This window comes from Pleurodeles waltl, chromosome 3_1 (assembly GCF_031143425.1).
Source record: "Pleurodeles waltl isolate 20211129_DDA chromosome 3_1, aPleWal1.hap1.20221129, whole genome shotgun sequence".
In the NCBI taxonomy this organism is placed as follows: Eukaryota; Metazoa; Chordata; class Amphibia; order Caudata; family Salamandridae; genus Pleurodeles; species Pleurodeles waltl.
The window spans coordinates 978,920,171-978,992,259 of NC_090440.1; the positions used below are offsets into that span (position 1 = coordinate 978,920,171).

The 72,089-nt window shown below is 44.6% G+C and overlaps 1 protein-coding gene across 1 annotated transcript; it reads left to right on the plus strand.

Moving 5' to 3' along the window:
* The first annotated feature begins 13,729 nt into the window (after positions 1–13,729).
* Positions 13,730–42,073, plus strand: LOC138284869 (trophoblast glycoprotein-like). Its single transcript, XM_069224092.1, has 3 exons — positions 13,730–14,201; positions 17,148–17,503; positions 37,390–42,073. Exons 2-3 carry the CDS (start codon positions 17,232–17,234, stop codon positions 38,216–38,218), a joined length of 1,101 nt encoding a protein of 366 aa, XP_069080193.1. The 5' UTR covers positions 13,730–14,201; positions 17,148–17,231; the 3' UTR covers positions 38,219–42,073.
* The last annotated feature ends 30,016 nt before the right edge of the window (positions 42,074–72,089 follow it).

The window sequence follows — 72,089 nt, forward strand, 5'->3', positions numbered from 1 at the left end:
TTATATTTTATATTTTCTATAAGGTGGATGAAACTCTGCCTATATAGAGCTCAAATTATCAGAGTACTATAGGGAGGGAGTTTACCACTACCATTGGAACCTGTGACATGTTGGTTAGAAATGGATCTTTGTAGTAGGCCTGTTAACTCATTGATCTGCCTTACTATGTTTTTGGATTTTGTGACCAGTATATTTACCTGAAATCTCTGCTACAGGATCATTAACCCACTTAAGTTTTTGTATCAGAATTAGAATCATTACCTTGCAGACTTCACACAGATGTATGGAATATGCTTAAGTACCCCTAACCTGGGTAGGCACCACTGACGGGTGGCACATGAATATTTAGAATTGGTATATATGAAGTCACTGAACATTTCACAAGTATTGCACAAGTGATCTGCAGTTTACACATGGAATAATTTACTATACTATCTCACTCAGCCTACAACATAAATAAAATATTTAATTTCTTCCTAATTTACTTTATATTTTGTTTCAGTTTCCTTTCTCGACCTCTCTTCAAGCTCTGGTTCTTTTCTGTCTGCCTGCTCGCCTCCATGAGTGGGTTGGTGGGCTTATATTTTTCAATTTTTTTGTTGCTGTCTCTCTAGCTCTTGTCATTTTTTCCCCTTTTACTGTATTATTTTTTTGTTCCACGTGCTAGCTCTGCACCTTTGTTTTGCATTTTCTGTCTCCTTTCATCTCTGAATCCACTTGTGTTTCTTGCAGCTTTTTTTCTCATGGCGTTGTTTCCCCTACCCCCCTTTGTTTTTTAGGTTGAGCATAGCAGCGCGCAAGCGCTGCTGTTCCGACGTGTAGGTATCTATGTGGGTATGTGGGCTTTTATCCACACCCACCTTACACCCATCACTTTCACTTGTTAGTGGGCTTGCCTTTCAAAAATCCTTTGTTATCACTGGTAAATACTTTACGTTTGTCCCACCTTGGGGCAGTTTTGTTACTGCCTTGGCCATCGACCCTGTTACATGGATAATTGGATGTTTGCCTATATGTTTGACTGCAAGCAAATTTCTTTTTCCTTTTGTGTCTCTCCTTTGCGCTCAAGCTCATGGCGGCCGTAGAGCTTTGAATTGACTTGCATATGTCAGCTGTTTTACTTTTCATTTTCAATTTGTGTGGCAAGAAAAGTCCATTTAGGAATTTACAGTGCTAATAGCTCTAACTCGAGCAAACGCGAGACCATTTGCAGGTTTCAGTGGCTCTACCAAGCTGCACATGGAAAACTGGCCCTAATATGCTAATATTTCAGAACAGAGATGGATGCGGTTTGGGAAAACGTGCTAGTATTTCAGAACAGGAAAGAAGGAGGTTTAAGGAAAAAATTCAGCGGAAAGTTAACTTCCATTAACTATGTTGGATGTTTTGAGTGTCTAAGGTAAAACCATGTAATTTTTTTGTTTAAAAAAAAACAGTCGCGGGTCTTAACGTGTTATGGCATCACAGCAAGACTCGGCGAGGCTGCCATACTCCGCAAGGTACGAACATTTCCTGAAGTGGTGATGCCACATTTTTAGTCGGGTAGACCGGGAGGGGCGATGCGTGGCTGACATGTCGATTATGGTCCGTGTACGGGATGGCAGGGGGTATCGTTACTGTGAGCGGTAAAGGCGGGCTGGGGATGGGGTCTGGCAGCTGGGATTGCCCCCTCCCTCTCACAACTGCCTTTGTTTCAGGGTGTGGATATAAACAAAGGCCCCGATCTGCATGCTGCGCCTCACACGGTCGCAGCCAACACATCCGACGGGGAAAACAGTCTGCTTTAATTCTAAAATGGCGCCAGAAAGCCATGAAAGGAGGCGTTGGGGTTTGAAAGTTTGTGGGGTGGGGGAGGGATGGGCGACGGGAAGCTTACTGTATTGAAGACATCAAAGAACTGTGATTTTCACTGTGGGAAGCTCTCGCAACACTTGGCCCACCCTCAACATATACGAAGCACGAAAGGTGCCTTATTGCACGAAAACCATGTCAACAGCACATATATATATGCACAATCAAAAGTAATGTGTCAATAACAACTAGGTTAATTTATGATAGGGTAATGCAACAAAATACACATTTATAAGTCTTGTCTCTTTCTGTGATATGATGAGAGATAGACGTGGCAAGCCAACAAATTAAAAGGGAGAGCCGAGTCAAGGATCTGTCTCGGCTCGGCTCATTGAGCCGCTGCACGAGCTGAGCCTTGAAAATGTTTGCTATGTAAACAATACAGCAAACGTCACGTAAAGTATTTTGAAGTCTCTTCAGAATCCAAAAAAGTGTATTCTTTAACAAGTGGAAGCTTTGACATTAATACATCACGGTATAGCACTACACACTAAGAAGTACTTATTAAAAGTGATAGTTTTTAAATTGAACGATTAGTGAACCAAGAGGCAAGACACTTGTCTTGTAAACCCTGTACTGTCTCAGGTTTTATACAGCCACACTTTAGTCTAATAACTCAACCACAATAGATTTTTCTACAACTGGTATTAATTCACATATTTGTAAGTGATCTCATACGAGTCATACACAATAATGAAGAAAAACGATATTTATTATAATATATCATATTAAATATATAATAAAATAAAATATTTGAGGAAGATTATACAGTTTAAGCAGGGAAGCCGTGATTTATCCAGGTTTTCTGGTTTCACTTTATACAAATAAGACACTAAATGGGTATCTATTTGTCTTTCCTTATGTTAAGACTTTGTTTTTACCTCTTTGTGCATTTTTCTGCAGTTTTTATATGGCACGATCTCAACCCAACAGTATTTTAGGGCTTTTTATGAACACTAGTTACATTACACAAGGTCAAATTTTTTTTATAGGCACAAGAAGATTAAGGCCCTCATTACAACCCTGGCGGTCGGTGGTAAAGCGGCGGTAAGACCGCAAACAGGCCGGCGGCAAAAAAATTGATAATCAGCCGCTTCACCATTCAGACCGCCATGGCGGTGAAGACCGCTGGGCTGGAGATTGCGGTCTCCAGCCCGGCGGTCGTCACTAGACCGCCGACGGTATCAGGACCCTGCATACCGCCATGGATCTTGGGTGGTTGGGAACCTCCATGAGATCCATGGCGGTAGGCACTATCAGTGCCAGGGAATTCGTTCCCTGGCACTGATGGGGGTCTCCCCCACCCCCTGCTACCTCCTACGAATCCTCCCCCCACACCCTCCACCCCCCTGCCACCCCCAAAGGTGGCACAACCCCCCTCCCCACCCCGACCCCGAACATGCACATATACACACCCCCACACACACACACCCCAACATGCACATATACACACCCCTACACGCACACATACACCCCAACAACACATACCCGCACACATACAAACAGACATGCACACTGTCCGACCCGCACACATTTCCCATACACACAACACCCCCGCAAGCATACACTCACTCACTCACTCACCCCCTCTACACTCTCACACGCACACCCCCATGCACGCACACAACACCCCCCACCCCCTTCCCTAACGGACGATCAACTTACCTTGTCCGTTGATCCTCCGGGATGGGACGGGATCCATGGGGGCAGCTCCGCCACCAGCACACCGTCAGCAGAACACCGCCACACCGAATCATGGGACGTGATTCAGTGGGCGGTGTTCTGTTGACGTGGCGGTGGAGGTTGAGCAACCTCCACTTTCCCGCCGTCCGCCAGTATGGCTGCTGGCGGCTTTCCGTACGAAAAAGGACTGCGGGCTGCCAGCGGTCATAATACACGGGGCGGAAGATCGCCACCACTGGCGGTCTTCAGCACGGCGGTACCTCGGCGGTCTTGCGAAAAGACTGCTGAGGTCGTAATGACCCCCTAAGTGATTTGCCCAGAATCACAACATGTTGAGCCCATGTCGAGGCTCAAACCTGCATGCCTCCTCCAAAATCGGCAGCTCTGGCCATAAGGCCATGTCTTGCGTAGAGGGAGGGAGGCAGGCAGACGTCACATGAAAGCCCAGCTTCTTATGGGCTTGAGGTTCCAACAGGGCCTTGAGCCGATCCAGGCTTTAAACTCGAGCCTGCCTCAAGCTTTCAGTGGCTCACCCACCTCTACTCAGACATACTTTCCTGCCTTCACTGCTTTCTATGGTACTATTTTGCCTCTTTTATTGTTCTTAAGGACCCTTCATTTCCTTTCAAAATATTCAGATAGAAGATTCCCTAATAATCTTAAAGTTAAAGTCCTATGCTTTCAATTGATATTTCACTGCATTGTGGGTGCTGCACAAATTACGTTATTTGATTCAGTGGGACACATGTTTTTTGTAAGGGTGATTTGTAGGAAAGATATTTAAAATTGAGTACATGGGATCTGGCACAGCGATCTTGAAACTGTCTTGCAGTACCTCTCACATCACCCCCCCAGGTCCCCCCACCCACCACCATGTGTGACCTTCCCCCACTACCACTAACATAGGGTGACCATCTCACTACAAGTCATTACGGACACTGTCTCTATTTCTGAACTTTTCACCTACAAACCACAGATTTCATGTGTTAGTCTAATTAGTTCAATGGAAGCAAAGCAAGACTGCAACAACCAGAATGCTATCTCACAGAAGTCCAGGACTGGAAACATTGCCCATAGTTACTTGGAGGCAGGTGGTCACCCTAGACTAACACTGCACAGCTTGTCCTGTATACAACAGTCACCACTTCCCAAGCCCACAGTACCCCTCTTTAACTCACCGCCTGTCCAAGGAGTGAACCCTATTAAACAGTTCTATGGGCCATGTTCATCTAGGGGTGATGGTCTTTATCTCCAACAGATCCCAGCACCACCTTGTACCCTAGCCTGAGTGTACTGTACACATCCTCGTATAGTCCTGTGTACAATGCCTTATCAATTCTGCTGTCACATTGTTTACTAAATAATGTTAATAATTTGCAATACTCTTAGTTTACAAATTAGGTAACACTTGTGTTCATTAAAAGTGGAACAGCAAGCAGTTAAACAACACACTTCTTCAACGTGCGATGAAACTGGAAAATGATATCAAATAACTGAGTTTATCTCTGTCGAGCAGTGCTTTAAATGGGCCGGTACTATCCCGTACTGAGTACCAGCACTTATTTATTTTGAGAGGGAGAGTACCTGCACTTCTTGGGGAAAATGTAATACTTTTAGAGAGTACCAGCACTTCTCAGAAACAAGCAGGTACTCTGATCCAGAGCACCTGCACTTCTATTTTTCCATTTCAAGCACTGCTGTCAAGTCCTTTAAAACAAAATGTACGAGTTTATCACACATATAAAATAAAATACGAATACTTCAGAGTACTCTATCAGTTAATGTTCATTTTCTTTACCTTTCTGCCCTTCCCTTTCACACCCTAACTTTCCTTTTCCTTTTTTCTTTCTCTTTTTTGTTCTCTCTCTGTCTCTTGCTTGTTTTCTGCCTCCCCTCCCTGTCTCTCTTTCTTTCCATGCCTACAGCCAGATAGAGATATTCAAAATATAAACCTTGTTAGGGAGCACAATTGGAGCAGCCAGTGTTCCGCTTCCTAGAACTGGAGCGGACAGAGCGTGCTCTATGTCTTCCCATATAAAAGATGGTATTAAAATCTGGAGCACATCTGCCGGCTCCCTCCTATATTTAGCAGGAGGCAGGCATGGCGGGAAATCTATGCGCTCCAACCACCAGCCCTGGTGAAAAACCTTATTAGCTGTGCGCGCGCTGCACCGCACCGGTGCTGGAGTAGGCAAATAATGAAAGGAGAGATATGCATGCATGTGTGGCTGTGTGTACATGACGCAGGGGTGCCTCTTTGTGTTTCTAATGCTTTTTTCAGTGATTGAAAATCCATAATTCACTGAGATGACGTCAACCCCACGAACTAGAGAACTTTAAGCCATTGCTAAAAGTGTGATAAGACACCCTAATTGTATAATATTGGTAATTTAGGAAGTACTACCCATCCGCTTAGATATGCACCCTTTTTATGTGTTATGTATTCTTGTATATGTTTGGTGTGTCATATGTTTGGTGTTATTGCACAACCACCAGTGCTTTAAAAGTCCATAATTCAAGTGTCGTATGTCACGCCCATTAACTATTTCCTATAATTTACATGAATGACGTAATATACTTCAAATATGAAAGCTGAAGCAAATCCTTCCACTGACGTTAGATTGAGAACGTTTTTTTTTAATAGAGGACAAAATTAAGGCATCTAGCTCATTGAGGTACTTGCTCTTTAAGCAGGGTACAGATGGGGAACATAAAGATGCAAACATGTTATTCAGTAAAAGCATGAGCGCCTCATCTAATCATCTCTCTGAATTATTCAAGGCAGTGGATGAAACAAGGTTGGCCTGAGGCAACTAAATGCTTAAACAGGTTTCCCTACACTAAAGGCAGAGTCAGGGACAACGCAGGCTTACCAACCAGGGTGTAGTTGTGATTGAAATTGTGATTATATAGCACTTACTACCCCTGATGAGGCGTAGAAGGGCTTATGTTCTCTCTATATATATTTGTATACTTATTAGAGGATTGAAAACTAAATATTTTTAAGAAACATAAGTAAACAAAAAATAAAAAATATGATTTACATACATACATGTATAACTTTACCATTATATCCATATATAGGTAGATAAATACATCAATAAGATATAAGGTGATGAGTGTACTTATGTTTTTTTTTTCTATATGAACACATACCTATCACAATGTGTATGCGAAGACTGTGCCCCAGGACTCCAGGCAATGCAGACAAATTAGTTTATCCAAGTTGGCTTTTCTGTCTGCACAGCAGCTGGGCAAACACATGTCCCAGAAAGACATAGAACTCACAACAGGTCTTCTCTGGCAAGAGAGGATCTTCCAGGTAGTCTCTCTCACACTATTCAGACTTCCCCCACACCACCCAGCAAGGGATTTCTATCAGCACTTCTAGCAGAATTCTTCACTCATACTTGATCCAAGTCCAGGAGGAGTTTGCAGCGGTCAAGCAGACTTGATCCTTAGAATTCAGTTCTCCTCAGCTGCAGGGGTGCACCAGTTTTTTCTTGGTCATGAGAGATTCTGGATCAATATTGTGGACTTTGCAATGCCACGCAAGGCCATATGCAACAGGAGTCCTACCTGGGTTGGTTCCAGCAGGCCTATGTATAGTTGCGTGTTGGACGCAGACAACAGGCTATATCATTTGTATATGCAGATCAGACAGAAAGGGGGTGGAACTGGGAGTGCCCTGGCAGGGATAGGCCACAAGCTGCAAAGAAAAGAGGCCCTTCTACAGCCTAATCTAGGGTAGTAGGACAAGCAACTCACCACGACCCTTGCCAAATCACTCCTCCCCCAGGACGATGCTAACACCACAGCACGCAACCTCAACTCCTGGATCACCGAATGTGCCAACTCCTTAGCCCCCCTATGATCAACTTCAGTCAAGCACATCCCAAAAAAAGCCAGCTGGTTCACCACTGAACACCAAGAATCCAAACGCACCTGCAGGCGCCTAGAGAAGAAATGGAGAAACAGCAAAACCAGCGAAGACCTCGCCTCTTTCAGAGCCGCCATTGCCACCCATTACCAAGAGAACTCTTCATGGTAATCAACAACTTCACCAATCCTCCCTACTAAGCCACGAACATCCCCCCATCGCAAGACCTCTGCGAGAAACTGTCCACTTTCTCCCACTGCAAGATTAAGGACACCTATGACAACTTCCTCCCACAGAACTCACCCAGCGTCAGAACCTACGACTGAACCAGCCCCCCAGAATCCACCCAAACCATCCACAGCTGGTCCATGCTCACCACAGAAGAGACTGAAATCATCCTGAACAGCATTCACTCCGGAGCTTCAACAGACCCCTGTCCTCACCACATCTACAACAGAGCCAATGCATCCATCGCCCCCGAACTCCACAAGATGCTGTACAGCTTCATCACAACAGCCACCTTCCCTGAAGACTAGAAACACACCGAAGTCACCCCCTCCTGAAAAAACCCACAGCCGACCCATCTTGCTGCTACCCTATCCAGCCAAAGTCCTGCCATAAACTTGCAGCTGTGACAGTTCCTTGTGGACAACAACTCTCTGGATACATCTCAGTCTCGATTCCGCGGCAACCGCAGCATGGAGAGAGCTCTTCTTGCAGCCACCGATGACATCTGCACATTCCTCGACCTGGACACACCGCAGTACTCATACTCCTCAACCTCTCAACAGTCTTCAACATGGTCTCCCATAGCACCTTATGCACCAGACTCCATGACGCAGGAATCCGCGGAAAAGCTTTGCAATTGATCCACTCCTTCGTCACCGGAAGAACACAGAGAGTCAGGCTCCCACCCTTCATATCCAAACCAACAGAAGTCAGCTGCGGAGTCCCTCAGGGTTCCTCCCTGAACCCAACACTCTTCAACATATACATGGCCCTGCTGGCAGCCATCGTCAGAGACACAAAATGAACCTTGTGTCATACGCTGATGACACACACCTCATCATATCCCTCACTGAAGACCCGGACAAAGCTAAGAGCAACTTTCACACCGGGATGAAACCCATAGCCCCCTGGATGAGGGAGAGCTGCTTCAAGCTCAACCCGGACCAGACCGAGCTCATCATCTTGGGAAACTCCACCTCAGCCTGGGACGACTCCTGGTGGCCCACATCGCTCAGTGCACCACCTACTATGACTGACCACGCCTGCAACCTAGGAATCATCCTTGACTCCTTCCTATCAATGACCCGACAGGTAAACGCAGTCACCTCTTCCTGCTAGCACACCCTCCACCAACTCCACACAATTGTCAAATGGATCTCAGTTGACTGCCGCAAAACAATCACCCATGCCCTAGTCACTATCAAGATCGACTAGGGCAATGCACTCTACGCCGGCACCACAACAAAGAACATCAGGAAACTACAACTCATCCAAAACGCTGGCTCAAGACTCGTCCTGAACCTCCCCCGCCAAGAACACATCTCCCAAAACCTGAGGACCCTCTATTGGCTCCCAGTAGAGAAGTGTATCAACTTCAAACTACTCGACCACACCTACAAGGTCCTGTCCAACATCGGACCACCTACCTGAACCATTGCATCTCCTTCCATAACCCTGCCAGACCCCTCCGCTCTGCCCAGCAGGCACTAGCAACCGTCCCACACATCTGGAAAACCACCACCAGAGGAAGATCTTTTGCATACCTCGCAACCAAGAGCTGGAACAACCTGCTCATGCACCTCAGACAAAGCCAATCTCTCACCATCTTCAGGAAGAACCTCAAAACATGGCTTTTCGAATGAGGCCCAGACCCACCACCAATGCCTTGAGACCCTCACAGGTGAGAAGTTGCGCTTTACAAAAACTGATTGATTGACTGATTGATGCATGTACAGCAAGCTCTCAACTCACCAATGACCAGAGCAGCTTCACACAATTTCCTCCACTACTTCAGGTATCCTTCTACACATGGAATCCAAAATGTAGTCCCCACGATGTCTCCTAGATGCACATACATTCCATATTATCAGCCTCAGGCAGATATAAAGCGTACCAACGCCTTTCACACATATCTCAATCATTACAAGGATGAAGGCAATATTGCGATGAGTCAGAAGTAGAATTAGATTTCTGCAGAGACAACAGAGGTGGAAGAACACATTTTTGGTCATTTGTTGACCTGTATGCTGAAGGATAGCTTAGATTTAAAGAAGTCTCCAACCTTTATAGCCAATCATGAGAATATCAGGGAAACACCAATGATGAAGGGGCAATGAAAAGGTTCACTGAAGGATCACTACAGCCTCTGGGTAGGGTCTTAGTTCTGTCCCCACCAATGCAAAGTCAGTTAGCCATCCAGTATTATACACAGGAAAGCCAACAAATAGCTATTCAGGCAGGCAGACAGAGAGACAGACATACACATATAGATTGACATAAACACACAGATAAATAAAGATGGAGGGAAAAAGGTGTACACAGGTAGATAGGTACCTAGACATAGCCAAACATGCAGAGATAAAAAGATAGATATAAAGACAGATATAGCAAACAGATGTAGACAGTTGTAGACAGAAAAAAATTACATAGATAGATAGATAGATACCACATTTTAGTCATTGAACTTTAAGCTAATTACACTGTACCAGGGCTGATTGCAAGTCTCTGTGACCTATAACACTATGCGGAAGCCCCCTATTCTATTGCTGTTTGTTCATTCCTGTAAGGCTGTGTAAAATAAAGACCTCTTAAGGATCAGCCCTGAGCAAAAGGACCAAACAGCTCATAGGGTGAGTCTGTGGTCAACTGGTGGGTCCAGAGGCCCTACTAGGAAGAGAAAGATGCTAAGCTGCTTGTCCATAGGCACTTCTGGGAAGAGGCCACAATGACGTTACATAAACATTATTGTTCTTTGGAGGCTTCTGTCAACCTGCATTTTCAGAGATGCTCTAACCAGGGGTACAGCTTCTGGTGGGGGAGAGGTATTTGCAATTGGGTCTGGAGATCCGTAAGTCAGATTTGCTATCTCTGTGCCAGTTTTTCTCATTGTGAGGCAAGAATGAAAGGCAAAACAATGACCTTTGATGTATACATGAGACAGGGAAAGCAAGAGATACTGATCTGGTGGCTGAATTTCTAAATGTGAAAACAGATAATCTAGAATCAATATTGTCTTCCCTACCTGTCCAAATTGTCTAATCATAGGCAAATATTTTATTTCACAGACACGCCATGTTCTTTAGTATCCCATATGAGCACACATTTAAATACTTGAGTTCAGGATGTGCACTGTACAATCATCTCTTATGTTTGATTTAATAGACTGCAAAATTGTTCCATCAATAATAAGAATCTAGGCCACATTTAGAGTTTACATATCTACTGACTTGCCTCTTAGAACACTAATGGCGTTGTTGGAAGACGAGCTATGAATGTTTTTAAAAACGATCACTTTTAATGCAGTGATATAGTAAGGTGAAACACTTTTGTATGTTAAATAAATACACTTTTTTGAACCTGGAAGAGATTGTACTGATTTTTACATTATGTTTGTTGCATAAATACATGCCAGACGTTTTCATGGCTTGGCTTGTGCACGTACTCTTAGAGCCAAGCCAGACCCATGGCTCGGCTCTGGCTGTGCTTGCCCTATTCTTTGCCTCCTCTGTTTGTGACTTGGGCTCAGTACATTAAGACGTGGAGAACTGCCTGCATGCACTGATTTGACTGCACTACCATAAAGGGTTTTTGTTGCAGACATAAAGAAGAGTGTGCGCAGTGAATATACATTTTAAATAAGTGATCCCAGGGCAAGGATTCCAATCCATTGTGATGTATGTGACCGTAGTTAGGAGTTTGTAGGGTTACACTACGAGGCCCAGGTGGGATGGGCAGTGGCATAGCTTCAGCAGGGGGCTCTGGGCTGTGACACACCTCAAATACATTCTTGGTTAGGTAAATGGGCCTCGGGGCCTCACTCAGGTCTGCTATTTCTGTGTCGGTTTTTCTTATCAATCTTATTTCATTAGGAGTTCCTATGATGTTTATTTTCTGGATCAGGATCGTTACTGTTTTTTTTTTATTCACAAACATTGGCTTGGAAAACTGTGCTAGTCTCAGGATTCCAGACATACTACTCACAATCGAACACCCAAAAAGTGATGGGATGAATGCTTGCAAGTGGTCTAACCAGTGGCAATTGCTCAGGGTAACTTCCAACCCATCATTTTTCACCCACTGTGCCACTCTAGACGGAGCCCTACTAATGCAACCTGCTCCTCATGGAACCAACCCATCCTGATCCTTGGTCATCGCACCCCCATTAGGAAAATTGAGATTCACTCCCGCTAACCCCCTCCCATAAAAATCACGGACTAGGTTACGCCCTTGGCTTCGGGGCATGTTCAGGCATCATGTCTGCATCTCTGTAGACTGAGTATACGCACATCCACATCCTAAAGAAGACTGCATGATTCTCTTTAGGTGAACTCATGCAGGCCCTTAAAGTCCCACGCTTGTGTGTGATTTAATACTGGGTAGTTTTTCGTTAATCTAGTCTGGGACGGTGGAATGCTTCAGGTTGCTCAAAGGCATTCGCCCCTCCCTGTAATTGTTTTTTTACTATTCACATTTTTGGCTCACATCGTACATTTTTCAGACAGAAGGGAAGCAGTGGAAACGGGTGACTGGATTAGAACATTCAAGTCACCTTTTCCCTGCATTTATCATGTTGTTTACCTAATCACACTTGATATTAATGCAGTTTACCAAGTGTTCCACAACTGAATTTGTGCAGGGTTTATGGCCTATTATGTAAACAGTGGGCAGCGGTTTCTGAAGACTAGGGTTATAATCTGTTTTTTTTTTGGTTATCACCTGCAAACCCTGGCTTGCCCCGTGCGCAGGGCCGGCTTTAGAGAGGTGCGACTGGTGCAGCCGCACTGGATGCTGACCTGGGAAAGGGGTGCTGACCTAAGGGGGGCGCTGTGTTTAGCAATAATTTACGATTGGAAAACACCTGCTGCAGTGCTCCTTGTGCCAGCTTTCAGGCAGCAGTAAAAATGCCAAGATAACTCTTATGATTAATGTTCCTGCTTGAGAGAGTGAGAGAGATCAGAGTTCTGTCTAGTGGCAGTTTTGAATCGCCATTAAGTAGCCAAGAGGGCTAATAGTCCTGCTGCAAAGAACGCATACAGTGCAGATCACAGATCTGTATTTTTTGTGGATAGCTGAGTGGATTACTGCTTTTGTCACAGAGGTCCTTTTGTTACCACAGTTCATGAGATATAACCTTAATACAGAACAGTGACTATTACACACTGTCGTCAAAGAGCTGCATGCATACTTCATAAAATGGGTTAGGATCCCCCCACACAACATTCTTTATCAATTCCTAATGTTGCTAAAAAGAGTTTAAGATGCTTTAAAACAATCCATACATATGGGAGAGTTGGGCTATGGAGAGATGAGGGGCACTTTTGCTTGGTGGTAGTGAGAAAATCTGATGGTGAGGTATTTTGGAGGGGGGGGCAGAAGTGATGGTTGCACATGGCGCCACCAGCACTGAAGCCGGCCCTGCCCGTGTGACCCCTGGCTCTGAGACCCCTGGCCTCAGGTGACAAAATCAGTGCCTGGAACACACGGTCGTCATAACACGGTGGTTGGAGCGTCACGTTCCTGGATTTTAGTCACTACTAGTGTATAAAAAGGATTATAATGAGAAGGCATATGACCCTATCTGGCAGCTACAGTGGGTGAAAAATGCTTTTAAATATAAGTTATGAGCGTGTTTGCAGGTGAAAAATGCTTTTAAATATAAGTTATGAGCGTGTTTGCAGGTGAGTGTGTTTATGTGAGAAAATGTGTGTATTTGGAAGCATGTGCATGCGAGTTAAAGTAAAGGTCAAATGGTATGTGATGTGGGTCCCTCTCCCAGGCAAATGCTCCTCATGTAACTTTATGTGCCAATTCCGACTGCACCTTAGAAACAGACTTAAAACAGAATATTGAAAGCTGGATACGCACAAACCTCACTTATCGAAACATGTTGGGATCATTAAGTACAGACATAAATTTGTTTATGCAAAACAAACTCCATGCTTCTGAATGAAAGTGTTGGGCTTTACGTGTGTATTGGCTTCTTTCGGTTTCCAGGGACGGACCCCAAGGAATTAGGGGGGCTGTGCTTGAAAGGCAGGTCCGGCCTCTGTGTGGGCGTGGCCGGATCCTGGCCCCGCCCCGCCGGCTGCTTCCCGGGCCGGATTTAATCTCATTGTGTGCGGACTGGAGGAAGCTGGGGAGCCGCAGCGAGTGTGAGGGGCACGGGGACCTGCTGAAGGACCCTGGGGAAGCATCAAGGGGCGCTCACCGGCCTAGCGCTCTCTCGGAGGCAGACTGCGCGTACCTAGCCCCGAGGTACACATCCAGAAGCACGTGAGCCTCGCTCAAACCTAGAGCGCACTGAAGACCAGCGCCAACTCGGAGCCAAACTCCGCTCGGGGGCAGCGCCGCTCAGAAGCAGACTGCGCCCCCTCAAAACAGAGCCCACCCAGGACTGCCCGCTGGGACCCGTATCACACGTACCACTGGCTTGGGCCCGGCAGCGGAGCCCACCGCCTCTTCATTGGTTCTGCGCTTCTTGGCACTTTAGAGGCAGTTCACCAGCGCTTGAAAGGTTCCGCGAAGAGGCTCTGATCGGTCGTGGAGGGGGAGAAGAGAGGTAAGGGGGCGTTGATGAAAGGAGGGGAGCGGCATGGCTGGAAAGGTGGAACCATTGCCGGAGATGAGAAAGAAGAGCTGGTGGAGGAAGAGTGGGACACAGGAGGGCGAGACCAAAGCATGTAAAGGGAGGAGGGCGAGGTGAGATAAAGAGGGGCATGGAAAGAGAGGACCGGAAAAGGGAAACGAAAAGGTGAAGTCATGGCAAAGGAAGAGCAAAGATGGGGGGGGTGGACAACTATGGAGAGAAAGGAGAGCGTGATTGTTGGGAATTCTTACCCCCCCAATCATACTGACCAATCTACGCCTCTGCCTACATTCGTTTTTGCCTATCCAGTTATTTTAAGAATGTTTGTGTTGCGCTGCCAAGGCACCTTTCAAGCGCTAAGCAGGCACCTTTCTAGCGCTAAGCAGTGGGAAGCAATGGTCTTGTGAAAGGTAACTTGCTGAGTCTAAGAAGCCAGGAATGACCCAAGGCGTTAGGACTTCAGGAACTCTGGGGTATCTGGTGGAGGTGGAGTAGAGAAGGTGGCCTTTCTTCCGCGGTGGTGTTGTCTTCTGAGTGTAGCGCCTTGGTACTAAAAGGAGCGCCTTTCGATCGTCTGCACCTCGGAGGTTGAATGGCCAGGAAGCGCATTGCTGATCCGGTGCCCGGCTGGCTGTGGAGGTCCAGCCTTGGGTATTTACCCGTGTGTGCAGTTGTGGATGCTGTGCGCACGGGATGTATATATACTCTCCTCTCAAGTCATTGCTAAAACTTCAAACTGTGCGTGATGTGGTATTGCCTGCTGGCTGTCAAGTACTGTAGCGGGCCCCACACCTCCTCTCCCAAAAGAGGGGTGATGAGATGAAAGGATTCCTGTCCGTGGGGGGGGGGGGGAGCTGCTACTGGGCGCGCCTTTTCTGCCCTGGTAACCGCAAACGTCCCACTCAAAAACAGTGCTGTCATTTATTGAAAGAAAACAACGGGCATCGAGCCACTTTGTAAAGTGCCATCAGTAATTCTACGTTACTGCAGTGTCCAAAGCGGTCATTTATTCTTAGCTGCTAAGTAGCCCAATGTGTCCTGCAACAGCTCACTATGTCTTGTTATTTTAGACAACAGTGCAGTTTATTTTTTGACATATAGTAGGGGGGCACTGAAATTATGTCATTTTGCGACCACAAGGTTGTCTACATGGTCATGGATTTGCCTCACAATCCATCATCTGCTACACAGACTGCGGTTTTCACGGATCAAAAGTAACTAAATGTGCAGAAACACGCGTTGCCGCACATTGAAGGCCATTCACAAAGGTTGACTGGTCCCCTTTCTATTGCTTATTTCTGTATTTGGGTGTCAGTGTCAGTAATGTGGTGAAACTTTTGCCCTGATAGTATTAACACATATACAAATTCTAAAATAATGAGACCATACTAACAATAAAAATGCGGTGTTTTGCCGCATATTTGAATTATTTTGCAACATAATTTAGTCAACCTTGCAGCATAATTTACTCCTCCCTTGCCATTTAATCCCAATTGACGTGCCTGTAGTTGTAATAATATAAATTTGGGCTCATAAATGCCATCACACTAAGTGGTGTTGGCTAAAATGTCAGAGCAGTCAGAAGGTACTGTATGTACATAACATGGGGCCATTTGACAGCTAAGTATGATGTGGGGGGAAAACCGGGAACAAACATACATTTTTGTCAAAACTTCCTGGTCGTGAATTTCGACGGGTTTGTTTTTGGGTTAAAGACAGAAGCAGCAAACTACAACGAACCACCCTTTTCTGCATCCCTATTCATTTTCTCTGATCCACAATTCCAGTGTTTTTTGGTGGCTTGCTTATTCCCGTTGGGCTGGGGAGGAAGGAAATCCCTTACATTTATGCAGAATTCCGTAAAATCTGCCCAGCGCAGGCCATTTGCAAAAAAAAAGTAGCAACTCTCTTTCGCACACGAAATTTCCCCCGTAGGTTGATGGCTCTTTTGCCTACAATAAATATTTATAAAGTAATGTAAAGGATGCATTGTAAGAAAAAAAAACATAAGCAAAATGTGTCTGTTGGATTGTCTTATAAAATGCCCCACTACCCCGCGATCTAATATGGACTATATGGCTTCTTTGCTAAGCCTGTATGAGGTGATAAGCTGCAAAACAGTAGGGCATATTAGTTTCCTCTGTGTTAATTAAAAAAGTGTACCCTGAAAGCCTACCAAACACTTTTGCTGGCTTGCAAAATGTATCATTTTATGTATTCTTTTAATCATGATAAAATGTTATTTTGGTTAAACGCGCGCAGAGGGCACACAGAACTAAAAGTTTGAACAACATTGGTCTAGGGCCTAGGCCAACAATGAGCCCTGATTTCAGAAGGACTTGCGATGGTCTGGCCCCGAGATGACCACACCAAGCCAGTGGCGTAGCCAGTGGAAGCCGCGCTCCTGCATCAAGCACCAGTGTCAAAGGAGGCGCACCCCTGTAAGTTGGCCACGGAGCCCCACGTGGTAGACGCGTGGCGCCCCTCGTAGTGGCATGCATTGGAGGAGAACGGGAAAGTTGCCAATGAGCTTTTTCAGGTTGTGTGCTACCTTCACTGGACCTGGGGAGAGGGCAGTGCAAATGCCTCTGAAGTGTGTTACTTCCCCGTCCATCACTCGTGTTTGTTGCTCTTCTGGCCTTGCTTTTCCAGTTTTAGCCTTACTTCTGTTTCTAGAGATGAAGGCACTGTCCTCGGCATCTCTTCGGTTTCTCACTCTTCGATCACCTGAGCCTAAGATGCTTTGACTCCAGGTTATCATTCATCTGGCTCATATGTTTGTCACACTTTTTTTTAATCTCCACAGGCCACGCCGCTGCTCTTTAAACCACTCATCCAGGCTTTCTTTGGGATTTAGCGTTTCTCGATCATTCTCCTCAGGTTAATTCTCCTTTTTGTCTCCTCTTTCTTTTTTCCCAGGTTGTCGCTCCTCCGTCCACCTTCCCAGCGTCTGCCTGTTTCTTCAGTTTATCCCTCTCCTCTGCCCACGCGCCCTTGGTGGAGATGCCCCTCTCGCACCGGGGCCCGTGGCTCCTCCTAGCGGCCCTTCTGTGCTCTTGGCCCCCGCTGCCTTCGCAGTCCTGCCCGGCCCCCTGTGAATGCTCCGAAGCCGCCCGGACCGTCAAGTGCGTGGGCAAAGAACTGAGCCAGATCCCCTCCGGGATCCCCGGATACACCCGCAACCTCTTCATCACCGGCAACCACATCCCCAGGCTGGGCCCGGGGGCCTTCCGAGGCCTCCCGCACCTGCTCACGCTGGGGCTGTCCGCAAACAGGTGAGGGGCGGCGCTGACGCAGGGTACGGGCCCGGGGTGTATGGGGGCGTGAGGGGGGGGGGGGGGGGTGTTGTGCAGGGGTTCGAGGAAGCATTCCCAATAGGCTGTGGTACAGGGAGGTTGTCAATACTGTAATCATATCATTATTGTCTTGTATAGCACACAACTACCCACACAGGGTGTCCCGGCGCTTTGACAGTAAGGTAGGGGAAAGCAGAATGAGACAAAATTAGAACATCCAAGTTTTCATATCTTTCTGAAAGATGAGCAGGGAGGAGCAGCTTCTCGGGGACTCGGGCGGGGTCCTCCACAGCTTGGGGCCCAAGTATGAGGAGTGCCCGCCCACGTGAGCCAGTTTGACTCTGGGAACCGTGCAAAGGCTGGTAAGGTGCCACCAGTTCTTGTAGGGACCACGGGCCAGTGCTTGACCTGTTTGTCCACTGAGAGCCAGTGAAGCTCATGAAGGAAATGCGACACCATTGAGTATTGTCCACTGCATTCAGGAATATGTGCCCCCAGACCACAGCTGTTGGTGAGCAGATAGCTGAGGGGTAGTGCTAAGAAGCCAGCTGGCTTCTTAGCAGCGTTAAAGTGAGGAAGGAGGAAAAAGCGAATAGCTTATAGAGTTATCCTCCATTACCAGGTTTAGTGGTTTCATTGCTGTGAACTTTTTGGAAACTGGGATTTCTGGGCTTTTCGAAATCCCGTGTGGTTAGTGGTTGTGCTTAGGTCGAACCAAGCACCCTCCAAAGCTGAGCGGCCTTATGGGAGGGTGATCTGCACCCTCAGCTTTTAGGAAAAGCTAGCCAAGGACATATGATCCAACACGTGACTGTGTGTCTGGGGACTCTGCAGAAAGGACCTGCAGGCTCCAATAGTGCATAGAGGTTTATGTATGAGTGAATTGTAATATGCTTGTGCAGTTAGAAGCAACCACTTCAGATTGTTGGTTTTCGGCTACTTAAGACCATTGGATGGTGTTTTGGGTAGTGTGACTGTGTAATCTTGGGTGCACGTGGAAGGTCAGGAATGGGGTTTTATTTAATAAGTACTGTAACACGGAGATGCCTTGAGTCCAGAATACATTGCATTGTGCTAATTTATTCTGTATCTGGGGCCAGGATTGTGTTGCCAGATGAATTGTTGGGTCCCAAATTTGTTTCAGATTTTGTAGGTGGTATAATTCAAACTTTCCCGGTGAGGGTCAGACTGTGTTGCACTTGCCTAGGGCTGCTTTTAGCTCCCAGCCAATCTTTGCAATATTATACATAACAGTACAGCGGGGGTTGTTGTATTCATTTATCCTGCTGCCCCATGTCACACTCCACTTTCCAAAGAAGAAAACAGAAGGCAGAGCCATTGAGATTTACATTGCCCACTTCAATCCCATTACATATTGACATTGTGGGCCCGATTCACAAAGACAAGTTAGTGGCCGAAAATGTATGCCAGTCAAGCACCCAGGAAAGGACACCTAGCATTTAATGCTGATAACCGTATGTCACAACTCTACAATTATGCAGTAGTAAACCCCATGCAAAGAGTGTGGAGTGGGTGAATCAAGCCTGAGCTACCTTCAGTTCGTGACTTTGCAGCAGTGGTGCTGGAATAGTTTTGAGAGTGGGAGTGCTGCCACCAGTGTTACATCAGTGAAGTCACAGGGATTGTGAAAAATACAAGCGTCACACAAACAAGTATAGCAAATGAGCCACACCAGTTTAGCAAGTGAGTGATAAGGGTGTGGTGTATAGAAGTCTGAGCAAATTGAAGCACAGATATATTACTAAAGCCTGATGGGGAAGCACCCCTTCATTTACAATTAGCACGTTTTCCTTTGAAATGGCAACAAAATTTGCACATACATGCAGTTTTACTGATAAAATGATATACTGCACAAATGATATGTGGAAATCAAGTTTCAGCAAATAATTTTAATTTGCACATCACCAATTAAAGTGTCTTAATTTGTTTTAGTTCTATTAAAATCTTTGTTTCTATCGCACTCCAGAATTATAAAAAAATATGCTTCATGTTTAAAAAAAACCCAGCAATTTGGCATAAGACATAGCCTGACATTTGACCTTTGTCTTTGAACACATAGCAAATGTGACAACCTAAAAATCAAAATATAAAGACATTTTTATAGCTCATTCACCTTCTGAACTCCAGTATGTTTATTTTGAGGGTGGAACTGCACCCCTTCTTCAAGTGCCTATGGTTTGTAGGCATTCACAAAGTCCTTTCTGACCCTTTTCCTATTTGGAAATTGTTGGAGATTTGCTTCATCAAAGTGTTGCCATAAATCCCCTTCCAGAGCAGGACGTGAATCAAACCCCCCCAAAAGTTTGTGGGGTGCAAGCGAAGGGGGTTCAGCTAAGAGGTTTCACAGCAAGAAAATATTTTTCCTGTGGATCGAAAAAAGGTTCAACTACAAATCCACCTTTCCCAGTGAGAAAATGTACTTTGTACAATTTACATTTTGCAACTAGTAAGATTGAAATATGTCACATAACCAAATTACCATGACATTGCCAATGGTATCAGCTTTCTAATACTGCTACTGTCAATGTTTGTGAATTCTAAAATGTAGTAAATCTGCACATATTCAAAGAGAACTTCTATGGGTACATATTTCTTACTTCTTTTTGTAGATCATTCACTGTTTATCCTTAAGTACCCGATCCAAAAACCGAGCAAGTTAAAACCTTTTCTTAGTGAAATGAAGATGGTGAGAAAAAGCAACACAGCCATAACATACTTGACTCATGACCCCTGGCCCACCCACCAAGCCAAGAATACATACCCACTACGGTAATGGAGAGGGCTGGCTCTGCGACATCTTGGCACTTGGTTTGAGGTAGTGTTGCAATTGGTTCCTGCACCGGATGTCGGCGGATGTCTGATGTGATGTGTGCGGAATCACCTCTTTCATATAAACTGACTAATAAATGGCCTTTGGCAGTAGCGCCATGATGTCTAAGTCTGATGTCTGAGAGCTTGGCCTGTCCCCGTGTGCTCCTTTTGTATTAACACTGTTTCTCTTCTGTCTTTCACTTCTCAGCCCATCCTTTTGTCTGTGGAGTACCCTTGGGATCCAACCTTTCACCCTGCTTTATTGATTCAACCTTTATGCTCCAATTATGTTCCGGTCACGTAGGCCCAGTCCTATATATTTAAACTTAAGGCAATCAAGGACAGGCTCTCTCGAACTTCGATCCCTGTACCCCTGGGCAGTGGTAATAGATCCGTTGCACATGGTCTCTGCCTGCTACAGCATATGCATTTTTGGACAGGAGAGAACGAAAGGAAGCTTTACTATTGGATTAAAAATACTAAATCCAGTGGTAATCATCAGATCCCACCCATAGATTTAGCATTCTATGGTTAACATCCCTTAAATTACCAACTTGATCCAGTTAAAGATGTTTTCAGTCGGATATTTCAGCAGGGCTCTGGGAGTCTTGGCTGTTCGTTTCCTACAGTATTGCTGGATAGCCTGGGCTCCGCGCCTTCTAACGGGATCTAGCTCAACACCACCGCCACAGCGGTTGCATTCTTTGGGTGTAGCAACTTATTCTTTAGGCCAGTTGAAAGAGAACCTTTCTCTGATGCTAATGGCGCCCAAAGAATATAAGTCCTGGTTCACCCACAAGTATGCTCCACATCAATTCAGAGCTATAATTCTGTACAAGTATTTCCCTTTATTACTTAGGCAGGGACTAAGATGTCAGCATTGTTGTCGTCCGCAGTCTCAAGACTGTATCCATGGTCCTTTTTTTAATAGGTCTAGCACAGAGACAGCTTTATCTTATTTTACAAGCCTCGTGTGATTAGAAACAGTGAATACATGCTTGAAAGCGTTAAAGAGATATGAGGCCACCCCTCTTCATCCAGTGGTCTGCACAAATGTTGTTCACATCACTAGTTTCCTAAGAAGAAGCCAGGCAAGAGGACTTCATTTCCTATCATCCATCTGCTCAGGAAGTGACATCGCTTCCAACCTTATCATTAGTTAAGTCACTTCCTCAGGATGTTTCATGGCCGGCCCTAGCAAAAAAGGGGGGTACGGGCAGGAACATTGCCTGTTTTAGCCTGTTAGGACTGTGAAGGGCACTGGGCCATACCCCTTCTTCCACTAAAACCTGCAAGGTAAAATATGATTGTGTGCCTCATCATGAACCCCAATACTATAAATCCCTCAAATTACATCAACATAAAACTCTCACATAGCATCCCCCACAACATATAAACCCAGACTCATGAATATTCCACTGACTAGTACTCACTCTAAAACTAAAGAAAACACTTTCCAACTTGTGCTCATGAAAGCTCGTTCTTCAGTACTCAGTGCACCCGATAGTGCAGACCTCACCACCTACCTAAGCTAGATTTCCACGTCATCACAGGAACATATTTTTCCACCACATCTTAGATGGCCTTCTTAACCACAGGCTACAGTAGCCGAAGTGTGGACTGTACACATTAGAAGGGAAGAAGCCTCTCTGTGATCCAGAAGTTTGTGGTGCTGCACCTTAGGCAAGCAACACTCAACTCCATTGTGCTTCTGACTTGCCACATCTCACTCTCTGCAACTCAGACTGCCGCCTTCCATCTCATCTACAAATCTCCCAGGCGTATAAGTGATTCACAGATCTAGTCGCCTCCAACACACATCACCACAATCCTCTTGGGTGATTTCAGTCTTGTAGATATATATATGTTCACTGAAAATACCAAAGGTTGCAGGGATGTTATAGTTAGGTTCTCAATTTACTTGTAAAAAAATACAGAAATTCACTTGTTGTAGTTAGATTTATCTACAGCAACTATAACTCGTGCCCTAAGGTACCTATAACTCGTGCCCCCACCATGCACAGATTTCTGATCAATAATTTTACTGCAGATGTAAACAGTAACCGTATCAAAGATGTCATGGGTGCTGTAATTCATGGGTTAATTAGCAGTGCACGCCGAGGGCCCGAGTTATAGTTACCATAGGGCACAAGTTATAGTTACTTTAGATAACCGTAACAGGTGATTTTCTATGGTTGTGTACAAGGAAATTCAGAACCTAACAATAACGTCCCTGTAACCTCTTCCTTTTTTTTTTTTTTTTTTTTTTTTAGTGAATTTTTAATGTTTTTTAAAATTCTATTTTGTAACCTTTGCTTTTTTTCAGTGAATTTCTTTGTTTTTTAAAAATGTGAAGTAATTTTCATTACTATACGGTAATCCAACCACCGCCAGGACATGAAGCCAACCCCTATAACAACCCAACCCCACACTGTGCACGGTCTCTAGGGTTGCATGGGGAGGGGGCATTGCCCCCCCCCATCCCCCCTCACATCAATGTTAAAAGTTTACCTTGGACACCAAACTCGCCCTCAAAGAATGCATTGGCAAAAACAGCCAGTCTTGTGCCAGCTCTCTTTTTTTCTGAAGAAAGTGAAAGCGCTTCTTCCAGAAAGCAACTTCAGTCAAGCTCTTGTATTCTTTAGTCTGGATGGTGGTAACTAACGCCTGGCTCCATGGCCTCCTAGACTCCCTTGTGGGCCCCCACTTAGGGCACCCTGCACACTTGTCATGTAGGACAAGAAGAAATATTATCACATCACCTCTGGCCTGATAGGTAATGCCCCGTTAACCTGATACCCTGCAAGGTGGTACTGGCCTTTTGGTCACTCTGGCATTTTCCCAGTCGGTTACAGGCCATGGGGCTGCTTCCAGCACTAGGAGGGCTGTCGTAACCCAGTCATAAAACCCCCAAGGGCCCCATTCGGTTCCCAAGATTCTGCCATTTGTGGCTGATTTGAATATTTTTGCCAGCCTGGTTTTTGGATTCCATTCTGGCCTGACCTGTATGTAACAGGCTGAGACACAGCTGTTGCAAACATAGATCCTGACACCTGCTTCTGAGTGCCCTACAGTCCAGTGCCCATGCCTTCACCTCCCCACAGTCCGAGCATTGCTGCTTTATCAATCTGCGTGGCGGCGACAGCGTCCCCACACACCAGCAGCAGCCACTGATTCATTTAATTGGTTCTGCCACGTAGCTGGCAGTTTCCCTCCAGACGTCTAAAGTAGGCACAGGGACCTGAGGGAGGGGTTAAAAAGAGCATCTGCCAGTTTTGTGGATGTCCTCCTACTACTCTCATATCAATGATGCCCTTAGTCAGGAAAATGAATCCTTTGAGCCTCTGGGAACACAGGGCTTCCCGAAGAAGAATTCCCTATGTGATTTATTTATTTGGATGTTTTCTGGTTGCTCTAAGGCACTATATGGCTATAGAGACTCAACATGTGAATGCATCCAGAGCATAGCTTTAGTTTGCCTTTTGCTTCTGTTTTTGTTTGATAGGTTGGCGACTATTCAGCCATATTGGACTCTGCGTAGAGTGATGCCTAGTATATGTAACTGAGGTCGAGCTTTCCCACCTTTGGTTCCTCTCTGAATTTTCTGCCACTGTCTAAACAAGCTTTTTGGGAAAATCTTAAAGCATTTTGCTACCTCCTCGACCTTCTTCATCTGTATGGTCTGTGTGATTATCAGATCAATTTAATCAGAAATTGTCTGCCTAGTATCAAGAAGCCTTTGAACAGGTGTTCCCACTGTAAAGCCCCTTATACGCAATCATGCTTTCGATTCCTGTATTGTCTCTTAGAGATGTTCACACCCAAATCATCTTTCAATATCAACAGGAGTGTATCCACTTATCCCAGTATTCACCAAGGAGTCCCTCTAGTTTTTTTTGGGAGACCCTCACCAGCTATTTTCTACCATAAGTATATTATTACTCTAGAGTACTCATAGCCAATAGCAGCATCATGGGGTCTCCTTCTTCTCCCAACCAAGGGGGTAGTTTCCACATAAGTCCAGGAAACTATTAGGGATCCATGAACAAAAATACAAAAAAGTGCAGTGAAAGTGATCTAAAAATGCCCTTATCATTCAGCTACAATCCAACTTTAGTTTGGCTGGGATAGGGTATGTTTAAAAACAAATATGATGTGATGTGATAGGAACGAATTACGTGTCCTTCACACATATCAGGTCAGATCGACATGTTTCAGTCCACTCTTGTCCAAAAGGGAGATTGGCATTCTTCAGGACCAAAGAATCAGCGGATCCCAAAGTCCCCAGATGCAGGTTTTACCTTCCTGGACTTCTCCATTTAGTGCGATGACTTTGCATGCTCCATATTTGTAACTACCTGGTCATACAAGCTGCTGCTCAAGTGAATTCAATGATGTAAAACATCAACAAATGTGACTCTGTAATAAACAGAAGGAGTGAGTGATTCACTTAATAAGGAGCAGTTGGGCACCACAAATATGGAGCTTGTGGCGTTCCCCGGGGCTCCTCCCTCAACCCTACCCCCTTCAACACCTACATGACACCACTGGCAGACATAGCACATACCCACAGACTCAACATCATCACCTATGCCAACGACACCCAGCTCGTCCTATCCTTCACAGACAACGCTGCCGCCTAACTTTCAAAACACCATGACCGACATCGCCACCTGGATGAGGACCAACTGCCTCAAGCTCAACTCAGACAAAACAGAAGTCCTCATCTTTGGGAACAAGCCCTCCCTCTGGAACAACATGTGGTCGCCCTCTGCACTCGCCAGCCCCCCCCCCCAAATCCCCACCAGCCACTTACTCAACCTTGGAATTATCTTGAACACCCAACTGACCATGAAGCAACAGATCAACATCATCTCCTCTGCCTGCTTCCATGTGCTTCACAAGATCTTCAAGTGGATCCCCATCTCTACCAGGAAGACGGTCACCCAGTCCCTCATCTCCAACGGACTCGACTACAGCTACACGCTCTACACCAGAACCACGAAACCTCTCATGAACCTCCTACAGACCATCTGGCACGCAGCAGCAAGACTCATTCTCGACCTCCCCAGAAGAACAAGCATCACTCCCCACCTCAGGGCTCTCCACTGGCTCCCTTTCCAGCAAAAATGCCTCCTCAAGCTCCTCACACACCCCTACAAAGCCCTCCACAAATCCAGACCCGCCTACATCATCACCCGCTTCACCTTCCACTGACCGACCAGAGAACTACGCTCAGCCACCCTCGCCCAGGCCACGTCCCCAGGATTTGTTGCTCTTCAGAGGTTGCTCCTCCTCCCATCTCACCGCCAAGCCCTGGAATGACCTCCCCTTACACTTGTGCACCTCACCCCTCTCTGAAGAAATTCAGAAAGCAGCTCAAGTCTTGGCTGTGCGACTGCCATAGCCGCACTCGTCAAGGCCCCCTTGATTGATTGAGGTTTTTGGCATTGTTGGTCGGGCAGGTTGTTGGTCCGAGGTCTGCTGGCCAATAGGTAGAGTTATATAGGAAAGTGTTCTTGCCATGAGCAGCTAGTCAGGTTATAAAGTGGTGGGGCTATCAAACAAAAGGTCATTTTCCTGGAATATATTTGGGGTATCTCAACTCTAGTTTTTATAAAACTGTAGTCAGGACACATTCAAACACATGCTTACATACACACCCACTGGTGCACACTTGCAGACAGGAATATAATTAACATAAGCACTCGCTCCCTTATACACACAATATGGAAACTTACCTGGGCAGTCCTCCGCGCACAGTTTCGTCTGCACGTCGATTCCCGTCAGATCCAACAAACCAGGCGTTAGAGCAAGGCTGACACCTTTATGCTCAATCAGAAGCTCAGGTAGGACAGAATGGTGTCCTTATTTCTTTATTATGGCTTCCAATGAGGCATAAGGCCACCTCACTGACAGGTCCCAATTCACCATTATCTGACATAGCTCACTGCCTGATGCTAATGCAGCATGTCCGATATTGAGTTGGGTGTCCCCAACAAGGGAGATGATATTGATTCTGTGTGATCAGGTGATGTTGGCGAGCGGTGCCAAGTAGGTATCGAATAGCATGGGGCTGATCCTTGGTATCCTAAAGCGGAGTTGGCGACGGCTGAGCATGAAAGGGAGCCAGGCTGAGTGACTGGATGCATCTGCTAAGGAAGGAGCAGATCTAGTAGAGGGCAGGCCCTCTTACGCCGACCTTGTGGAGGTATCGAATGAGGGTGGGGTGGGAGATGGTGTCAAAGGCAGCAGAAAGGTTAAGTAGGATGAGAGCTGCAGTGTCTCCTATATCCATTATCAGTCTTATGTCGTCCATGGCAGCTACAAGGGCAGTCTCAATGCTATGGTTGGGCCTGAAACTCAGCTGGGCTTCTGTGAGGAGGCTGTTGCTTTTCAGGTAGTTGGCCAGGAGTCTGTTGATGACTTTCTCCAGGACTTTGGCAGGCTAGGATGTACAAGGAGATTGTTTAGTAGTTGGCAAGTTTCTCACTCTCTGCTGAGGGTTTCTCCAGAAGGGGGAATATGGTAGCATGTTTACAGACATCCTGGAAGGTAGCTGTACTGATAGAATTGTTAATTATTGGGGTCAAGGACAGTGTTTTAATAGGGCTTCAGGGTATACAGATTGCATAATTGCTACGGTTTCTCCAATGATGGTGAGGGGCCAGGAGGTCATGAGGGGGGGTTTGCATTGTCAGGCAGGAGGGCAGTAATGATGAATGGGTTTGGACAGGGGTCTAAATGTCTAAATCATTGTTGATGTTGCTGATCCTGTGGCTGAAATAGTGGGAGAGCTGGGAACAGAGGTCCTGAGATGGACTGATAGATGTTGAGTTGGTGTTCGGAGAGGTAAAATACTTTACAATAGTAAAGGGTTCTTTGGCGTTGTTTGTGTTGTTTTCACTTCATTCAGTCAGTGCTGACTGTTTGGTGTAAGTGCTTTTGACTATTTCGATATGGACGTATGTCAATCTGTTGCTTGCAGAGGCATTTGGTGAGTCTAAGGTCTCCTGTGTACCAGGTGACTTCCAACCTGTTTTTGGAGCGGTGTTGGTTTTAAGAGGGCCCAGCTGTGCATGTGTTTCACAATCACAACATCTGGTTACTAGTTTCTCTCTGGCCGTGTACAAAAATACATACATTTATATGGAGTGGCGTAGAGTGGTGGAGTGGTGTAGAGTGGAACAGTGTGTAGTGAAGTGGCTACAGTTGTGTGGCATATGGATGAATGTGAAATTTAGCAATCTAGATTATGGTGTGCAAAGGAATGCAAAACGGTGGATTGCACTGCCTTGCATTTCTCCAAATTTGCCAACCAATGCAGCGGCACGCATGATGGCCTTGAGTTGCTTTGTAATCTGACTTGAGTATTCCATTGTCCGTGCAACACCATGCATGATGCAAGGGTATCGCAATTCAATAATACAGCCTTAGTTATATTTTGGGCCATGGTAAACCTTGATAACTTTGCAATATACAATGGTACATGGCGTTGACAAGCCAGTATATAATTGGCTAATGGCTGTTTTTAGAGAATGAAAAGGCAGCCATATTGTTTTACTACACTTTGGCTGAGTTCAGTGTTTTAGGGCCTTAGATATAGATAAGTAGCAAGTGTCTACCTATTACCACCATATTAAAGTGGCAATAGGTTGGGAAATGTATTAAGGCTATGTACAACCATGGTAGTTTCACAAACTTTTTTTTTAAATGTCTTATAACTTAAAAATACTCACCCTGCTTAACTGCAATACCCAAAGAAAATAATTTCTGCACCATAATTCAGCCAAATGTCCTGTAAATCCATTCAGCCGTTTTCGCGATACGCCAAATACAATAGTGTATGGAAAACGCATTAGTGGGAAAACACATTTTGGGACCCTCCCCTTTTTACCTTGTACCCCTTAACAATTCACCACAAAAATTTGCATCACCTGAAAATTTGGAGAATGCTAAGGGCTGGAAAGTTTTGTGGTGATTCGTCAAATGGGTGGAAAGTTATTAAGGAGCTAATATCCAAGGAATTCCTGTCTTTGGGAATACTAACTTAAAGTTTCAAAGTGGCCATCAGATTTATTGTGATTTGTTTCTTTTTATCCATTGTATTTGTTATGTGTTTGTTTATTGGTTTACACAATTATGTGACCATAAATGTGTCTTTTAGTGGTTCATGTAGTAATTCTGAATTTTTCCATTTGCAGTCTAGATTATTTTTTGGCTTAACAAACTCCAGGAGATGGAGAGGGTCCAAAAACACTAGTTTCCTGTAAAAAGTGCCTGGTTGCCATTTTTGTTAGATTATTTTTTGGGCTTTCTTGCTATTTTTAGGAGGCTACATTTGAAGGTCAAAGTAAATTAAAAACAATCCTTGTTAATGTTATGAAAATTAGATTTTTTTTTTCCCTAGTGGCCAATTATCATGTCCTCCAAATAGTAGTTTGTGTGGCTCACTGTTAGATCATTTGTTTTCATTTTGGTGCACGGGGTGCATAAGTAAAATGGCTTTTGTTTGGCTTGTTGGCCCACTTTTATTTTGTGAGCCAGAGAGCATGCAAAGACAATTTATGTAGGTTAATATGTGTTCTATTTGTTTATAGGTTTCCATTAACATGTGACCATAAATGGGTCTTTCAGTTGTTCATGAGGTAAATCTGAAACTTTACATATGCAGTCTAGTTTATATTTTTGGGACTCCTTGCTACTTTTAGTAGTATTGTGCTACAAGATATCACTAAATTGTTAGCCCTTTTAAATTCATAACCACTTCATAACATCACTTGCAATACCAAAAAGAATAATTTGCATAGTCTAAAGTACATTGCTGTGAAATTTAATTACAAACCTTTCAGTCGTTTTGCTGCTACGTGAAATACAAAAGTCTATGTAAAATGCATTGGAGTTCACGCATGTTTTGGGGCCTCCTGTTTTTCTTTGCACCACCCTGACCAAACACCACAAAACTTCCTATCCTCTGACAATGTAACAGGTGCAGAAGATCTGCAAAGCTGCATGGAGGTTCGTCAAACGGGTCCAAAGTTATTATGGGACAAAAATCCAAGAAATCCCTATCTCTGGTAACCCTAACTATAACTATATATAACTAGCGCCACTCTGTTTTTATTTATAATATTTATTTATATATATATATATATATGTAATATTACCTAAAGTGGAAAAAACAGGGTCAGTTTTCAGTCGGAAAATGTGCTGTGTCTGCGTGCGTTTTGGGTCTTTCCTGTCACGGCCACTAGGCCTATCCACAAAAGTCAGGTACCATTTTCATCAGAAGACATGTGGGAGCATACAGTAGTCGAACATGTATTATTACTCATTTGTATTTTGCTGGATTTGTGTCTTTCAAATGTAAGCCAATGTGTAAGAAAGAAGATATTTTATTTTGAAAAATAGCAAAATACCCTCTAAATAATATGCTAGTACAGGTGCCCATAAATTTATAGATGTACAAATATCCACTGCTCCTAAACTCCAATGTCTTGTGCCCATTTCAGACATACATAGGGTTCCACGCTACCCATTTGTCACTATATATATATTTCACCAAATGAAGTATACTTGGGACACAAAAAAAACCCATTGTGTGGTGCAGCGATGCAGCTTAGTTGTTGGCTCCGGGTACCTTGGATTCTTGGAGAACCTACAAACCCTATGCACCCCAGCAACCAGAAGGGCCTAGCCAATGTAATGGTATATCACTTTTGTAAATCTCCCATCATGACAAAAAGTTACAGATGAAAACATTGTCACAAATGGCAGTTTTTTCCTACTTATTTTCAATATTACTTTATTTTAACACTTAGTTTCAACCTTGAGGGATCTATACGTATAACCCTTTGCTGAATTTGGAATTTTGTCAGTCAGTGTGGATAGCTCATATGGAAAAAAGTTATGGAGCCCTAAACCCAAACTACCCCCAAAAAAGCAGAAAAATGACTCCGCATATGGGGTGGAGGGAGGGGGGGAGGGCCAGAATTTAAAGGGTTAATTTTCAGGCCAGGGGGACAGAGACCCAGTGCCCTGCAATGGTAGATACAACATTTCTCTTGTGCAGCCTGCCAATCAGAGGGTGAATGCCCACAGGAGTTCGTGGGAACCTTTCTCTCCTGCAGACATGAGGCAGCCAATGGGAGAAAAAAATCAAATCACTCTATTATTTGAAATTGATTGATCGCAGGACTCTAGCGAGCTTCCTGCCAACCCAACCACCCAGATATACAGAGATTTTGACCCTTAATTCCTGAAAAATATCTGAACGGATGTACACCAAACTACAAAAAGCATGCTTTCTACCACATTTGGTGTAATTCTGTTCAGCCATTTTGCAACACCCTCCTCCCCCTATTTATTTTTTGCTATGCTGTCGAATGACGAATCATCCCTGAGACGTTTGAGAAAGGAGCTCAGAAAGGAGCTCAGGTGAATGAACTCTTTTAAAAAAAAAAATTATTACATCAAATGGCAACAAAGTTATTATCAAACCAAAATGCTCTTGTTGCATGGTAACTAGATCCTAATTATAACTACAAAGTGAAAACTTCCACGGTGTACAGAGTATTATTATTGGTTGCCTTTCTCTTTCGATGAAATATATATATATATATCACATTCTAAACGTACAAAACCATAGATATTCACCAGTTATAGTTGGAGTTACTTACCTCAAGTAATTATAACCCGTGCAATAAGTTAACTACAACTCTCGCCCCCGCCATATGCAGTTTTTTGTTTTTGTCAAAAATGTTACTGCAAATATTACCTTGATATTATCAATTGTATCATAAGTGCTGTAATTTGTGGGGCATGAGTTATAGTTACTTGAGGTAACTCTTAACTATACTGGTGAATTTCTATGATTTTGTATGTAAATGAGATATTTGTGTACAATTCAAAATAAAAAATGTATCTGTCATTTTAAAAAATTAAAATAATTTGTACTTAATAAATAAGAGAGAGAAGCGAGCCCGGATAGACTTCACACTGAGCTATTGCTTTATTTATTTATGTTTTTTCGCCCTTTATGGGCTCCCCCGCGGTCCCTACATATTTATAAAAAAAAAAAAAAATGTTTTTTTTTGTGCAAAATGCCCTTTACGGGCTACCTCAAGGCTTGCCTCGTGGTCCCATTACTTCAGCAAGCAAGGAGCTGCTTTTAACAGCAGCTCCGTGCTGAACCATTTCACCTCTGTTCCCTGCACGCGTGCAGAGGACAGAAATAAAAGCTTCGGTTTTTTACAGCGGGACCTGCTTCACAGGTCCCACTGTCAAAAACCAAAGTGCTCCCTGTGGCTTGGCTGCAGCCAAGCCACAGTAAACAGCTGTGTCCTTGGGGTGGGAATCCAGGATCATAGCAGGAGCCGGCCCAGCGGTGTGGTGCTCTCCAGGGCCATCAGTGGCTCCACGAGGGGAGCCGCGTGGCTGCTCTTCAATGTTTTAGCAGCCTTGGGAAGGGGGTGATCCCTAGGGCTTGGGGGCACCCAAACGGACCCCCAATTTTTTCTTAGCTATTTGTCCCAGGAAGTAGTGGTCCCTGGTGCAGCGAGGGGAGTGCATGCCCCACCTACTCTACATTATTACATTTATCAATGACCTCGGGAGGTGGTGATGCCCGGGGAAACCCCCCTGCCCCACAATGAATTATTCCACAAATGCCCCCAGGACTTGGCCCACCTAGGGGCTTTAAAATGACGAAGCGCAAGAGCCTGCACTTCATTAAAAAAAATATATATATCTTTGCCATGGATTAGTGATCCCTGTCGCGACTCTGGCAAAAAAAATATTCATACCATGGCGCTTTTCTGGGACTTGGCTGAAGCAGAGTCCCAACATAGCTGACAGCACTTCAGCGGTCAGCCAATCAGATCTCAGCACGAGATCCGGAGGGGTCACAAACTATGTTTTCTGTAGGCTGCGCGCATGCTCGCACAGTCTTGCCTTTCCCTGCGCCCATGACCAAAAGGGATAATAATAAAACTACATTTAGCCGACGTGCGGCTGGTGTGAAAAATCCTGGTTTGTGTGTGGCAGGCTGCTGCTGCAGGAGGTCAAAGACACGCACGAAAGACAAAGAGGCTGTTCCTTCGTTTAATTCAAGAATGGAGCATTTTAGGAGGCCGATCTGGGGCAGTGTGAAATAAACGCCTTGAACTTGATTATTTTGTTTTAAAGACTTGGCAAATACATAATTTTTTTTTTTTTTTTTTTTACCGTGCCTCTTTTTAATTCATTATCATATCAGAGGTCCTTCAAATAAATGCTGTCAATATGCCTATGAAGCAGGGCTAGTTTTAGGATTTAGCTGTGTGTTCAACAATTTTCAGGCAACAGTAAAAATGTCAAGATAACTCTGGTGATTAATGTACCTGCTGGAGAGAGATCAGAGTTTTGTCTGTTGGCAGTTTTGACTCTTCTAAGGTAGCACCGTGGGTTAATATGCCTGCTGCAAAGAACTGCACCATGCAAACAGAACTGTATTTATATGGATAGCTCAGTGATTTACTACTTTTGTTACAGAAATTCTTTAGTTACTTGCAATTCATAAGTTACAATCTAAATATAGCACAGTGACCTATGAATTATCAAAGCTGCGTGCAAACTGCATGGTATAGGTTAAAACTTAGGTTTTTTCCTAGTTTTTCATTATCCCAATGTTGCTAAAAAGGGTTTTGGGTTGAAATAGACTCATTAATAAAGCCAACGGCCACCACTGTTCGCTCATGCGCTATCTTCGCTCAACTATTCTGAGACCATCATACTTAAGGGCATCATAGAGTGGGCAGGGAGAGGGCGACACGTGTGTGGTCTTGGGAAGAGTTTCAGTGTCTTGTGGCAGCACCAGACCCGCAGAGGGCAGGTTGGGGAGAGCTCTGTTTTTGGAAAAGTGAGCCGGATTAGGGAGAATTTAAAGCTTTGGATGTAAGGTAAGCCCTTCATGTGAGGTCGATGGACTGGGCACCAATTAATTGAGTGACAGTTCCTCAAGTTGTAACGTTTGGCTGTGCGCTTCTGTACAAATGAAAATGAGCAGCCAGGCATAAAATAATCCTTACCCATATGAAATAGAGTTCAGAGAATCAGTCTGCTCACACTAGAGGGCAGGAGTCAGCACTGGAGGTAAAGTTTCGAAAGCTGAGGCTCCGAGAGGGCATGGGGCCTGGGTTTGAAGGTCTTATAGACTGGCTTGCAAGAATCACAGAGAAGAAGCATGTCAGTACTGTGGAGAACTCAGAGTGAATGGGGACTTCAGCACTGGGCTCTGGAGGGCTCAGTGAAGGAATCTTAGCTCAAATGGATAGAGTTAGAGCTCTTTTCAGAGGGGGGACTCAGCACATGGGTCATGAAGGCAGATTTGCACTCCTACACACTGCTCTTCATGTGTTCCATCCGGTGAAATGCAGGGCATGCATGTTCGCACAGTGAGTTTTACTTGAATAGAGGGACCTTCAGAGGCCCTGCACAGGCTGTGGGTACCCTCAGATGCATTGTGGCCAGTGGGAGCTGGTTTGCAACCTATGCCCCATATACCTACAATGGTTGGAAGCTGGCAACCTGAGGTCACGAGGTGCAAGAGTTTTGGTCATGTCACATAAGAGCCAAAGGGTACTCAGAATGGGGGAGGTCAGCAGCGATGGGGGTTCTCATCTTGAGTGCACAGGCCAAACATTCATTCACCAGGTTTGTCGAGGAGCTTGTCATGAGGTAGAAAAGAAATAGGACAAGAGGACAGGGTGAAAGTTGATATATAAGATAAAAAGGCAATGGAAATGAAGAAAAGCAGAAGGTTGGAACGCAGTAGTTCTGGATAGAAAGACGTTGGGAGGAGAAGTGGGCAACTATGAAGGAGTAATATTGAAGAAGGAAATATGAAGGGGCACAGAAGGGTACAGAGAGAATGGGATATGAAGTAGAGAGGATAAAGTCAGGAGAATCCTAGCATTTGAAAATGGACAAAGCATGTAGGAAAGCCAGATTGATGATAAAGATGGGAGAGTAGAGAAAAGGAGGAAAGATACAAACGGGGACTGGAACGAAAGAAAAGATGCAGGATAGGAAAGTAGAAAAATAGGAAGTACAGAATTAATAGAAAGATGGAGAGGGAAGAACATTTGGAGGAGAGGATAAGGGAAAGAGGGACTTGAATGTAAAGAGAAAAGGGGGCATGTACGGAGAGGATGGCCCATGGAAGTGATATAGTGAAAAGATGTGAATGAGGAAGAAATGCTGAGGAAAAGAAAGAAAGGGGTGTGCAACATAAAAAGAAAGGAAAAAGAAGGAAGGACAATAAGAACAAACAAAAGGCGATCGGTAACCAGAGGGCAGGCAAAATGATTGAAAGGGACAATTAGAAGACTATCAGGGCAACATCAGTGCACTAGTTCAATAGGTTAATCTCCTAGGTAACGAAATTCATTAGTACAGTAGTTCAGTGGTTTTGCATATGATTGCTGCCATCCAGGGGCGTTGTTTTGTAGTTGTGTTCTTCAAATGTAACAAAGTGAAAACTTGAGTAAAACAGATTTTTCAAAAAAGGAGAAAGGTAGACAAAGATGACAACCAAAGTGGTCAGAGGCAAGTAATGAGATGAGTAGAAGAGAAACATAGTCAAGATATTGATTTGATAGAGAAAGGGCAGAAGGAGAGAGAGAACTTGGAGATAAGAGAGAGTTTGAGGAAGAGAGAATGGTAGGATGTAGATTGAACATTGAGGATGCAGGATGAGTGAGTAGTAGAGGAGAATGGAATGGGAGAAAGAAAAGTGGGGAAGATAAGGTGCAAGGAGACAAGATAAAAACGTTAGAAAAAGAGAGGAACGAGATAAGGATAAGTGAGAGTGATTGGAAGTGGATACAGATAAAAGGTGTGTGGAGGAGATAAGAGATTCATGACTTTAGCTAAAAGACAGGAATGGTACATAGAATGATTACGGTCGCAAGATTCAGTATCACCGGTGCTCAGAGGTGCAAGGAACTCACTGCAACCCTGTAATGGATCTCTTTTAATACCAAGCCAAAGGTGAGGGGAGGTCAATTTCTTTCTGGTTTAAATTAAGGCTGATGATACATTTGCTGTGCCACTGAATTTGGTAGCTTGCACACAGCACATACTTGCATCTTAAATTGTTGCTTTCTTCAGTGCACGTTGCCTTGACTGTAGTGCACAAAGCACCTTTATTGCTGCACATAAAGGAAAATTAGAGGGAACATTGGTCGTAAATTCTTTGCGTCCCTATATATAAAATGTTTCCCCCCCTTAATTTCTCAAAAACTACTACACAAATTCACACCAAAACAAAAAAGGTTGCTTCCTGTAAGGCATATGCCTGTAGTCACCATCTCAAAATACTGATTGCCCCGTTCCAATTAAACTAATATTTACTTATGATCAGATATTGTACATCCTGGATATTCCACATGTGTTATGACATTCGGATGCATGTATGTGTTCTACAGTGCACAAAATGAAATATTGAGTAATATGTATATTCTGCCCCTGCTGGGTGCTGATGTCACTAGACATCCATCAATTTGCCGCTATGCAGCCAAGTCGTCAGTGACCAGTGTACTGGGCAGCAAAAGACGTGACCTATGCACAGTACGTCCCTGACACAATTATAGTCCCCTCTGCATATGGTATGTGTGCATATCCGTTGGAGCATGAGTCTTAAGTACATGTCTGGGTAGCCTAGCTACAAGGAAGCCAAAGGTATAGGCTAGCTTTCGCAATAGGCCTCCCGTCCAGCTAAACCTTCATTTGTAACATACTTGCCATCTTGGTCTATTCGACTATGATGCACTTCCAATGACAAATCTTATCTGACCCACAATATTTTGCCCCTCTGGCATGATGGCAGAGTCTTATAGTATAGTTGTCCCTCCTATCAATTATGTATCAATTATTTAATGTAATGCCTTCCTGTAATGAAAAGTGTGTTTCCTGCAAACATGGGAATATCAACACCACATCAGCAAAGCTGTGCATATATTTTAACTTTTTGTAACAATATTACCAAGGCTTCCCACAGTCCAAGTAATGTTTTTATGTGTTCAGCCATGCCATTGTATGAAGTTGTAAACTGCATGCTTGTTGACTTTGCAGCCATCCAACCAACTCCTTACCTCCTGCAACCCAGACAGTAATGTTGGCTGCTCATCTATTGCTGCTGTCAATAAGTCTCCTACATGCTCTTCTAGTGGTGTACCACAAATTCTATCGATTTGTAACACACATACATTAACAGACCCTCTTGCCACAGTCTGGTTCTGAACTGTGCAACCTTAACCTGTATATTAAGACTACAGGTGCTAAGGTACATGACACAGTGGATGATGGTGAATTTGAGATGTTTGGGTACATGGCACACTGTATGATGGTGAACATAGTGATGTTTTGGGTACATGACTCACTGGATGGTGGTGAAGATAGAGATGTTTGGGTACAGGCAAGGCAGTGGATCTTGAGGTTAGTGTTGCAAGGATGCTGCAGGTGCTGAGGGCACATGTGACACTTAAAAAGGCTGGGATACAAGGATGCCTGGGGTACTGCACGTGCTTGAAAATGATACTGTGCACTGAGAGGCTGTGGTTATTGGGATTTAGCAGGGAGACTGGCAATGCATTGGCTTTCAGTGATTCTTGGGTAAGTGGCAGGCTGGATATATTGCAGGGCAAAGGGTATACTGGGGGTTTTGGGAACAAGATGGATACTTGTTGATATGTCTGACAAGAATATTAGGATGGTAGATGCTGATGCTGCTGGGTTTACAACCTGGGTTATGGCGACCTCCCCCCCCGCTTTTCATCTTACAGGCTCAAACCACTTTGATAAAAACTGATGCAGACATACTGTTGCGTCACTATATGGTGTGAAACCCTTCAGATAAAAAGTTTGCAGGTACCATGGAGTAAGTAGGCTTGAAGGCAGTATAGGAAACTTGTAGGTCCAAATATGTTCCAATGTGTCTGTTAAATTTAAAGTTGCATTGGTCATCATTCTTGTTCAATATTTTGTCTTTCCAGGATCAACATTGTGGAGTCCCAGGCTTTCTCTTCACTACCGAACCTGCGCTTCCTGGACCTCAGCAACAACCTCCTAGGTGAGATCCACCCAGATGCCTTTGGTCCAACCAATAACTCCATCCAAGAGCTTGGCCTGAGCCGTGCACTCTTTAACTCATCTGCCATCCAACACTTGGCTACCGCTCTATCACGTGGAGGTTTCAGGCACTTGATAAAGCTAGAGCTGGCTGACAATGCAATTGTGTATCTGCCACCGGGTATGTTTGCTGGCATGAGCAGCCTGCGTCAGCTGGACCTGCGAAACAACTCCCTGATAGGTGTCAAAAATGGCACATTGGCTGGCCTGCGACTGGACACTCTTGACTTGACTCTAAATGCCCTTAAGACACTACGTGTGGGTTCTTTGGGGGACCTAGCTGCTCAACAGGGACTCCACCTCTACTTGAAAGAAAATCCATTTGTGTGCGACTGCGAAATCGAGGAGCTGGCTGCGTGGCTCAACACTAGCACTCAGGTGCAGGATGTGGAGCAGTTGGTTTGTGCCTACCCGGAGGACCTGCGGAATGTGTCACTGGTGAGCCTGGGTGAGACCGAGCTGGACTGCCATGCCGTCGAGGATGTCCTGCACACCTCTTACGTTTTCCTAGGTGTGGTGCTGGGTATTGTAGGCCTGGTTTTCGTGTTTGTCCTCTACCTCAACCGAAAAGGTATGAAAACGTGGATCGTAAGCATGAGAGATGGCTGCCATGACCTAATGGAGAGCTACCATTACCGCTATGAGATTGACTCAGACCCCAGAGTCACACGGGTCTCGACCACTGACATTTAAATGTAGCTCTTGACCAGGCAGGGAAAGAAATTATTTTTTTGACAACGTCATCCACTACCTGACGAGTTGCCTAAGCTCTTTTCTAACCCTGTTGCTAACATTGAATACTTAAGCTCTTGATGACACCTGACATTGGTTCTCGGAGCTGAACCGGGGAATGTTGATGTGAAGGGTTGGCGAGGTTGGCCTACAAGAAGGCATATTTAGAAGCAAGTCAGTGCTCTGGTATGACATTGGGCAGTATGTCTTAGTATTCCCTTCATTACGAGTTGGGCCTGCCCTGGTTTGGATCTGAGCTGCTCCTCGCTCTCTGACAACTCTGTACAGCTTCTTCTTCAAACTGTTCTGACATTAATGTTTTTCGTCCAGTTGCATTTTTTACCGAACAACAGCAATGCTACCTTAAAGGTGAAATCCTCATCTCTTCTTATGTGTGGGTGCTTTTGGGATATCTGAATCAAATTTCTTCTTTGGTAAAACTAGCCCCTACAGTAATTTATTGACCTATGCCAAGCCATCCAGCCTCCTATATCCAGTGACCAATGTTCAGTGAGTGCAGCATTGATCACACAGCAGCAATTGCCAGCTGATCCATACCCTTGCTATCAACAGGTGCAGCTCTTACTCACTGAGTGCCAACAAGTAGAGCTCTCAGATGCCCGACATAGACCAAACCAGCTCTCACACACTTTGTGTAGCAATACTGCTTTGTCACGTGGTGATAAACAATAAAGCGTTCGATCTGCTCTAGCCAATCAATAAGCCCTTTATTAGCTAGTGTGATCCAATACACCTATTGTATGTGTGCTGCCAGCACTACTGCTCTTAATGACATGGTACCAGCTAGTAGAGCCCCTCAGTCACCTGGCACAACACAATTCAGTTCTTGATCACCTGTAAATCCGTACAGTTCTCCATCACCTGTCCTCAATACAGATTATAGGCATCCTGCCAGTCAACATTTTTGATCACCCTGTGCCAAGATATGCAACTTTTAATCAACTGGTGCCAACTTGTGAGCTCTTGATAACTTCTGCCAACAAATACAGTTTTTGATCATGTAGCGTAAATCAATGCATCGCTCAATCACCTGGTGCCAACTGTTGTAGCTCTGTCACATGGCTTCTGCCAGTAGAGCTCTTGATCTCTTAAAAACTATGAATAAGTTTGTTGATTACCTACTGAATGCCACTACACCTCTCAATCGCCTTGCGCCTGCCTATGTACCTTCTGATGTCCTGTCGCCCACCAGTAGACATGTTGAACACTTGTCAATTACCAGTACAGCTATTGATCTCCTAACACCTGCAGCAGAGCTCCTGATTACCTGGTGTTTACTAATACAGCTCTCAATCACCTGGCATCTACAAATCCAGCTGTTAGGAACTTGGCATCCATCAATGCAGCTGTTGATCACCCAGCACCATCTTTTATTTCTATTCATTGTTGACATGGCCAAAGGGCACTATGAAGGATGCTGAGAACTTGTTATGCCCCAGAGAGACATGCTGCCTGTCTTTGTAAAGACTTCATCTATTAACCCTCTTCTCCGAAAGTACTTATCCATGTTTCTACAACCTAAAGTCCCATGTGCTTCACTTTGTGCACTGCCTGGGCTACTTGCTGAGGCCACTGCAGGCTGTGGAAGTCATAATACTGGGCTGGTACCAAAGGATTGTAATTCTCCTGCAGGCAGGAAGTTCTGCCACCCTCCTCTGTTCTTCTATCTTTGAAAGGGGGAATTTTTTGGAGGCCGTACAGGATTTCTATGTTTCTCTCCGGAGACGCTGCGGAATTTGAATGTTATGCAGTAAACGCTATTGCACAACGTTAGTTATTTTAGAGGAACTTTGTCCTGATCTGTATATGACATAATGAAGTTTTTAGATGTTTCTTCTTTTTTTATTACAGTGGCATTTATTGAATTTATGTATATCTGGCTCTTTAAATCTTCACAAGAAGGTACCCAGCAATGCATGCATGATGAGTACACTGAGCATGACTGTCCTAATTTGCACTCCATGGCACATTGTATACACTGACTGAATGAACCTGTGCATGGAGACACTCTATGGCACATTGTATACACTGACTGAAGGAACCTGTGCATGGAGACTCGGGTTGGGCTCAGTTACGCTACACCTCCAGCATCCATAGTCTTCCATGCTGCCTTCTGACTAGCAGGCCAGTCTGCAGACTCTTCCCTACTTCACTGACATGTTCATACGTAGGACACACGGCAATCTCTCACTGACAAGCAGTCTTACATACAGCACACACGTGTGCATTCGGTTCCTTCATGACAGATGTGCATGCTATGCAAACATACCGTGGGACGGTCCCTTGGTGACAGACCGTAATTCCTACACAGGGGTTGCAGCATACACCTATTCTAGATTCCAAATGCTGTGCTTTAACCAACATTAGGTTGAGTCATTATGACTCTCAATGAGAGTGCACACATGGACCATCCCTATGTGACAAGGCCGTGGGCATACTGTGCACATCAGCCATTCATTGGACAGTAATTCATGCAGACAATGCACAGAGCTCTGCGCGCTTTTACACCACTTTTTGGTAGACCAACATATAACACATAAAGACCTGCATCCTGTCCCTTCACTTACATGTATGCAGCATAATCAGACATGCAAGCCCCCTTGCAAGCAGACAGACCAGTATGTAGTTCACAGACATGGAGACAAGCCTGCATGTTGCATATACAGACCTGCAGGCCGTTATCACTCTTAGAGGCAGTCGTTTATACACCATACGCAGTCCTACATTGTATATCCTCTTGGAAAGGCGGACATGCTTGCATCACACCCAAATTTGCAGGCTGTGCTGTCATTCACACTAAAGTTTACAAAAAGTGATAGATGGAATACTTGAATTGATCTCAGCCACAGATAATCATTCGGGCCGCATCCCAGTTCATTGTTGTTTAGCCCACCATGCCACCTCGGCTTGGACCCAGCCATATGCAGATCAGTGTTAATCCTGCTCTAATAGGAACAGTCCAACCCCAACTGTCCTGCCAGAACCTCCCTGTATTGGAACACAAGCAGCACATAACCAGTTTTGCCCTAGTCAGGGCTCATCAGCCAGCTATAGCTTGGTTCCAGTGTTACAGTGTGCACAGTGTTAGTCTATGCATACCCGTCCCACAGCATTTCCACAAACATCCTCAAGCACGCAGAAACACAGCAAACAACATGGCAGTCGTGGCAGCTTCTCAGCCCAATCGTAACCATTTGGGGTAGGGGACAGATCCCAAAGGAACAAGTTCTTTAAGCAAGTGACTGCAGATCAAAAACCCCACCACATAACACCAGTGGGGGCAGAATAGGAGGCTTCCTAACTGACAGCCAATTTGGGCTGGACTTTTCCAATTGAAGCAGGGTCAAGACTGATTTGCATATGGCTGGATCCAAACTAAGGTTTCATGGAGTGCAAAATAATAATGGACTGGGACGAGGCCCAAGTGATTCTCAGCGGCTGAGTTTAATTCAAACATTCAATCAGTTTTTTTGTATACTTTAGTGTGTTGCCACCATTTACAGGTACACTGGCTTCCAGCACAGACTCTTCAGCAGTATGCCCAAAACATCCTATTTGTTCATCTTTCAATGTCTTAGGCCTGCATCCTTCCTGCTACACGAAGGGACACTGTGTGATATGCACAGCAGGGCATTTGCATGGAGTTAATGAATCTGCTATAGAGTGGGACCACAAAGACCAATTGAAATGGAGGAGATGTGAGTGGGATCTGAGACCGAGAGGCTGGACCCACCAAGTAATGCACACTCAGTGTTTTTGCCAAAAAGAAGGAATTAAATAGATTTCTATCCTTGACGATCCTTTGTTCTCTGTGAGAATTGCCATGCATTTGATTAATGCGCTGTCCATGTGGTGAGAAAACGCAAAGGTACTTTTTTATTTTTTATTCACCAATACCCCCCACCCTCTAGAGGCTAATGCCATTATGATGGCCATTGTCCACAAAGACCTTTCCAGAGTCTTGAGGTGGGGATGTGTCTTGTTTCTTCTTGTGAATGTGTTAATCTTGTAGCATAAATCTTTTCTTGATTCTCATGCTGTGCATTTTTTTCAATTATCTACTTCTGGGTCCGGGATACCTTCTTAGTCGTCTTCTTTTTATGGATATTGTGTGTTCCCATTTAAAAGTCTGATATAAGAAGTGTCCCGGAAGCCAGTGTGCTTGGTTGCCATCTTCAGATTCTTTTATCTGCTGTTGCGTCTGGACGAAATAACTGAAGGTCCTTGGACACCAAAAAAGAAGCAGAAGATTTTCAATGGATTGCTGAGCTAACATAGAAAAAGGCAGCCTACAGAGAGCATTTGTAAATGATCATAGTAGGACGAAGAACACCGAAAGCACTCCTGGTTAAAACCTCAAAATAGTAGAGCCAATCCCCAATCCTGAAGACCATGGACCACGCTCCATGCTGAGCAAGGGGCTCCCTAGGTAGAGTGTCTTGAGCCTAAAATGGCGAGAATCATGAAAAACAAAAAGAATTTCGACTCAGCCCTCTGAGAATTCCAAATCTCCTCAATACCAATAGGGAAGAAGAATCGGGAGGAAAAAAAGCAGAATGAGCTTGAATCACCCTCTACACCGGAGCCATAGGAGAAAAAGCAGGAGATGTTCTTTGAAGGAGAATACTTCAAGGGTCAGGGGATGTTGAAGACAAGACGACTAAAGCATCAATAACAAGTGGTAAGTTTTTCCACACTGACTCTCCGGGGGGAGGGAATGAGTCAAATTCACCAAGATCTTTACGACCGGATGACATTGCAATGTATAATGTGCACAAGGGCCGCAGACCAGTACGAAATCCAGCTTGAGGAAGAGAAGACACAGGCTTGCTTCCTTCTTGAGACTCTCTTACCTTCACAGAGCACAAGTCAATACCTCTCCTTCACCAGCAGCCCAGTCTTATGAGCTGAGGGGCCTCGCCCTCGCACTTTTTGGACATAGAGTGTCAGACTGAGCAAAAGTAAGCCTGATAAACACACTGTATTTTCAAGTCAAGCAGCTAAAAGCTAGACATGCTCTAAATGCACGGACTTGTGGCTGCCTGAGCTGAACTTTGCTGGGCACAGGTTGGCAGCGCCTGTGGTTATGACCTCCTCAGCTCACTAAAGGTACTCCAGGCCCTCCTCCTCATGACGAGTGGGAGCTTCAGAGATAGCCTCGTACCTCGGTGCTTCAGTTTTAGGCCCTGAGCGGCCAACAGCGGAGTCTCAATCACTGACACCTCGTCAAAGAGTGGGGTGGGGGCCAGCAACTCTCATTGACCCCATCCCACTCTTTTTTATAATGTGTAGACTGATGCCTTCCTTCAGCGGCGGACCTGTGGTCAGCCAATGAGGGGAGGCAGCAGTCCCAACCCTCCGCGGCTTCCCTTCCCAAGAGCTGCTTCAGGTAAGTGCTGTGTTTTTATTGATTATTTGGTGCATATATGTATGAATGTGTGTGCATTTGCAAGTGAGTGTTATGGGTGTGTGTGCACACTTTTCTGCATGTGAATGCTTGGGTTATGTGAGTGTGCATGTGTGTGTATGGGCCCCCTGGCACCACTTTACGTTGTACTTACTGGCTACCACTGCTCCCTTTGCTACAAAGCATTATAGATCACGAAAGGAAGCATTCAAGGAGCTGGCATGCTGCAGATGTGTGATTCGAAAGGTGAACAAAAAAAAATGAACATTTTTCAAAGGACCCCTTATACATGAGGGGCAGTGCAGCGGCAGATTTCATCATAGTGGCCAATGCTAATAAGAGAGCCGATGTCCCCACATCCTCAAGGCTACCTCCTGAGAAAGGGAGCAAGATGGTAGAAATGGTTGGCTTAAACATTGAAAGAGGAGCTGCAACGCAGTGGAGGATTGCAAACTCCCAATGCCCTGCTAAATGGGTATGTCCATCAACAATGGGAGAAAGTCGGGGATACAATGAAGTACCTCCTGGAGCAATACCGGAAGAGGTTAGCATCCCTCATAAAAGAGGGGGAACAATTGTCAGTACTTGTCTGAAATTTGCATTAGACGCTGCAGATACAGCAAGCAAACAACTGGTAATGAGGGTTACTCTCAGGAGACACACCTGGCTGTGGGTGTCGGGTTTTAAGCATGAGGAGCAGGCCAACATCATTTAAAAAAAACCTTTACAGGAGAGCACACATGCGGCACTGCAGTGGACAACACACTGCAATAGATAAATAAAAAATGACAAATATGAAGGCCATGGGGCACAACACGAAGGGAACAACAAGCAACACTACAGCTGTGGCAGTGACTCAGTCCAACCCCTGCCATTTTGTGGTAGAGCAAGAGGAAGGGGACAGACCCCCTAGAGGCGCATGCTCTTAAAGCAAATGACTCAGCATATCAACCGCCTCACCACATAACACCAGTGAGGGGTTGGAGGGCTGAATAGCAGACTTCCTCCAGGAATGGAGGTAAGTCACATCATACAGATGGATACTCAACATCATCCAGCACGGCTAGTGCATAGAACTTTTGAAAACTCCACCAGGCATAAAACCAAAGAAAAGATCACAAAAACGAAGGAAGAAATTAATGATATGTCTGCAGTGTGAGGTGGAAGAGAGTTGGCTTGTTAACAACACCAGAAAATTCATAATGCCAAGGCTTTGCATCCATGCGCCCACGCTGCTACTCCCTGAGGAATGCCATGTTGCTAGGTTGGATATGGAAAAATGCAAATGCTTTTTCACCAGTTCCTTCACACCTCTAGTGAAAACAAGTGCAAATAATCACAAAGTAATGCTGATTATGTTTGCCTCGCAATGCAAACTAGGATCTTAGATAAAAGAGATTTTAGATGTTACAGAGCAAATTGATATGTCCTGTGGTGCAAAGAAAAGGAACTGTTCTGCAGCAGAATACAAGATGCCACAAGGATCAGGTACTTAACACTTCTACTAGACAATAGTTTAATCTTCACTAAAGGTCCACTTGACAGCAGTAGTTCCTTGTACACAAGAAACAATGACTAAAAGATTCCTAGATGGAGCAAAGCAAATGACTCTATCCAGATCAGTACCAACACTCCTGTGTAAATTCAGTCTGGTACTAACAGAGCTAATGATATAACCCTTTGTGCTGCTCCATAAAGCAGAACTCTTCTTAACCTCAAAGACTGCCTTTTTAGTTGCCATCAGGTCTCTATGAAGGATACACCAACTGCATGTGCTAACCACCAGGGAGCCTTCTCTACAAATAGACAAGGACAGGGTGGTCAATCAGCCCACGCTTCTTTCCAAAGGTCACATCACAGTTTCAAGTTAATCAAGACATTCAGCTGCCAGTGTTTTTTCCAGCAACCAAAAATGCACACAGTAAGGGCCTTGCATACTTGAATACACTTAGGGGAATCATGTGCTACTTAGAAAGGACAGAGGATGTCAGGAAGAGAATGCAATTCTTTATATCCTTTGCAAATTCAAACGGCTCACCAGTGACAAAAGGCACCATGCGCATTGGATACTTCAAACAATCCAGATGTGCCACAGAAAAGCAGGAGTGCAACTAGAGACAAAGCATAAAGCACATTCCTCAAGGAAGAAAGGAGACACCATAGCTTTTTGGCGAACATCCTGATAAACAGCACATGCATTGCAGCCACTTTGTCATCCATTAATACATTTGCAAAACACTACTTTGTGGTCCACGTCAACAAAGAATCACAGGTGGGACAAAGATAAATGAAGTATTTATTTGCAAGTGCAATCTTCAAGGCTACAGCTACAAAAACAATGCACAGCATGTGAATCGAGAAAAGATTTACACTACAAAATAAAATGATTACTTACCTGTAGGAGTAGTTTTGCAGCTTGAATAGTATTCTGGATTTACATGCATCCCACTCAGTACCATGAGAAATGAAGTGCAACAAAAGCAGACTAAGAACTAAAGAAAACAAGTTAGCTAGGGGTAAAAAAATGTCTGAAGATGGTAGGCAAACACTGGGGCTTCCAGGGCACGTCTCACATCACAAGGAGACTGAGAGACCACCAATTGGGAACAAATAAAGCGCAGTAAGAAGAGAAGAATAGAGAACTATGAATGTATTCCGGAACCCAACTGCTAGATGGCGGAATAGTGCACAGCATGTGAATCTAACAAATTCATCGAGCTGCGAAACTGCTCTTGCGGGTAAGTAACCATTTCAAAACCTGCATGGTTGTCAACCCACAGGAAAAGCTAGTGAAACAGATCATCGAAGGCTGCACATTTTCAGGGAGCAGCGCTCTTACTACAGGAACCGGGGATGTCACTGACGGGCATTCTTAAGCTGTGGAAGTCCCATAGGATTCCCCATGCCAGGGCTACTCGAATGAAGCTGGCAGTTACAGGTGTCTTCATCAAGCATGACCCCAGTGCTACCATTAACTGTGAAATCTCAATAGATCGTGGCACTGGGAGTGGCAGTGGACAAACTGTCAAGATCCTGTGCCTACTTTGGAGGTAAACTGCTTCATGGCTGTACTTAACGTGCAAAAGAAAAAGTTGTTTCATTTATGAGATGCCAAATCTTGATGCCTAGGTTTGCAGAAGAGGCAGCCTAACTAAGCCGCTGTAGGAAACTTAACAGAAGCTGAGAATGTACATAGTGAACAGACAACCAAAATAAAGGGCTTTCTCCTCTGTATATAGGCTCTAAAACAGAATACATATTCTAGAAATTCTAGCTTGGAGAGTGTGATTCCACAGTGCCTCCAGAAAGCCCTTTGCATATTAAAATGTTTCATTAATTGCCCTCAGTGCTATGTTGAAATCCAAAGGGCAGGGTGGGGGAAACGAAATATGCATGACAGAATTCTGGACAGGCCCCTTTCTAAAATGTGGCCTGGGTTAGAGTCGGAAGCTCATCCAACTCATGCTGAAGACTGAACATGCTACCTGGTACAAGGTTTGCCTCTCTCTTCCCTCTAGTGACCATGTCCGTTTCAACAGTCCTAGACAGCAGAAATCATTTGTCAAGCTAAATGATTGAATGGAAAGGGTGGGACCACAGGGAGAAGCTTGGCCTGACATCTTGATGAAGGTATATTTTTACAAGGAGAAAGAGGAGATAATGATACGTGGAAGAACCAAAGACAGGGTTTGCAGCATGAATACTTTTCTGGATTCACATGCTGTGCATCTATTCTGCCATCTAGGGTTGGGTTCAGAATTGTGTGTTGTCCTTCCATTTGCTTTATTAATTAATGAATTAATTAATTGTTTTATTTTTTTATTTTATGTTGTTTAATTTTTTTTAATGTTATTTATTAATTCTTAGTTTAGACAGCGCCGACCACTGTTTGGTGGTATGTACATCCCCTATGTGGCGTTAGATGACACTCCGGAAAATCCTGTGTTTGGTTGCTAGCTTCAGGTTCTTTTTTCAGCGTTTGAGACTGGCAGCACAGTGGAGGAGCTCTGGCGAATGTTGGAATATTTGCAGAGACAAGAGAGAAAGTTGACTAATAATCACCAGAGGCCACGAGAAACTCTGAAGACTGAGGAGGGGAGTGTTCTCGTCCCCGACGTGGGGCCCCATCAGTGAGGACCGCATGGCTGGAGAATACAGAGGAGAGGGGCAACTAAGGAATATGGAGAGCACCCACTTTAAATTCCGCCCAAAGTGCCACCACCTGTTTGCCCATAGTGAACCACAAGAGGTCTGGAACATGTGTCTCTCAAAGGATCACAACACCAAAGACTCCGAAGCCTGCACCGGATTCATATCAAAGACTCTCTCACCATGGCTGGCACCTACAGACCCCAAGAATCCCTGAAAGACCTGGGCCTCTCCAGTAACAATGAGGAAAACATCAAAGAAGCAGAGTCAGCACAAGGAGTAGTGTCTGACACCAAAGGGGCATCTATGTTGAGAGAGCAGAAGCTGCGTAGAAGGCAGTGACGGTCATTTAGAAGATCAAGTGGCAGAAGGTAACAAAGGGACCCTAAAGCATTGAAAGCCACCTCAATGTTGGAACATTCAATGACTAAAGGCTAGCATAAACACAAGGAGCTGCACTGGTCCTGACCAAAGGACACCGAAGAAGCAAGCCTTTGAAGCAACCCTTGACACCAACAGGCACAAAGGAGGGAACAATGAAACAAGACAAGGAGGCAATGGACAAAAAAACAGCTGCCGAAGAGGAAACCTAGCTTGACAACAGACGCCGAATGCTTGCTCGAGGTCGAGAGATAAATAACCCGACTTGAGGCTGAAATGGCGGTGCCCTTGTAGTGAAAGAGGATGTTCGATGACTCTCTGAAGTCGTTCTGCATCCCCCACAAAACCCTCGGAGGTGAAGGAATTGGGTAATAACCTACTAGCCATATAGGGACCATTAATGCCTGAGTCAGTCGAAGAGGAAGACCACCTCGATTATGAGGACGACCCCTTCACGACTGAGAGGCAAGGCCAGCTTGACAATGAATGGCAGGATCTTGATGCTGAATCCCCTGAGGAGGGTGTCAAAATCTATCACTCGAGGCCCTCCCCCCCCCCCCACCCCCCCCAACTTATCCACATACAATGGACTAAGTAAGAGGGTGGCAGACATTTACAGATTCAGCTCGAGGAAGAGAGGGTGGAATCAGGCTTCCTCTACAAAACCGTGATGCCATTACAAGGGATGAACCTGTACCTACCCATGCTTCCCAGCATTGTGGACCAGGGTACCAAAGCTTTTAAGGAACCTGCCACAGCCAAGGCAGTTACTTCTTGAGAGTAGAAAAAGTATAAACGTTTCATTCAAGATCCACAATACATCAAGGGGAAGGTGATGATAGACTCTGTCATAGTGGCGATAGCCAGGAAGAGGAATAATGCTTACACAACAAGTAGCTACTGAAGGATGAGAGCAAAAGAAAAGGACTGGATGGGTAGAAAGATGGAAAGGGAAGCAGTGATGAAATGGAGAATTGCAAATTCAAATTCGCTTCTCACCAGGTACAGCCATCAGCAATGGGAGGAAATTGAAGGACTTCTGCAGAACCTTCTGGAGGAATTCAGAAAAAGAGCAAAAGCAGTGGTTCATGAGGACAAGAACATCACCAACTCTTGCCCGAAATCAGCCCTGGTCACAGTGGATACCACCAGCAGGCACATGTCCACGGGCACCACCCTCTGGAGACACACGTTTCTAGATTCCAAAGCTGAAGTGCAGGCATCTGTTATAAAGATGCCTTTCTCAGGGGAAACACTCTTTGGGACTGCTGTGGATGAGGCATTCCAGCAAATGAAAAAGGATATTGAGACAGCCAAGGCCATAGGGACCTCACAATTCAGAGTATCCTTCAGGAGAGGGAGATCCTCCAACAGGAGACCAACACAAATGGAGGGTATTCACCAACCCCACAACACTACCAGCAGCAAGCCAGCCAACAAGCCACACACCAGCCTGCTCAACGCCTGAGCCACACAAAGAGGAGCAGGAAGACCACCTCAACTATGAGGAGGACGAACCCTCCACGATGGAGAGGCAAGGCCAGCTTGACAGTGAATGCAGGATCTTCATGCCAAATCCCCTGAGAAGGGTGTCAACATCTATCACTCGAGACCCTCGCCCCCAAACAACTTGTCCACATACAATGGACTAATTAAGAGGGTGGCAGACATTTATGGGTTCAGCTCGAGGAAGAGAGGGTAGAATCATGCTTCCTTCTCAAAACCCTGATGCTATCACAAGAGACAAATCTGTACCTACCCATGCTTTCCAGCATAGTGGATCAGGACACAGACGCTTTTAAGGAACCTGCCACAGCCAAGGCGGTTTCTCTTTCAGAGGAAACAAATATAAACATGCCACTCAAGACCCACAATACATCAAGGGGAAGGTACGGACGGACTCTATCATAGTGGCGACAGCCAGGCACAGTAGTAATGCTTACAGGACAAGCAAGCCACTACTGGAGGACGAAAGCAAACAAATGGGGCTGGGTGGGTAGAAAGATGGAAAGGGAAGCAGCAATGAAATGGAGACTTGCAAATTCAAACGTGCTTCTCCACAGGTACAGCCACCAGCAATGGGAGGAAATTGAAGAACCTACTGGAAGAATTCAGAAAGAGAGCAAAGCAGTGGTTCAGGAGGCCAAGAACATCGCCAATTCTTGCATTAGTTCAGCACTGGTTGCGGTGGATACCACCAGCAGGCACATGTCCACGGGCACCACACTTGGGAGACACACATGTCTCTAGATTCAAAGCTGAAGTGCAGTCATCCTTTATAAGGATGCCTTTCTCAGGGGAAATGCTCTTTGGGACTGCTGTGAATGAGGCATTTCAGCAAATGAAAAAGGATAATGAGACTGCCAAGGCCATGGGTGCCTTACAATTCAGGTGATCCCTCAGGAGACCAACAGAAAAGGTAGGGTACTCGCCAACCCCACAGCACTACTAACCCCAAGGCTCCAGCCAACAAGCTACACACCAGCCCACTCAACAACAGTGGCAACCATCAGTGGGGCAACGCTTTCGCAGGATATATAGGAGGCGAGGTCAACCCACAAAAGGAGCACCAAGCAAGTGACTCTACAGGCCTAAGACCCCGCCAAAAGGGTGGGGGCAGGAGGGGGTGGGGGTGTTAGAATAGGAGGATTCCTCCTGGCGTGGAGGTCAATCTCAATCACCTTAGACAATTGAATCTTCAATGTAATCAGACATGGTTAAGGCATAGACTAGACCACCACCTCATGTTCCTCTGAAGACAAGAACGTTAAGGTATTAGGGACTCACATAGTTGTGAGAAGAGGTGAAGGAGCTCATAAAAAAACAAGCCCTGTATAGAGTTCCTTTAAAGGAGGCAAGTGCTGGCGTCCAGTCAGCATACTTCCTATTACCAAAACAAGACTTGGCATTAAGACCGATTCTCAAACCCTGATACCTAAACAAGTTCAGACGAACTCAACACTTCAAAATGACAATGCTACAAGAAGTAATCACACTCGTAAGAAAGGAGGATTACATGGCCACCCTAGAGCCCATAAGATGCCTACTTGCACATACCAATGAGCCCAGAGGCTCAAGAAGTTCCCCATATTTGTCTTGGACAAGGTACACTATCCGTTCAGAGTTCTACCCTGTGGCATAACATCCACACCATGGTTGTTTACAAAATGCCTAGCGGTGGTGGCAGCACACCTTAGAAGGCAGGTATATATAAATATCCATATGTGAACGATTGGCTAATTAAGGCAAACTCAAAACAAAAATGCCGCAAAGACATGCAATGAGTCATTGCCATGATATAATGCCTCGGGTTCACCATAAACCATGAGAAATTATCACCACTCCCAGAGCAGGTGAAGGTGTTCATGGGGGCATCATTGGACTCAGTAACAGCATGTGCACACTCTGCCCCCAATAGAGTGACAGCAATAGCAGAGCAAATGTTCCTCTATTTCAGAAGGGGCTGTCTGACCATGAGAACTGTCATGAAATCGATGGACATGATGGCATCATACCTCCCCACCCCCCACCCAATACCCCATGCGAGACTGCATTAGTGTTCCATACAGGAATGGCTCTATAGCAAATGGTCACAAGCCACAGAGAAGATCAAGTGCGTGCTGCATCAAGGGATCAAAAAGAAATACAGTGGTGGAATTTGACAAATATGCGACTAGGGAGACTTTTCAAGTTACGAGCTCCTATGGTGACCATGACAACGGATGCATCCCACAAGGGCTGGAGAGCACATATGGACAATCTGAAAGTCAGAGGACTCTGAAGCCCTACCGACACCTTAAAGCACATAAACTACCTGGAACTAAAGACTGTCTTCCTAGTGCTGAAAGCATTCCAGGCACATGTGGGGGGGCAGACCATGCTTATCCAAACGGACAACAAAGCAATGATGTTCTACCTTAACAAGCCTGGAGGAACAAAGTGGTTCTCACTGTCAAGATTAGTACAGAAGATCTGGAAATGGGTGATCTGATGGAACACGACCCTAGTAACACTACACCTCTCAGAGGACATATAACACGAAGGCAGACAGATTGAGCAGACAAAACACCTCCCACAAATGGGAGATAAAGCAGGAAGTACTGGTCAGCGTGTTTAGTTCTGTTTGCAAGTCCAGAAAACACAAAATGCCAAGACTTCATGTCCAGATTCCCACACCAGCAGTCCAAGTAGAGTGCCCTGACAATAGACTTGTATGGGGAGTTGGCATAGGCCTTTCCACCAATTTCCCTTGATCCTAAGCGTACAAGACAAGCTCAGACAGCCAGGGATGTCACTCATACTCATTGCCCTGCACTGGACAGGACCAACCTGTTATTTTGACCTGAATGCCTAGAGTTTGAACATCTTCCCCAGGACAATGCAAATCCTGAAAGAGGCTAGAAATCCAAGCACTAGGATGAGCTACTTTGCCAAGTGAATTCGATGAATCTGCTGATGCAGGGACCACAAACAACCTACTAACAAGGACGGAGCATGGTATGGTGCTAGCATACCTCACCCACCTACTGGACAGCAGCTTGACCTATGCATAACTAAAGGGCCACCTGGTTGTCATAGACTCATACACCAGAGGAACAACAGGAAACAGTCTCTTCACGCTGTCGGTAGTGAAAAGATTCCTGGATGGATCAGAGTGGCCCCACCATGGGCAGCACTGATGCCAATGTGGAACCTGAATACAGTACTCACACAACTGATCACAGAACCTTTTAAACCATTTCACAAGGCGGATTTGAAGTTTTTAACCCTAAAGCCAGCATTCCTAATAGCGATCACATCACTCGGTAGAGTCAATGAGCTACAAGCGCTCACGGTCCAGGACCCATACCTCTAGATCCATGAGGAAAGGTCACCCAATGAACAAACCCCCAGTTCCTACCAAGGGTAGTATCACAATTGCACATTAATCTAAGTATCCAAATACTGGGTGGAAGGGAGCTACACACCTTGGATGTGTGATTAGCACTCATGTACTACCTATTAGAGACAAAAGCAATTTCGGAAAGGGAAGCAACTCTTTGTCTCCTTTGCCAGGGCAAGCAAAAATACACCAGCAACTAGAAGAACAATCACATCACGAATAATGGAAACATGCTACGCAGTGGCAGGAAAATCTTTACTCACATACCCCAGAGCACACTCATTGGCAACTTCTGTAAGACAACAGCTTGGTCATTCCCACACACCTTTACGAAACACTACTGTGTAGACATCCAGGTAAACAAGGAAGCACAGGTGGGACAGTATTACAGCTGTTAGCCAACACATCCGTCAACCCATCTTTCCTATGGAAATGAATACCTCTGTGTAATCAGATGCACAGCATGTGAATTCAGAAAAGGATTCATGCTGCAAAGCAAAATGATTACTAACCAGAAGGAGTAGTTTTGCCTGCTGAACAGTTTTCTGGATTCACATGCGATCCGTCTCCCTTCCCAGAAATAGGGTAAAGCAAACAGACAAGGTGAGCAACATTTCAAAACAAGGAAGGTTACAAAGAGATCTGATGCCAGCACAGTAAAGAATCTGAAGATGGTGACCAGGCACACGTCTGACTTCACATGGACTTACCACCAAATGCTGGTCGATGACACCCACACATGAAAAAAGGACAAAGAGAAGAAGGACAGCACACAATTCCAGACCAAACCACTAGATGGCGGAATAGATGCACAGCATGTGAATCAAGAAAACTCTTTAAACTGCAAAACCCCTACTAGTAAGTATTTTGTTACGCTTTGAAGATTACAGTGCAATTATATCACAACTTGGCTGCCCCTACTCTGAGAAGAAGGACTTTAAACTTATAACCACCTTTCTCAGAGAAGGTGCTGCGAGTTATCAATGGGGCCACCAATTACACCTGTTTTTCACAGGGGAAGGAGTGAAGCAGTAGCATGCTCTCTGGAAGTGGCACTGAAGATCCTGAGCCTCTATTTGGTTGACAGTGACCAAGAGCGAGAAGAAAATCAAATGCAGAGGAGAAGCAAACAACATGGCAGACGTAACACTGCAGAAGAAGAGGGTGATAGCCTCCTAAATACATTGCAGAGGCTGAAACAGAGACAGCAAGGTAGGAGAGGTAGCTCCCAAGCGCAGCTCATGGTGAGGTGGCAGATGTTGGCCTTGATCAATATGAACAGCTTGGTTCATTACCTGGGCAATTAGCCCCAACAAATATCCTTTATGCATTAGGGGTGGATAATGAAGTTGATTGTTGTGCTACAGGGTGACAGAATCAAGATCAAAATAGACGACTTTCTACCTGCAGCTGTACAAGGAGGAACCAAATGCTGAATAATATACTCCCTGCTTGGAGGGCCAGAAAATAATGCATTCTGACAGAATCCTAGATGACCCCAGAGACTTAGAAGTGGTCATAGATGACAAGCACGGAATAAAATTGGGCAAACTGGGCCAGATGACTTTAAAGCCTTAACTTATAAAACTTTTTGTAGGTCACTGGCACTAATCCTCGCAAGACTTTTAACCTCTTTGGCAGGTCGAACCTAGTCACTGGGTCAATGCCGCAGTGTCAGTAATCTCAAAGCCAGGCAAGAATCCATCACAATGTGGGACATATAGACCGATCTCCCTTTTAAATTTGGATGCTAACGTTTTCACAGGGTTCCTGGTGGCTTGTTTGGGACCACTGATGCAAGGGTTAGTAACCACTAATCAATGTTCCTTCATCTTAGACCACAAAGAAGGTCCTTCATGTAGTAGAAAATGTCCAGACAACCTGCAAAAATGCCTTGCTTCTGTCACTAGCTTGTGAAAAGATGTTTTACATGTTCAAATGTAATTGCTAGAAATGGTTGATGCAACACCTCCTTCTTGGCCTGCAGTTCTAGAAATGGCGGCGGGTAACTATCAAACTGCATAGGATGCATATTAGGGTGAATGTAATTACCACTCAGAATATCAACATCAAAACCGATACAAGATAGGGTCCCTTCTGTCGCCATTGCTTTTTGCTCCTACTTTGAAACCATTTGCAGACGAACTGCAAATAGGAAACAATATTAAATGAGTGCAGAGTGATGGATACATCATTAAATAAACCATATGTGCAGACTTATTGCTGACAGGACGTCTTTAGTACAATCTTGGCCTTTAAGCTGAATATCACAAAACCTGAAGCCCTTGTCCTTCACGCACCGCCAGGGCAGATAATGACTCTTCATAACCCCTTCCTCATATACCGTGAACCTATGCTGGGTCCTATCTAGGAACTCGGGTAAACTCATCCACTGAAGAAATCATCGCTTTGATCTACTCTTCACTTTTGACTGATATATGCAAGATCTTGCAGTTACGGCACATGTGACATTTCTCCTGGCTGCATAGAGTTGCTGCTGTGAGAATTACAGTAGTTTCTTACATTTAATATCTGTTTCAAACTGTAGCCCTCCTGTTGCCATCATCACTGCTCAAGCATCTCAGTGGGACTCTCAGTAGTTTCATTTGGGGAGAATGGAAACCAAGAGTACAGCCAAAGGACTCCATATTTACATGGGAGTTAGCGATTCGGAACCTAAGAGCATAGTTCCAGGTGGCACAACTATGTAGTCTGACTGAATGGGGAGGATAGAAACAAACAGAGGAGTTTTGTAGACCATGGAGGAACGTCCTGTGGGGAAGGGGAGGGAGGGCCGTGGAATGGGGGAAATGTAGGAGTTGGGTGCTTCTATTTCTTGCCAGTTACAAGAAACACATTAGATATCTGGGACAACCGGTGAAAAACTAGGGGGTCATCTCCCACTCATCTTTCAACTCCTACATGAAAAATTGCACTTATAAGACAAGTAGGGAAAGGTAAACGATGCTCAGCTCTCTGTCATGAGGAGGAAATATCAAATCATTTGAAGACTGAAAAGGAATTTGGCTTTACAGGATCTGAAAGTTTCAGGTACCTCCATGTTAGACACTTGTCATGCCATCACATGGATCTGGTGAAAGGTATATATAAACTTACCACTTTTGAAAAATTGTCTAAAGGGTGGGGGAGAGACCTGATAAACACCTGATCCCATGATCTACGAGATGATAATACTTGCAGCCCCTTAGGGCAAACCCCTGGCCCGGGATGTTATGAGGATGACCTAGGAAGAGCACTAAAAAGAATGAGAACAGGCAACCAACACATCCTGTATAGCAGTATGCAGTGCAAAGGGAATGAAGGCCTGTACAGTGTGATCACATATTGGTGTTTTACCCAGACTCTGCAACTCAAATAATAAAAAAGAGCGATTGGGTTGTGGGTTTTTACATTATGGCACTGCCCACGATTGCTCAAGGTCTGTAATTGCTGACATGTTTCAATTCTACAACCGATGAGATCCAGCAGTAATCCTTCAGGGGCTTCTGTGTTAAACAAGATGTTCTAAACGACAAAGTATTGATGGCACTGCTTGCTCAAATCCATCCAGTACACCTGTCTTGGGGAAACCACTGAAGCACTCTTGGAGGAATCTTATTACTAACGTAAATCCTGGCTATGGACAACATTACATTGGTGCTTGAAGATGGGGTTCAATCCTCTGAAACATACTGGTCTTCCTTCTTGATATACTCTCCAAAGAACTACAGAGAACTTACTCATGCACAGTTTCTTAAAGTGCTGTAGAACAGAACAGAAATGACTCTGCTACCCAAAGAACATATTCGAGGAAGAGAGGAAGGACCTCTTCACCTTGATTAGAACATTGATTCCTGGGTGGGGATCTCTGCTCAATTCTAGGTGTGGTCGAGGACCAATACAGTTGGTCTATGAAGAATGAATAGGGGTTTGGTGACATTTTTATTTTTTTGCTCCTCTGCAAACACTGTGGTATAGGTGATGGTATGTGTCAATTAGTACTTTCTTTCAGGATATGTGATGTCATGTCTAATGCCTTCAGCATCCAGTGCAAAGCTCAATTTTCTTTGCCGCTTACCTTTCTGCCAATCCAACTCAGGGTTTGATTTACATTTCACAAACAGGCAAAGCTTCATGCCTGCTGATCTCACATTTACTCCAACACATTTAGAGGTTAGGAAACTGCAACGTTTCCCGGTGGAGCTTCAGCTTGCTCCACTGTAGGAAACCCTTGATGCAGTGGCCTGTTCTTCACAGGAGTGACGATTCCCGGTGGTGAAACGCATGACTTGTTTAGGGCGCTGTGATGGTCAATGATCTTTCCTGCCTGAGACCACCAAATGAGGAGCTGCATTTATTTAAATTTATCGCACAGGTTTATAAAGAGCAAGCATACCCATGTGCACTGATGGATCCAAATCAAATGATAACACATTTTGAACTAAATGAGTTCACCACCAGTCTTCTCAGCCATATGTTTACCAGCTCTGAGTTACAAAGTTTGGAAATATCAGAAATGGAGTAACTTCGATCTGGCATGCACTTACTAACTTTATTGGTACTGATACATTTTGCTGTTCCTACTTATATACTCTTCTTTAGACATCATGGCCTATGGCAGAGATCATCACAACCTATGCCTCTGGAAGAGGAGGAAATGGATTCAAGGCCACGTGCTCTTCGTTACATGTGAATAAAGCACATTACTGACTCAAGCTCAGCATTCAGAGTAGGTCTCAGCCCATAGAGAAGGAGCTTCCTTAGGTTCCTATGGAGAGGCCATGAAGTCCTAAGTTGGACCTCCAGGGACACCGAGCTGTCAGTCTTTTTTTGTAATTACACTTATTGATTTTTTTAAACATATAATCGAACAACAAAGCACAAAAACTATGCAGTGATGCCTCCCCCATGGATACTCCTCCTCCCCACCACCTCCTCCCCCTGCCCACCTCTACAGGAAAACACACAATTCACTAAGTACCACAAAGGATAATGTCTTACTTCAGAAAAGCAGGATGGGCAGTTTGGTTTCACTGTGAATGGTCACTGCCAGATCCCACAATTCCCCCACCCTATTCCCCTGTCGTCCATCCCCCCCACGCCCTCTCGAACTTCCTTGGCATCTCCCGCCTTCGTAGACTAATTTTTCCCTTCCACAACAAACCTCCATCTCCTGAGTCCATTCTTGTAATCGTGGGCTCAGAGTACTCCCCCATTTTTGTGCATTGTCTCATTTCACTAAAAGTAACTCCAAGTTGGCGCCCCATTTGCCATTTCCAGCTGAACTTTCATACTTTCACAAAATGTGCGGATCCTGGGACACCCCATAGTATGTGCAGAAAAACCCTTGCTGGCCACAGACACGCAGGCGTTCATCGTTCTCTGCCCTACCAATCCTATGAAGGAGTCCTCTAGTGTAATATATTCTATGAAGGATTTTTAATTGAATTAAATGGAATTGTGCCTGTATGGCCACATCTTTCGGAAACTGTAGCGGCTTCTGCCACTCATCATCCTCCAATTCTCCCACCTCCACTTGCCATTTCTCCCTCAGACATGCCAATTCCCCCTTGTATTGTTCATGAGAGTCTTATAAGTTAGGGCGATTGCTTTGATCATCATAAGTCCATCAAACAGTCGTTGCTGAAGGGGAGACTCCTCCATTGGGTCTTCTTCTGGTGCAATCGTCCCCCCTCAGGGTATATCTCAATTCACAGTATTTGAAAAGTTGTGAGGGTGCCATATCATATTCCCTTCTAAGATGAGTGAACGCCACTATACCTTTCACATCCCATACATCTTGGAGTGTGGAGAGGCCTATGAGCTGCCACTCCTTATAGCTCTGCAGAGCCAGCACTGCCTCAATTGTGTGCCAAACCATAGAGGGCATCTCGATCATGTCAACAGGCCAGCTCATTCAGTGTCACAAATGCCCAGTTACTCACAATGCTCTTCAGAGCAGCCTCATAATATTTGCAGACATCTGGTTGGGTTATCCCTCCACAAACTATCTCCAGCAATTCCAGAAGTTCCCTTAAACCCAGCTCACTATCACCGCAGCTTCACTAGTCCTTGCATCCATGCCACCCTTTTGTGTGCTGTCACTGTTATATGCATCTAATATGGGGCTCCCCTTGCACCCCACTGCCCTTACACATTGGAAATGGGCTGATAACAGGCTCCTGCTGGGCTGACCTTGAATTCTCCCAGACGCGGCCTGTCTCTTCTCCGGTGCGCTGAGTGGTTTCACAGTCATGCCGCCATCTTGGGCGCTGTCGTGTCTCACAGCTGGCGTGTTTGTTGGGCAAATTCTAGCCCAATGCCAGGTCCACCACTGGTGTAAATGTTGCTTGGGATCCTTCCTGCCTTATGAACCCAGACCCAATCAGTTACAGGCTGGAGGGTCCAAGGATCACTGCAACATGGACGCTGGAGCCAGCAGCCAGCTATAAGTGCACCTTGGCGACACTCATCAGTCTTGTTTTCTTCAGGCAGTGGCTGCTGGTCCCATTGTCTCTTCTTCCTTTCCATTGCTCAGAGTTCTGTGGGAACCTCCTGCACTGTGCTGCTGAGCATTATATGTTGTGTGTGCTAAAGGAGCTTGGGGAGAATCTTTTGAGAAAATCTGAGGGTCCAATACGTCTGATCCATTATGGAAAGGTGTTGGCAGGACCATCGTCTGTGGCATTAGATGCTGCCCCTCTACTTACGAAACAGAGAAAGTAAGAGACAGAGATAGAATATTCCTTTGAATGGAATAGATTTAGTAACTTTCTTTCTATATTATACACGAGTCCTAGAGTATGATAAATGGTGATTCTGCACCGCAGAAGGGATGTTCAGACTATAATCCAAAGACCTTATTGGCCTGAAAAAGGGGAGGAGGCTCCAGGGCTCCACCCAATAGCCAGCCGGTTCTAGAATTAGCACAGAAGTTTCTGACTCTCTGAGTGCTTCATTTATTGCTAATGCTCATTGATGGTAACTGAAGGTGACTGAATTTTACAGGAGACAAGCTAGGGTCTGTCACATGTCAGATATTCCTGTAAAACTCAGGTAAGGGCGTGGATGAAAGTCAGATGCCAAAAACTCTGAAGGGCCAGTACAGCCATTGCAGAATCAGTTGCATGTTAGAAACTAGGGACAATGTCACTTATGTGTTAAACTTCTGAGAGGAAACGTTTGTGTTAAGCTAGGTCAGAGTTAGCCCTCACTTGCAGATCAGGTGTATAATTCATTTAGAGGGACTTTAACCCCTTTAGTCTGAGGGCCAGCCAATGGCCAACATGTGCACTACCTCTCCAGTGTGTGAGTCGGCCATTGGCCAACACTGGGGAACTTTTAAAGGATCCTTGGGTGCAAGCACCGTAGGATTACTGTTTTTAAAAAAAATGCTGAGGAAGATGTGGGATTGATTCTGCGTCTCTCCTCTCACCCCCTCCCGCCTAACTATGATGTCAGCATGCCCTAAGTTAATTATAACTCGTGTCCCCACCATGCACACTTTTCTCATCAATAATTTTATTGCAAATGTTGTATTGATAATATCAATGATACCATAGAATATGTCATGAATGATGTAATATTTGGGGTAATTAGCTGTGCATGGCGAGGGCGTGAGTTATAGTTACCTTACGGCACGAGTTATAGTTACTTGAAATAACTCTAACTATAACTACATTTCTATATTTAGTGTATCTCCTACACTACAGCTGTGTAAAGGACCACGAAGGAATGTCTCCAGGGACCTTGTGTGTCTAATTTGGCAATGCGATTGTTCCTCGAGCATCTTCATACAGAAACCTGCAATAACATTATTCCTCGTGTATGGAAGACAACAAGACTACAAAGAGTTAAATCTCCACCAAACAGGGGTACTTTCTCTTAATTATATGTAGTAAGTGCTTTCTTTGTTTGCTACTTATATTCCTTTGCATCAAGAACGCATCTCCAAAATCAGTGGGAATCTTGCTGAGGGGGCCTTTTGGTAAGCTGTCCATCATCTTGGAAAAAGGCAGGAAGAAGTTGCATACCACTAACATATATGTGGTGGGGCCAAAATGGCAGGCACATGGATTGTTGTATCCGTGGAGGACCCTCGTCCCTAGATAGCTATATTTCGTTTCCTTTAATAACTCCAAAACTACTGAACAGATTTACACCAAATACCAAAAAGGCCTCTTTCAGGACTTTCTGTCAAATTTGGTATAATTCCTTCCAGTTGTTGGGGTTGTAGTTGTGTTCAAAATCCCTATAGGAAATTGGATGGGAAAAAAGAGTTTTGGGACCCCCTTTTTTCTCACCCTCCCTGCTTGATGAATCACCCAAAATTGCTTTTCTAATGGAAACTAGGGCCAACTATAACTACCTACTGGTGACGTCCAGTAGGTAAATAAAATACACCCCCCCCAACCAGTGGGTTTTATATATATATATATATATATATTTATATAAATATATATAAATAGAAATATATACATAGGGCCGGGTTTAGGGCAGTACAATTGGTGGTGACCCGGGGAGGGGGCAGCTGTGTTTAGCAATAGCTTACGACTGCAAAACACCTGCTGCAGAGTTTCTTGTACGTCCAGCATTCAGGCAGCAACAAAAATGTCAAGAAACTGCTTGTGATTAGTTCCTGTTAGAGAGAGAGATGGCATTTGATCTTGGCAGTTTAGATTCGCCATAAAGTAGCGCAGAGGGTCTATATGCCTGCAGTAAAGAATTCATACTGTGCAGATACAACTCTGTATTTTATGTTGATAGGTAAGTGGATTACTGCTTTAGTCACAGAGGTTTGTTTTTTTACAGCAGTTTATAAGATACAACTCTAATGTGTAATAATTACTGTTAGGAACTGTCATCAAGGAATTGCTTGCAAACTGCATACAATAGGTTAGGACATTCTGGCCCTCATTTTGACCCTGGGGGGTCAAGGTAAATGTGGCGGTCCCACCACCAACAGGCTGGCGGTGCAGACCACATTATGAGTGTGGCGGGTTGGCCTCTCCGACCCAGCGGTCCACAATAGACCACCAGCGGTATTAGGAGCCAGCTTTCCTCCATGGTTTCCGTAGCAGTAGCACCGCCATGAAAACCATGCCGGAAAGGCTACAGCTGACAGGGAATTTCTTCCCTGTTACTGGTAGACAGCTTCCCCCCCACAGCAAGCACTAGACTCCCCTCTCCCTTCACCCACAGCCCCCTCCCACACCTCCTTCAGCCACAGCGCCCCATGCATACATGCACACAGACACACACCACGCATACACCCATTCACCTACACTTACACGCATCCAAACACACATTCACAACATTTATACATGCATTTACCCACATGCATCCATACATGCATTCACAACATTCATACATGCATTCACTCACATGCATCCATACACGCATTCACAACATTCATACATGCATTCGCTCACATGCATCCATATACACATCCAAACATGCATACTCACACGCAGACAAACACGCATTCACCACAACACTCACACACGCATACACACTTAGATGCAGACACGCAGTCACTTCAACATTCAGACAGGCATACAACCACACATTCAAACTTTCATGCACACGCTCAGACACCACACACTCATACACAAGATATGGTGTGCGGAAGACTGCTGGCGCCTGCGGCTTAGGCGGTCTTCATGGAAGAACCCCAAAGTTGTAATGATGGCCCAAGTGTTTTTTCCACAGTCTTTGATTCTCTATTCCTAATGTTGCTAAAAAGAGTTTGTTTGGGTAGATATAAATTCTCGTTGGTAAAGCCAGCCTTTACCAGTGCTTAAAACAAATTAAATGTATGTGAGAGAGCGGGCTATGGAGAGATGAGGGCCACTGCTGCCCGGTGGTAGTGAGGGAAACCAAGGAGGAGGTCATTGTGTGGGAGTCGGTGGTGGGGTTTGGTCATCCAAAAAATGACTGCAGCTTCGTGAGCCACCATCGCTAAGTCTGTGATGATGGGCATGTGACAAGGTGAAGTAATACTGTATCTTTTTTGTCTTTTTTAGTGTCTTTGGAGAGCCTGCCAATTTAGGAAAGAAGATAACTGTGTCTTTTTACTGCTGCACACATTTCTTACGCTCACACCCACCGACTGTTTTAGAACAACAAATCTGCTTCTACGTTGGATAGTGTTTTAGAAGGATGATTATAGCCAGTAGCAGAGATAGCGTCTCGGTGGCAGACTGCTGCCCAAGCCCTAACTCTGGTTATGGAGGACAGCTCTGAGGCAGGATCAGAGACTTTGACAGCAGATACTGAGACAGCATCTGAGGTGGAGAAAAATGGAGCAGAACCTTGAAGTGATTTGTCAGTCAGCGGAGGCCATCTAACAAACCATCTTCCAGTGATTTTGAGGGACACATTGATGACAGTTGTGCTGTCCATTCGCAAGCACAGACTGTGCAGTGGGATGACCATACCAGGTTAGGCCAACCCAGAGTGCAGGCAAATGCAGAAGCAAGCACAGATGGAATGATCTCTTGGTAGCTCCCCAATTTAGTTCATCCCCAAATTCTGCCTTTCTCTGGTAATGCTGGATGTAAAGTCAATGTGGCCAATTGTTGCCACATGACTATGTCCATTTATTTTTGGAGGTTGACTCCCTTCAGCAAATTATGCAGGAAAAATTCACAGCTATCCACCTTGTAAAAAACACAACCATTCTGCTGGGTGAAATAGGATGTCCCCTTGGTCATTCTTTTTGGTGTTTTGTGTCACAGGCACAAGACCCGGCCACACAACGGAGGTGCCATTTTGTATCAGGAAAGGTGTGGGAATACAAAACAGTAGATCATTTGTTATTACTAATTGAATATCTCTTTGTGCCTTTCAAATGTAAGTCCGTGTATAACGCAGAAGGCATTTTCACAAAATGCCCCCTGAAACACATGCCAGTAAGGGTATCCATAAATTCAGAGATGTACAAACAACCATTGCTGCTAACCTCAGTATCTGGTGTACATTTCAGAAATACAGAGATTTCTTTAATACCCAGTTCCGTCCTTTATAATTTACCATATTATTTACTGTATATTCGGCACACAATATAAAACCATTGTAACCATTGTTAGCTCTGGGTACTTATACGCTTGCAACCAGAAGGGTCGAACAGACGTAACTATATATTGCTTTCGAATATCTACCATATTAAGAAGAAGTTACAGATGAAAATATAGACACAAATGGCTGTTTTTTAAACTCATTTTCAAATTTATTTTATTTCAACTGTTCACTTTTATAGGGAAACCTTGAAGGATCTATACAAATAACCCCTTGATGAATTCATATGTTTCTCTAGTTTTCAGAAACGTTAGCTTTCTGGGATCCAACATGGGTTTTGCACCTGTTTCCACTACTAAATGGAAGGACGTTAAAAGCACAGAAAAATAGGAAAAATAGACTATCTCCCAGTAAAATTCCAAAACTGTGTTAAAAAATTTGTTTTTTTATTCACGTCTGCTTGTTCTTGAAAGGTGGGAATATGGTGATTTTAGCACCACAAACCCTTCGTTGATGCCATTTGCAGGAAAAAAACAGACACTTTCTTCTGAAGCACTTTTTCCCCATATTTCTCTAAAACCCCACATTTTAGCTATATTTTGGCTAATTTCTCTGTCTTCTCCAGGGAAATCCACATACCCTGGGGACCTTTAGACTCCCCAGGATGTTGGAAAAAAGGACATGGCGTGGATACCTTATGTGGAAAAAATGTTCATGGAGCCCAAAGCACGAACTACCCCAGATACCCAAAAAGGTCTCTACACTGAGGTGCGGGGTAGAAAGGCCCAGCAGCTAAGGGGTTAATAACCGGTATTGTACTCACTAGCAGGTAGTCTTTGTTATGCCCTATATACCAATTATTTGTCGTTCTGCCTGATTGTTAATATTTTCTAGCCTAAATGAAATGGCCAACAATCCTAATTTTCAGATTTTTTTCATTATTATAGAATATGACAAATTTGGTGAATAATTAATAAGGTATCTGGTATGATTGTTATAGGCACTGATGTTAAATGTGTTTATTTTTACTAAGCCTGCTTGAGATGTTAATTATTTAAAATCATATCTGTTATGAAGTTATTTCTAATTCAATTTGGTAATGTAAATATCTCTTACCCTGCCTTGCTTTTAATATTTCTTTCATGGCCTGTTGTGAGAATGATTGCCCAAGTATGTCATGGGAGTGCTTCAACGTTACCATGTCACAAAACCCGAGTTGAAAATGCAAGTGTCTGGGTGAAGGAAAGCTGCGCTCATCTGCTGTAGGAACCCTCACCATGTGAAGAATGTGGTGGGATGGTGAAAATGCTGCAACAGCTACAAAATGCACATACTTAGGCCCATATTTATACTTTTTAGCACCGCATTTGCATTGTTTTCTGACGCAAAATCGGTGCAAACTTGCAAAATACAACTGTATTTTGTAAGTTTGCGCTGCTTTCGCGTAAAAAAAAAGAAGCAAATGCGGCGCTAAAAAAAGTATAAATATGGGCCTTAGAGTGTTCACCTCCATAGTCATCAGTAGAATGATAACACACTTACGATGAAATGTAAAACATTCACTGAAATGGGAGAATGTTCACAGGTGCCAGGCTGGATGTGAAGAATTCTTCAGAGGTGCTACCAACATGCCGGTAGATGGTGATGTGTGGATTTGTGGTGACTCGGTGTCACCCATAAGTAACAGATCAGAGCTGTATATAAGTACAGCCTGTGAGTGCTGATGTCAGTTTTGTGTAGCTTTTTCTGTCCATGCCCACAGACGTGGAGGGTAGAACAAATTGTCTGTGCCAGTACTCTTACTTGGGACCTTTTTAGATGGTTAAGAAGCCTCTCAACTGAACAAGGAGGTGCGATTCTATGGTTTGATAAAATATCCACCAGAAAGAGCATTACCGGAGGTAACTAACTTCTTGGTATATTACGTCTGATGGATACTTCTAGCCACAGATTCCTGACCTTTAGAATAAATACCATAGCAGAACTCCCAGAGGTGGAGTGCTGGCGCCTGAGGGGGGATTGACTCAAGACCAAAATGTCCTGCAGAACAGGCAAAGTGACCTTCACAGTGGACTTGCTCTTCAAGGCAGTAGTGTTTTGTTAATCTATCCACCAACACCCATGTCTTAGCCTGACAGATGTCTTTAACAGGTACCACAGGCCTTCCGTGGGTTGCTTCTTGGCCACTGGATAGCACATTTTAATACAAAAGATTATGGGCCAGATTAAGACTTCGGAGGAGGGGATTACTCCGTCCCAAATGGGACGGATATCCCGTCCGCTGCATTACAAGTCCATTAAATCCTATTGAACTCGTAATACGACGGGCGGGGTTCAGTCACATTTGGGACGGAGTAATCCCCTCCGCCAAAGTCATAATCAGGCCCTATATAACTTGACAGGATTCTCTTCTGCGCCACCTTGCCTTTCTTTGCCCCCCACAAATCGACAAAGGTGATCATCCACACAATGGTCTTATGTGCAGTCAATGTGAATGCTCAGAGCTCTCTTAGACTTAAGGGGATGAAATCTTTCCTTTCCTTTGGGAGGGGAGGTGGAGCACAAAAATGCTGGCAGAGTAATTGAGTGGCCATGGAGTCATGACCTTTGGTAGGAAGACCGCCCTAATCATCAGTATCAGTTTGTCAGGAAAGAAGATAGTGTATGGAGGATGGCCCAAAAGTGTCTGCAGTTAACTTCCACAGCATGCTGACATAATGGCAATGAGTACGGTGGCCTTGTGTGTTAATAGCATTAAATAACTGCCTTGCATAGGCTCAAAGGACGTGCACATGAGAAACATCAAGGCCAAGTTCAGATGCCATTGGGACATAACTAATTGTTTGAGGGGAACATGTGAGTCAAATCTTTTATAAAATGCAACACAACTGGTGACTCAAACAAAGTGGTTGGCCAGGATACACAAAAAGGCCAACAGGGCTGACAACTAACCGGTCACTGTGTCCACGGCATGGCTATGTAGATGATGAGAATTAACTGAACCCAGTCTGTCTTGATCTTCCACAGAACAGAAGTAACAGTGGAAATTCTCACATGTCCCTATGTCCATTTGAGCCAGAATGCACCTCCCAATGACTGCCTTGGAGAAAACTCCAGTGCTCAGCGTTGTTAACAGTGCACATTTTCGATGGTGCCAAATAGGTGTAGCTAGGGCACACCCTTCTACCTCAGGATGAAGACACCACTCATAATCCGGCAGATGATGCCTTCTCAGTTTTTTCACTCTAGTATTCAGAGATTCCGTCATGTGTTTGGTGATAAGGGAAATGGTTTTCGGGGTCAGCCACCTCCAGAGGCGTAGCGCCTTCTGATACAGGATCCAGGACCCAACATTGCCCTGCTTGTTGCAGCACCACATGGTGGTCATGTTGTCCGTGAGTTCCTGCACCAGTCTCCTTTTGATGGATGGTAGGAAGGCTTTCAGGGCCAAAGAAATAGCCTGAAGCCCCAGAAGACTGATATGGATCTGGCTCTCTGCCAGTGGCAAGAGGACTTTGATCTTCCCTCCTCCCAAATGCTACCACCCTCAACAACCCCTCTAACCCAGCAGTGGTGTGTCTGTCAGCAAAGTGAACTCTGGGTGGGGAACCATTGCTGAAGAATCTAAACCAACTCCTGCAAGATCTGAATGCACTCTGAGAGGCATCCCTGATGCCTGGTCAAAAGGATCTGAGGTTACACTGCTGGGCCCATATGTGCCACCTGGCATTCAGGATGAGAAGGATGCACAAGGGCAGGAGACCACAAGACCAGAGAGCCATCCTCACTGAGACCTAGGACAAATCCTGAAACATAAGGACCATATCCTAAGTGTCCTGGACTCACTGTGGTGGAGGAAAGGTTCTGAATGTTCTTGTGTTCAGCAGTGCTCCAATAAGTGGAAGTGTGTGGGTGCGGCTCAGGTAAGATTTCAACTCGTCCATGGTGAAACCCAATGATGTCAGGATTGCGGCCGCCTCCAGAGGTGATCTACGAATGACTGCAGCGAGCCCACTTCTAGCCTCTGTTGTATAACCATTTTAGTTTAGTAATGTCTTTAGGCATGTTATATTTTTTTTAGCTACTAGGCCTACTGCTTGTGCCCTTTAGCCCAGTTACACTTCATTCTTCTTCATTTGTATTATTTCAGCATAGGCCATATTCATGGTGCTGTTTTATTTTCTTTATCTAGTTGTTCTTTCGCCTAGGAAAGTATTGCGTTTCTTAGCAAGACATTCTTTTCACTTTGGGTTTTCCTCAAGGCTGCAACAAGATAGGGTTGCTGGCAAAGTGGTACACTGGGACTCCAACATTCACAGAAACATATGCATCCTTACGTGGGGACATTTTCTCAGAACATCAGCTGTTTTATTATAAAAACACCTCTTTGTCGCATGCACATTAGTGGGAGATTCCAGCCAGATGACCATGGCAGCATGCTGATTGACTTTGCTGCACAGCTGCTTGCTGAGACTACTGGTTCCCTGGTCTAAACGGGGATGGTGTCTCTCTAGACAATAGGCTTCCTTGCTCAGGTATGGGAGATGATGTCTTCCCAGGGGGGAATCCTGAAGGGCGGATTAGGGCTCATCACGCTGTACGCTAACATAGCTTAGGTAGGAACCACATATGTTACGCATAGTAACAGTATGGTGGGACTTTTCCTGTGTTTCACGTTTTTGTCACCATTTTGCTTCTGGCGTGTTTCATCATTCTTATTATTACAATTCATGCTATTTTATCTAAGATGCAGCTGCTTCAATAAATCTTAATAAAACATCTCCTGCCTCTGTTTGTCTTTGCATGTGTGAGGCTAATGTATCTAAGATAAAAGGATGAGATCTGATCCACCACTATTTCCCTGAGAAGTCATTCTTGTGATGAGCCCGGTTTCCACAAATCATCCCTGCTCTTTGGCAGAGGTGAGGTGCTGCTATTTAACTGGAAACTGATTAGGCCGACAGTTATCACATGGTGTGGGATTGGACTCAGTTCCCCACAATTCAGGTGATATTGCCGCCCCAATCCAGCAGCCTCATTAGGATAATGAGAGCCCATGCAATGTGGTACTGCCAAAGTTTTGTCAGGCACTGATTTTCAAATACTCCTGAGTATCTCTCTGTCTCATTGCATGCTAAAGGCACCTCAATACTAAATAAGGAGATACCTGTGGTATTGAGAATTTCCTCCTCAGCTAGGTAGGTAGTACCTATCCGATGCTGTAGGTTGTTCAAGCTTGAATCTTAAAAGGATCAATCCCCAATTGGTGTGCTTATCTCTGAACAGGTATATCGATCATGGTGAACCCACAATGGGTGGTAATTGCAGTAAACATGCAACCTCCCCTGACTGCCCATTTGCTAGCAAATGGCCTCCTAGCCCAGGGGAGGAGGGAGTCTTGTAACATTTGTAGTTGAGGCTCATCTAGCCTACATAACAGAAATATTTTACTCTTGGGTCACCTTTCCAGCAGTTGATGGGAACACTAATACTTTTCATCATTATACACCTGCTAACATGCCTGCATAATACAGAATAAATGCATCTTTAGAGATACCTCTAACTTATCAAGACTATAATAACTGGTTTGATTGTGCCCTACCACACACAATGCTACACATTAGGTTAGGTACTCTGAACAATGATGATCCTACCTAGCCTTTATTGGCCACATATACACCGCATCCTGATGCAGCAACATTGGTTGTAGCTGAGATTCACCTCTTATACGCTTAGCTTACAGCAATATATAGACTATTAGTACAGTTTGTAATGCAGACATTAAATACTAACCCAGCACATGCTGCCCCAGTGCAACCACATGCAGTCACACCAGGCAATAACCCTGTGACAGTTCATTCGATCATAAGTAAGGTACCCCCGAAATGGGAAGAGATTCCATTCTGGTTAGCTCAAAAAATAAATGTGCTGTAAGTAGTTTTTCCCCATACAGGACCTCAGGATAAACATGGAATTCTCACTTTATGCTTGCCATTTGGGATGGTGCCCAGAGTAGATAACTGAAATATTTGGGGCACGGTATTTGCCATACTCTATACTACCGCACATGGTACACCAACACTTGCCAATCTTCCAGAAGTGTTAAACCAAATTCAGGATGAATACAGGACGGCCCCAGGCCTGGATTTGGGGATGCAATTAATGGGCAATTTTTCCACAGTATCTTCAATTAAATTAAGTAATCTTAAAGGGGAAGCAGTTGCACTAGCAGTGCACATGTGGCTGTGGGATGTTTCTACACAGGATCAAGAACGCGAGCTGCCAAAGATTATCACTGAAACTTACTTTACAATTGGTCGAGATAGTCTGGGAGCCTGATCTATTAAATCACAATTACAGGGTAAATCCAATAACACCTGACAGATATCAATATACTGATACACGCCTATCTCGTTCCTTTCAGGACTCACCGGATAAAAGCAGTGAGAGAGGTGGGAGGTCAGAGCAGTGAACTGAGTATGTGAAACCGAGAAGGGACTTGCAACACTCGCCAGAAGTTTCTGTTAAGAAAGAAGAAAAACTTCCCTAACAAAAACCCCAATGTAAAAAGAAAAAGTGGCAGCGATTTCTATACGAAATGCCACTCAGGATGAGAGCTTTACTGAAGAACAGCAAATGGGCACTGTCACTGCTCAAAAGCACGGCAGAGGTCACAATAGTTCGCCATAATCTTCAAGAGCATCTGGAGGTGAAAGCAACTGATGACTTCTTACAAGTTGAGACTGTGAACATGTGCGTCTCCAGACCCGATAGGGTGTATAAATTACATTTACAATTAAGAGACATTGAGCGCACAATAGATGCCATCTGTTGGGATTGTGCCCTTACCATTTATGATATTTTATTGGCCGAAAAGGATTGGCCACCAGACTTAGTCCATAATCTCCCATATAGGAAGAGGCAATTCAACCCTCTTTCTCGCCCCCTGTTCCCAGAGAGCTCAGGGAAACTCAATATATTGATTGGGCATTGGCATAAGCACCCGCGTTATATCGCAACCACGTAGGGTGGGATAAAGATTCTCCATACCATATAATACCAATTAGATCCCAACCCCAATCTCAACCCCAATATCCAATAAAGCATGAAGCTAAAGCACCAGTGAGAGAAATCCTCACACAGCTAGAGTACCAGAGCGTAACTGAACACTGTGTCTCACCAATGAACGCTCCATTATTCCCTGTAGTCAAATCGGACCATTCATATCGAATAGTCTTAGACTACAGACATTTAAATAGTCACACACGCACATTTGCCATACAAAATGCACGAAGTACAGCACTTACAAACAATATAGCGCAACAAATACAAACGACCTTGGATATTTGTTTTTTTCTGCCAAAATATAGTATCTGAAAGTAGGGACTTCGCAAGTTTCAGCATGTTAGGCTCACAGAATTTTTTTTCCCGTCTCCCACAAGGGTATAAAAACTGTCCAGGATTTATTTTCAGCTTGTGTTACGTTAATTTTACACAACATTGACCCTGAGACATTGTCCCAGGAAGATGATATCTACCTTATGGAAGATGATCTCGTACAACATGTAAAACAAGTAGCCCGCACGGTTGTGGGATTTGCCGAATTAGGCTACAAATTAAATTTCATAAAAACAAAAATAGCCTTCCATATTGTCCTGTATTTGGGATAGGAATTATCAGATGAAGGCAACAGCCTACCGCCCCAATTTTTAGAAAAATGTGCACAACTAGAACTACCAAACGCTATCAAAAAGCTCCAGTCATTGTTGGGCTTTTAAAATTTTGGCAGAATATATATTCCAGATTATGCACAAAGAATCAAACCGTTATTTGACTTAATACTTCCTGACTTTTCAAGCAAATATTGGACAGTCAAACACACATGCATTCTCAGACTTTTGCAACAAGACATGCTTGCAGCTAAACACTTACATACAAGGGACAACAAAACACATTTGGTCATCAGAGTAATT

Coding starts and splice junctions, on each gene's coding strand:
- LOC138284869 (XM_069224092.1), top strand. CDS start 17,232: ATGCCCCTCTCGCACCGGGGCCCGTGGCTCCTCCTAGCGGCCCTTCTG. Junction 17,504..37,389: donor CTGGGGCTGTCCGCAAACAG/GTGAGGGGCGGC, acceptor TTGTCTTTCCAG/GATCAACATTGTGGAGTCCC.